The 72,089-nt window shown below is 38.4% G+C and overlaps 3 protein-coding genes and 1 long non-coding RNA gene across 4 annotated transcripts; 1 reads left to right on the top strand and 3 right to left on the bottom strand.

The window, feature by feature from the left end:
* Positions 1-8,974: 8,974 nt before the first annotated feature.
* On the bottom strand, positions 8,975-10,378 carry LOC105041281 (AP2/ERF and B3 domain-containing transcription repressor RAV2). Its single transcript, XM_010918177.3, has one exon. The coding sequence runs from the start codon at positions 10,140-10,142 to the stop codon at positions 9,093-9,095; it is 1,050 nt and encodes a 349-aa protein (XP_010916479.1). The 5' UTR covers positions 10,143-10,378; the 3' UTR covers positions 8,975-9,092.
* A 9,010-nt stretch (positions 10,379-19,388) lies between these two features.
* Positions 19,389-33,977, bottom strand: LOC105041283 (protein SUPPRESSOR OF K(+) TRANSPORT GROWTH DEFECT 1). Its single transcript, XM_010918179.4, has 8 exons — positions 33,189-33,977; positions 31,202-31,307; positions 24,742-24,940; positions 20,599-20,667; positions 20,408-20,482; positions 20,126-20,224; positions 19,863-20,018; positions 19,389-19,758 (listed from the first exon to the last, which is right to left on the bottom strand). The coding sequence occupies exons 1-8, from the start codon at positions 33,661-33,663 to the stop codon at positions 19,633-19,635; spliced, it is 1,305 nt and encodes a 434-aa protein (XP_010916481.1). The 5' UTR covers positions 33,664-33,977; the 3' UTR covers positions 19,389-19,632.
* A 1,032-nt stretch (positions 33,978-35,009) lies between these two features.
* On the top strand, positions 35,010-36,644 carry LOC140856558 (uncharacterized). The gene is made up of 2 exons (XR_012139894.1): positions 35,010-35,607; positions 36,350-36,644. It is a non-coding gene; the product is annotated as an uncharacterized lncRNA (long non-coding RNA).
* Positions 36,645-55,682: 19,038 nt separating this feature from the next.
* On the bottom strand, positions 55,683-68,648 carry LOC105041285 (senescence-associated protein OSA15, chloroplastic). Its single transcript, XM_029263440.2, is given in 17 exon segments — positions 55,683-56,007; positions 56,079-56,154; positions 57,422-57,525; positions 57,625-57,693; positions 57,780-57,903; positions 58,092-58,138; positions 58,618-58,686; positions 62,067-62,138; positions 62,218-62,294; positions 62,419-62,492; positions 63,198-63,377; positions 66,162-66,423; positions 66,426-66,630; positions 67,192-67,326; positions 67,427-67,622; positions 68,168-68,269; positions 68,498-68,648. Coding segments are annotated over 13 exon segments (1,407 nt in total). The 5' UTR covers positions 66,508-66,630; positions 67,192-67,326; positions 67,427-67,622; positions 68,168-68,269; positions 68,498-68,648; the 3' UTR covers positions 55,683-55,836.
* Positions 68,649-72,089: the final 3,441 nt, after the last annotated feature.

Raw genomic sequence — 72,089 nt, 5'->3', positions numbered from 1 at the left:
AACATGTCAGCTTAGTGCATTTAATATTTCTCAATTGCCATATATGTATGCTGAAAAATTAGTGCCACACACGTTCTCATTTCTATTTCTACAACCAGTCAGCTTAGTGCATTTAATATTTCTCAATTGCCATATATGCATGCTGAAAAATTAGGGCCACAAATATTTTCTTTTCTATTTTTGCAACCTATCAACTTATGAGCATATCATACTATAAGTTTCTAGTGTTGTCGTATTGGGGCTTATGATTTTGCTCTTTAAAAGATATCTTACATAAAAAAAAAAAAATTCAATCTATATAAATCATACTTTTTTTTGATTCATAATCAATATGAAATTAATGATGTCCCCAACTATGTCACAATATATGCAAAATCATACATTTTTATTTGGGCCAGATTTTTGGAACCCAAGCTTAGCAGAGCGTAGGTAATGCTTGCCACAGTCCGTCTACACTCTGGCTTGGGTTGAACCAACGAAGGCCGGCCCAGGCCAATGTACGTGGTCAAGACAACGCGCCACAGAAAACGACAGACGTTGTAGGTTATGATGAGTCCACCGTCAGTCCTGCTGACGATTTCCTGCCCATCTGTGGCTACTTTGACGCCATATATTACCTATTAATAGGCGGCTAAATGTAGGTTGAGGACCTGAGAGACAACTTTTGATATCTAAAGGGAAGTGTAACGCTAAAATGTTAAGGTGCTTTTTAAAAAGTCACCCTTTTATCCATTAACTTTAAGAAAATTTATAAATCTCAGCTTTCTTAGCTGATTCCAATCCTGGAAGAAATATTCTAAAGCCTGCAGTCTCACCCCGGACAATCATATGACTTACTAGACCGAAGTTTCGTGAGGAAGGCTTGTCCAAGCTTCGCATTTGACTGGCGGTGCAGATAGTACGGGTTGGATCGGAGATTTGCAGACCCCAAATTCAATTCATACTTGAGTTTGGTCCGAAGATGGATCCGAGCATCATCCATCTTGTTGGCTCAACAAAACTTTTGATATTAAATTGGGTTGAGAATAATCCGAATAGGAACCTTTTTAAATCCGAATAAATGAATTACTTAATTAAATGGATATAATGTGAAAGAAAATAATAATTAAACAGCATACTGACATTATAGAGAACACGTACATTCTGCACAACATTTGATTAACGAGCGCAAACAAACTATTACGATCAGCAGTACAAAATAAAATTAATATGAAAAACAAATTAATTTCTCAAATTCAAGAGGCCGTATTGTGCAATAAACTATTAGTTTGCGATTGTTTTGGGTTCAGACCAGGTATTATGTTCTCCGTATTCTACTCATATTCGAAGTATAACCTAATTTAAATAACCATGATGCAGATTGGACTCTGTAATTAATGGGTCGACCTATTCTAGATTGGAAGCGGGTCGATCAAATCTACTTGTGACACATCGACATCGATTCACAGACACCACATCCATAGATCCATCGAATCCGATCAGACTGACAGAACGCGAGACAGCACCTCTTTTCTTTTAATTTATTATTCAAGTTCTTGTGGCTGATAATAAAAGTCACACAATAGCTGCCATGCATGATCCGAAAGGCCCCGTCAGCCACCAACTTCTGACCGGTTTAAGCCAAATACCGGACCTACTTTTGGTGTGGCAGCCAAGTTTGGATACGTTTGCCGACTCCAAGACCAGCCTACTGTACTAGTGGGCGTTGGAGACAAGGATCAACGTCGCTTTTGGGGGCTTAAAAACCAGGTCCCGTGGGCAGACTCAACCCATGGTTTTTTCACAAGTTGGAAGAAACCAGGTGCGGCATCCTCAGTCTAGGAGATAATTGGCAGCACAAGTGGGTGCCCTCGAAGAGGCTATTCAATGATGGCTAAGCTTCTTTACAAGTGGACAACACTATGGTCCATGGGAGGTGCCAAATACCACAATTTCTGATCTTAAATTATCTGGCTCTCAGGAACGTAACGTCTACATGTCTAAATCCGGGGAAAGAGAAGTTGACCCATTCTTATTCAAGCTTATTGCATGGTGAACATTGAATTGATAGTCACAATACATGCAAACAAAAACCGTGTATCATATTTCAGCCCCGGGAATTTGCGCACATAAATCCAGCATTCGTACACTGGGTGTATTTTGTGATCCTACTTGCTAGCGTTGATGGAAAAGGGGACACGCTATACGTATGAACGGAAACAAAAGCATCCAATGATGTAGCATCAATGGAGACAAAAGCATCCAATACATGTATATCATTGGTCAGCCAAATTTACATTACAATATATATAATTTGTTGATTCCGTTTAGAGGGATAACTGGAGTCTGACATTAGGGGGTGTTTAGATGGTTAGTGATCCCATTGTATTTATTCCGTGCTGCAACTCGTGCAAACACAACTTTAATTTATTCATCAGAGAAGGCGATTGGAATCACACAAACATTATTTATTTTCTAGACAAGGGATTCGGAACAGTCTCTTGTGAAGTAATCAAGTTTTGTAGGGTCCATGAGTCGCATCAGCAGCTATTGATTCTTTACGAAAGTAGTTCTCCTTCGGGACCACATCCTCTATTGGCCGAGAGGAACCATTTAATTTGAGATTTTATTTACAACTGTAAACTAGTGTGGAAGTTATCCAGAAATGTTACATAATGACCACGAAACTTGTTTTCTGACGTCATGCTGACATTCCATAATTTGAGCAACCCCCATATTAAGGGGGCCAATAAGCATGTGTCTTAATTACCAATAAAAAGGATACGGTCTTCTAATGTGATCTAGCAAGCAGCAAATTTACTGACCTCTTATCATGTTTAACCACAATGGGATCATATGATCACTGTTTTGTCGGTTTTGGCAAATGGTCATGACATTACCAAACTACTCGGGAATAGATGGTTAAATAAAAAGAAATAAAAATATAATTTTATCAAATAAAAGAAAGATAAAAAAAAATTTTAAGAGAAAAAGTAAAATCATAAATGATATGAAATAGATAAAAATAAAGAACATGAAAATATAATTACGATTATAAGGAGCATAAAAAAGCCATAATGAAAAATATTAATTTGTTTGATTATAAACAAAAAAATAACAAAATTTAAATCACATAAGAGAACAAAAAGTCAATCTGTTGATATATAAAAACAAGAGAAAATTAATAAAAAATATCTAATTGAGTTTAAATTTAAAAGTAGTTATCTACTTAAGTTTTAAATAAATTTTTTTTTATATTTGAAATATTACTTAAAAGTAACTATTCAAATAGGATGAAATGATCCAACCATCCTTACAGTTATAAAGTAATACTACATTATTATAAAATAATATTGTACTATTATAAAATAATACTGCACTACAATTAAAGCAATACGATACTATTATAAAGTAATACTATACTATTATAAAGTTATACTATACTAATATAAAGCAACACTGTATTGTTGTAAAGTAATACTACAACAAAAAAATATTACACTATGATAATGTAATACTATCTTATTATACAGAAATAGTATATTAATATAATACAATAAAGCAACACTGTATTATTATAAAAGAATACTACATTAATATAATATAATACTATCTTATTATAAAAAAATACTACATTAAACAATATAATAAAGCAATACTATATTATTATAAAGAAATACTATACTAATATAATGTAATATTATTTTATTGTAAAGAAATACTATACTATAATAATGTAATACTATAGTATTTTAAAGGGTATAAAGATAATTTCAGTCAAAATAAATAGTTACTTTTAACTTATATTTGAAATGGATAGGTATTTTTACATAAAACTTATTTGAGAAGTCGTTTTTAAGTTGAAAATAGAGTTGAAAATTTATCTCTAGTTCTTTATAAAAATAATAAAAAGTACAATCAAAATTTATCAACCACAAAATATTTTCTAGCAAATAAATATAAAATATTAAAATATAGATTGCTAAGTGAAGTATTTTATAAAAATTATAATAATTTATAAATTAAAAAAATAAAAATATTGGGAGAGAGAGAGAGAGCCAACAAGTTGAGCAAACTTTTAAGATAGAAAAAAAAACATAAATGATTGTTTAGATATACAATAATAGAAAATGGAGAAGGACAAACTTTAAGTAACACAGAAGAGCAAAAAGTCAATCTGCTGAAATAAAAATAATAATGTATAGTATCAAAATTTATCAACCATAAAATATTTTTTATTAAACAAATATAAAATATTAAAATATAGATGCTAGGTAAAATATTTTATAAAAATAATAGTAATGTGTAAATTAGTAAAATAAAAATATTGAATAAGTATTTTGTAAAAAAAGGGAATGAGAGGATTAAGATAAAACAGAAAAAGCAAGGTGCTGTTTGGGGTCATGTAAGCAGCAAATTTTGAGATGATTGTTTAGATATGCAAGAATAAAAATTATTATTTATTTTTAAATTTAAAAAATGGAAAAAAAATTTTTCTTTCACATCTAGCAATGTAGTTAATTTTTATTTAATAAAATTTTATTGTGAATAATTAATTGATATTCTATCTAAAGTTAAATTTGCTAGTCAAAGCCAAGAATCTCCAAAAATATTTTACAACAAGCCTGAAAAAATTATAATAGGTCTAATATCTGACACTTGAAATCCTCCACAGCTGCTGCTGGGTCCATTCGATCGATCAACAGACTGCATGCTAATCACCTGTCATCACGGACCAATGATTCAGTCAAATCGAATCAAGTTATGAACAGACGGACACTGTAATCATGTTTACCACCAGTACCGCAATGTCGGTCGATATTATTCTCGTACAACCTTTAATATTTGCTTCTATTCTCGTACAACCTTTAACAAGCCCTTCTTCTTATTTCCTCCAGTTCTTTCTCTGTTAAAAACTATTAAAAATTCCTTTTATAGAGGGCCTTGTGCCACATAAGACTTGACCTCTTTTGGCATCTACTTTGCCAGTAGGACCTCTTTTAGCTCGCATTCACTGCGCACATAGATCGTGTCTCGACTAGCGAATCTCGTGCTTCCAATTCCAAGCCATGACGTGTTGTACCACCCTGCGATATTTACGTCCCAACGAATGCACCAAAAGGTCACTTTTCTCAAAGGCCTTTGGAAAAAAAGAGAGAAACAAAAGCTGGTTTCAGTGTAACAGCTAACATTGGATTCCTTTGACGCGCTGTTGGTCTACTACGTGTTCAGACCTGCTTCACTCACCACGACGTACCATCTATCTTTTTTCCTTGTGTTAATTCGTAGATTTCTTTTTTTTTTTTTTTTTTCCCTTTGGGTGGTAATGGAGCTTAGTTGCACAAGGTCGTTCATTGGGCGCTTGAATAAAACCCCTTTCACTACGTACTATCAACTTGACTTGTAGCCACCTATGAAAACATCGTTTATACGGACAAAAGGCCCATTAAAATGGAGGCATCGGTGGTGCCATTTTTGCGAAAATGAGGTAATCATGGTCTAGGATTATGAATGTGTGGGATTTGGCGAGATCGTATTATTCCCAAGAACCACAAAAGTTCTGCGTTTTTTAGGTGCGTACAACCTCGGCTAGGTCGAGTACCATAGAATTGGCTGATCACGCAATACATGTCTAGGAGCGATGCAGGCGTTCATGTGAGAATAAAGAGAAGGAGAAGGGCAAGAAACGCAAGCGATGCAGGCTTGTTTTTCAGGTGTATGCAACCAAACTTTGGTTAGATGTTAGAATTGGCCGAGATTTTAGTATACACACGTACATATATGTGATGCAAGCTTAACCCTTGCAATGTGGATCTGCGTTTGTTTCAGTAACCATTATGTAAAAAAAAGGAAAAAAAAATGTCCCTTCTTATTTTCTAAAAAGATTTTTGCACTAATTTTTCTATTTAACTTGTGTCAACTTTTTCATGGAATTTGTAGATAGAACAAATATGCAAAAAAAAGCATTGAGGCTTCCCCCTCCATGTTATCAATGATTCAAATTGGGTTCGATTTTTTTTTTTATTCATATGATGTAACCAAGATCTCAAATTGATATATTTTATTTAATGTAATCGGTATTTCAAATTTTGACATGGAAGAATTCTGAAATAATATGAGAAAAAATAAAAAACCTTGATATTTAAACCTAAATATCAGGGTTAATGAACATTCGAGGAGGCCGGCAACTATTAACCCAGTTGGTATCTTCCTTCCAAGGGTTTGCCATTGAAAGAGGTTCATGGTTCAAATATCGAGAATTGCTTTAGAGTAGTGCATGATGCAAGAGGTTTTAATTTCAAAGATTATCATGATTGTTGAGGATTATTGTGCATTGGTTTTGAACTTTCTCTTGAGCATGATGCCACAGAACTTTTAAAGCTGGAGACATTCACTGGTCTGCTTTCTCGCCAACCTTGTCTCTCCCATTCACACTAAAAAGTGAATGTAGGCATAATTCCTTTCAGAATCCTGCAATTTGTTGATCAATGATACCATATGATAAGAGTGTGCTTATTAAGGGTGCGTTTAGTTACGCTTTTTGATTTTTAAAAATATTTTTTAATTTTTTTGATTTTTATTATTGAGTAAAAGCAAAAAAATAAAAAATATATTTGATAACTACATTGCTATAAAGCAAAAAGCAATGTTTGGAGATGGTAGATGAAGAGCTCGACGAAAAAGAAAGGTTCGGAAAGGATGGGAGAAGAGGTGGAGAGGTGAAGAGCTCGACAAGGGAGGAGAGCTCGGATTCTTTATTTTTTGATTTGGCATTTTAGACGTGAAGAAGTAAAAAAAATAAAAAAATAAATTTTTAGAAAGTAAAAAATTTTTATTTTACATATAAAGTAATTATTTTAATTTTAATTTTTTACTTTTCATTGAGTTACCAAACATTGTATTTTGATTTTGATTTTTTTAAAATTAAAAAATAAAAAAATATTTTTTTAATGACGAACCAAATGCATCCTAAATTAATAAATATAAGAGTACCTCCAAATTTAAAAGAGAACAGAAAAATGAAAAATAAATGGATAAAAATTAATAAAAAAGAGGAGAAGCTTTCCGTGATCATTGGACTTCGGTTGAAGGGCCACATCAGGTCGGCTGTGTGTTTCGCCACAATTGCATGTGCTAGGACGTCGGCACATGACCAATTACCTGTTTAACAAGTGATCGTAATATCTGTTTCAGCCAACTTGTAATTAATTATTAAGTAATCTTGGTTTTTGTACTATAATATCTTGAAGGCTAGCATCGCTTTGAAGTGCATGCGAGTGCAGTTTAATACGGGAGCTACAAGATTTGACCAATGTCCATCGGCTAATGATGTTGCATGATGTCCCTACCAGCAATGGGAAAGGAATATTATATTTTTATGCAGTCGGTTACTACAATGCTTACAAAAAAATATTCTACGTGACACGCATCCTTTCCAAGGATAGCAAATGGTAAATATACTTTATGTTTCTATATACAACTAGGGATTCTCGAGATCTACGATGAAATATATACTACAGAGCTCACGCAAGATTTAATAGGAGACTCGGTCATTCATTTCCTGTTGGAAAGCCTTGAAGCCCATCCGCAGTGCCCTCATTTTCAAACGTCCATTGTCAATGGTCCTTTTTAGAGCGGACAGTCCCTCCTGTAGAGTGGAAACGTGGGGCAAATTAATGGACTTAAAAAAACGAAGAAACATATGGTTGCGAAGACTTTTGACCAGCCAGCTGCTAAGCAGCTTAATTAGGCCATGCACACTACCTCCAAGTTGTAGCTCATTGACCTAGCCAAACCAACTACTTGTATTAATTCCTAGCTAGAGTTTGTCAATATTAAAATAAGGTATATAGGGGAAAGAGAACCATGTGTTGCAACTTGCCTCAAAACTTGGGCTGTTCTTTTTTGGCCCCTAGCTCTCTCAGTTTCCCTTGTGCTTTAATTTAATAGTCATTCCTACCAATTGACAATTGATAAATGTTATTCTTGATCAACAATACCGCTGTACGCCTAACGCCTTACCATCAAAAATGGATTCCCCATCGCCTTAGCTGGCTCATGAGGTGATTAAACTCGTGTTAAATATAGTTTTGATGCCCTAATGTGCGCTTTAAGCCTCCAACTTGGTTTGTTCACAGATTTGTATAGAAAACTTGCTGTCTGGTTTTCCAGCTGTTGGTCATATTGTAGTCAGAATACAGAGTTTATACGTGTTTCCAACGCATTCTTTTCTGGAATTCCACATAACATACGTGCTGATCATTGATATCCCGATTGTCTGGGGATTACGTAATCTCCATCTTCAAAGTTTGTGTCGTTTATCTTCTTCCGTATACTCTTTATCTCATCTGGGTATCTGGCAACTACCATATTTGATCGCCAGCATGCCATATATCCTCGTAGCCAATGTCGGCACAATGATACAACGCATAAATCTCTACCTCCTAGCATATATATGCTATTCATAATTAGATGGGATGGCTTCATACTCCAGCACCGTTCTCCATCACAGAGAGAGAATACACGAGCGCACCAAATTTTTATTGAACCGGAATGGGTTTTTGATATTAAAAAAAAATGAATAGGATTTTTTTTTTTCAGTTTAATATTTGATAAAGGGAAAAAAATGATTTTGCTTTCGAATCTATGCATTAGTTCAGGCCCATGTAGATCTCCATCGCTATCATTAATTACCAGAACAAAATATCAGTCAGCTTTAGGTTATATGTTCTTGATTTCCCTGTCCCCTCTCACCTACTGGGATCTATAGGTATGCTAGCAGATATCCTTTAATTCGCTAATTCTTTTTAAGAATCTTAGATTTGGAGTGACACAGCAATAAGTAGTTATGTACACAATTACGAGTACCAGCTTAGACTGCCATTAGAAGTTTCTTGGTGGTTGTACCAGGAAGAAGGATATATGTAGCGCCCTTTAAACTCATTCTAGATCACTATTAAAGGATTCACGCTAACTGCGTGCTATCGAGAGAAAATTAGTAAAATAAACGTACCATTGCTCTCACTAAGGTTCATTTTTTTCCCCATCTGTTGCACAATGTACACTTTCGTTACATGAAATTAAAGAAAAGTAAAGCAAAGACAATTACAATGCTACAAAGCTCTTATACATTGCTTCTTAACAAACTGTTCCGGTGGAAACAACTCCATCTCTCTCACCCTCTTCCCTTCCCGATCACCACAACCATTACCAGCAGCAGCACCACAACCCACCGGAGTTCTGAAAATGTTGACCCCAAATAACCTCACGACCTGCACATGTCCCACCGGCCGAACAGCGAAAGCCGCCGCCGCCGCCGCTCGAGGCTTCCAATCGATATAAAGCTGCTTCTCCGGCCCCCTGGACCGCCAGAAACTAACCACATCTCCAGCTTTCAAGCTCTTCTCCTTCACAAACCGGCTCCATCCTTTGGTTAGCACGTAGCTCTGGCTACTATTCCAGTAGGAGTAGCGAAACCTCCACACCTTGCCGATAACGTCCTCAAAGTTGAGCAGCATGCCGGCGCTGCCGCTGCCGATCTTAAGCGGGAAGTTCTTCTCGGCGTGCTGCTTCGGTATGACCAGCCGGTTCAGCTTCCCCACATCGCTCGGCGTCACAACCTTATCGAATAATATCTCGCGGTCCGACACCGACGAGCTCGGCGGGCTTCTCTTGCCGACGATGCTCCCGCTGGCGTTTCCAGCGCGCTTGCTCTGCCGGAGCTCGTCGCAGTAGGTGTGCTTGCGGAGCATGTCGACGATCTCCGCCTTGGAGTGGGCGGCGAGGAAGCCGAGCTCCGCTGCGCCGTCGTCGTCGTTCTCGGACAGGGGCGTGAAGTTGGTGACGGCGTCGCGGCCGCGGAAGCGCTGGGCGGCGACGTCGTAGGCGCGGGCGGCGTCGGCCTCGTCCGCGAAAGTGCCGAGCCACACGCGCTGGTGCTTCTCGTAGATCTGGGCGCCCCACCGTCCGTTGGGCTGGGGGACCACGCCCTTGTACTGGGAGGAGGGCAGCTTTCGGGACTCCGCCTCGACGCCGCTCTCCGTTGTCGGGTCGAGCACGACGCTGCAGGCGCCGCTGCCCATGCGGTACAGCGGCGCCGCCGCCGCGGGCGGTGGCCGCTTCCCGGACTCGTTCGACAATTCCTCGACGCAGCTGCCGTCCATGGACGAAGGCGTTTGTCGAGATGGATGAGAGATTGGGTTGGAATATGTAGAGAGAGAGGGAGGAGGAGGAGGAGGAGGAGGAGGAACCAAGGCAAGGACTTAACCGATGTTTGAGGTTGCTTTGGTTGCAGACTTGTAGACTTGGAGAAGTGTGGTATGTGGTCGGTACATTTTATAGGGTTCATGGGTCAACTGGAGAGGTGGTGGGAACCGGGGGGGAAGATTCACGGAAAGGGGAGGTGGCCTCTGATCCATGGGGAGGAAGTGTGAGATAGGGTTGGGTTGGATATGGGTGAGGGCAAGGGGAGTGGGACCCCAGAGAGGCAAGTTGGTGAGGAGAGGAGGATTCACATGAGGTGTGGGCCAGACTTTATTTGTTAAGTGCATCCCCCCTGGGCCTGGGGCCTACTGATAGAAGTGACCACGACACGGCTTTCTCTGTTGTGGTTTAAGTATGTGCTTTAATAATTAGGTATGTCTCTAGTGGAATACCATTAAGTGCAAATATACATAATGTTGATGTAGTATTAATGATATGGTATTTTGCTCTGCTAAGTAATATTTTAATATTTTAGCTATGGTGCTGCAGATAACCTTCAAGGGAGGGTTCCCCACCTCTACCGACTCCCCCACTCGAAGGGCAGGGCCCTAGGTCCCGTTCCTAGTGAATCTCCTTCTTGGACTTTCTGTCGGCAAAGAAAAATCTTAAAGTAGGTTATATATTTTCACGTTACATTATCTAAAATTCTATTCTATAAAATGCCTCTGATAAACTTTTTCTAAAAAGAAAAAAAATTATCACGTGAAAAATATAAAAATATGCAATCAAAATAATGATGGATAAGTGAATAACATAAATTTTAGCATTAGTAACATTTATATGGTAAGAATATTGATCTCCTGAGATACTAATATTGAATTATTTAGTGTTGAAATAAACTATAGATCCCTCTGATTAGGAATGCAATCTTCTAATTAGAGAAAAATATATTTATATAATTTTTAAATTATAAATTCCTCTGATTAGGAATGCAATCTTCTAGTTAGAGGAAAATATGTTTGTATAATTCCTAAATTGTAGATCCCTCTGATTAGGAATGCAATCTTCTAATTAGAGGAAAATATATTTGTATAATTCCTAAATTGAGCCCCTGAAAATTAATAAAAAGGACCCTTTTGGTCCTAAAGAAAGAATTCCTTCTTCCTCTGAAATCCTCGTCTTTACCTTCTCTTCTATTTTTTCTGTTTTTCAACATGATATCAGAGCTCTCTGTTCCATGAATACACTCTATTCCGCCTCATCTCAATCTCACACCCTGAGCCTCCATTGCTACCACTACCGCCTCCACAGCCGTTGTCGTCAACACCGCAGCTGACACTGCTGTCACGACCGCTACTGCATCTCAAATCTTCTCCGGATCTAACGTCTACCACACCCTGCCATCGCCACCGTTGTTGCTGCTTCCGCCGCCGCCGCTGCCATCGCCATTGCTGTTGCTGCTTTCGCCACTACCGTCGATGCCACCGATGTTGCTACTGCCATCGACGCTACCATGGTATCCACCCGTGAACCACGAGATTGAGAACGGAAGCCGCTGACCCCCTTCTCATTTGGAGCATCTTTTTTGAGAGTTTTTGAATATAATCGAGGTGTCTTTCATGCAAGCAGATATTCGATATTTTTTATTCGTCATCTAAGTTTATCTCAGATCGTTGGTGAGAAAAATTCAAATACCTTTTCCTCCCTCAAGATTGTTCTTGTTTACTTGATCATTTAAGTGTTTTGTTTTGACAATGGGTGATAAAAATTCTTTAACCAAGAAGGATTTAGAAAAGTTAATAGTTAGGATGATGGAATCTCGTACCTCGAGTATTGAGTTTTCAAAGATCACCCTAGAAAATAATCCGATCAAATTGGATGGGCCAAGTACCTACTTGAGTTGGACGCGACATGTTCGTCTAATTTTAGAGTCTCACAATCTTGAGGGGTTTATAAGTGGTACTGCAAAAAAGTCAGAAGGAGATGAGATAGCTGTTAGACAGTAAAATTCTAATAACTCTCGAATGGTAGCATGGCTCTTTGCCTCTATGGTACAAAGTGTTGCTCATACGGTTGAGGCACTGACGAATGCTTATGAGTTATGGCAGGCTGTAGCCACAACTTATTCCTATAAAATCAATAATATGCATACCCATAAGATCCAACGAGAGCTTCAAAAACTTACTCAGGATTCTCGATCTGTAACAGAGTATGTTAGAGAATTAAAAAGATTGTGGAATGATTTTGATTTTTATAGTCCCTTTACCCCTACTCATCTTGATGATGTTGATGTGTTCCACAAATGGATAGAGCGTCAGCGCCTTATGGATTTTTTGGATGGACTAAACCCAGAGTTTGAGTATCGATGCTCTTCTATTCTTAGTACACAGAAGTGGCCAACTCTTGATGAAGTTATTTCCTTAGTTCTTAGTGAAGAAACTCGATTAGCTACTATGTCTCCTACGAACACAGCTATACGATCTGCACTTGTGGTACAGCCAACTACTCTTGGAAGCTCTTCTCCTATCAATTCTGCTCAAGAAAATCAGCCTTGACCTCGTGGGGTCAAGATTTGTGACCACTGTCACAAGCTGGGCCACATCAAAGCTTACTGCTATGAGCTGTATGGTCGTCCAACTAGAGGCCGTGGTCGTGGAGGTGGTCGTTCTGGTAGAGGCCGTGGTCAGTATAATCGGCTCATTTTTATTCTATGGAAGATTTATCAGTCGAAAAAATGCAACTTTTGAAAAAATTCAGATCTGGTGTAAATATTTCTGAAAGCAGTACTTCCACAAAAGATTCTTCAAATCAACCAACCAGTTCTCTCTATCAGGATAATTTTGCCCAAATAGGTATCAATGATCAAATTCATGCTCTTAACTGTAGTAATTTTTCTCCATGGGTAGTTGACTCTGGAGCATCCAATCATATGACTGGATCCTTTAGAGATTTTGTGTCTTATATTCTCTATTCTGGTCGTGATAAAATTCGTCTTGCTGATGACTCTTTTACCCCTATTTTTGGGAAAGGATCTATCAAATGCACTTTCAAATTACCCTTATCATATGTTCTACATGTTCCTAGATTTTCTATCAATCTCCTATCCATTAGTGCTATTACGAATGATCTTGATTGTGCCATAACTTTTTTCAAAACACATTGTGTCTTTCAGGAGCCAAAGACAGGGAGAAAACTTGGAAGTGGCATAATGCGTAATGGGCTCTACTATTTGGAGGGAGGAGTGTCCGAAGGCTACTCAGAAATCAGTTTGACAGTTTCATCTTCACAAGAGGAAGACCTGTTGCTCCAGCACCGCAGGCTTGGTCATCTTCCATTTACTCTCTTAGCTCGTATGTTTCCAACTATTTTTGAATCATATAATAAAGAGAAGCTTGTATGTGATGTCTGTGAACTAGCTAAACACACTAGAAGTACTTATCCAGGCTTAGGCCTGCGTAGTAAAGCAATATTTGAGGTAGTTCATTCTGATGTATGGGGATCCTGTGGGACCACTGCTATTTCTAATCATTGGTGGTTCGTCATTTTTATTGATTGTTTTAGTCGTTGCACTTGGGTTTATCTATTGAAAAATAAGAATGAAGTGTTTCAGTCATTTAGAGATTTTCATAAAATGATTGGTACTCAATATGGAGCAACTCTTAAGATTTTTTGCTCTGATAATGGGACAGAGTATCTTAATAAAGAAGTTGAGGAGTATACACATAATAATGGTATTATACATCAAACAACTTGTGTTGACACACCGGCTCAAAATGGAGTTGCTAAAAGAAAGAATAGACACCTACTTGAAGTGACAAGATGTTTGATATTTTCTATGGATGTTCCTAAGTTCTTATGGGGAGAAACAGTGTTAACTGCAGTGTATCTAATTAACCGAATGCCACTTCAAACTTTGTACTATAAGACACCTCTTGAATGCCTGTAAGGAACTAATTCTTTCATAATTCCCCCCAAGGTATTTGGCTGTGTTTGTTTTGTTCGGGATCATCGACCTTTGATTGGCAAGCTTGATGCTCGTGCCCTCAAGTGCATTTTTGTTGGTTATTCCTCTACCCAAAAAAGGTACAAATATTGGTGTCCGACTGAGCGAAAGTTGTTTATCAGCATGGATATAATATTTCGGGAGTCTGAGCCATTCTATATATCTTCTGTGTCCTATTCCTCTCCCGTCACCTCTGGAACTAGTCGAGAGGGGGAGTTCTCTGGAGAGAGTCCTATTACTATGGATGTTGGTACAAATGGTGGATTTGATACTCAGGGAGAGTTTATTTCTATTAATGCTAGTTCTGACACTCAAGGAGAAGCATCTAAAACCGCATCTGAGACTCTCTCACAGCCTGTTACTTCAGTTTCGTTTGATTCATCTCCTCTCTCAGAGCCTATTACGCATTCTCCAATCTCCAGATCTTCCTCTCCTGTCCCGACAGTTTCATCTTCTATGATGAATGATAATTCTCCTGTACCTCTCATTCATTTTACATTGGATAATGATGATCTAAATATTTCTATTGCTTTACGTAAGCCTACTCGTCATGCTGGTATTCCTGCTCGACTTAAGGATGGAGTGGGGTACAAACATGACATCACTAACTTTGTATCCTATGAGTCTCTCTCTCCATCTTATCAGAGTTTTATAGCTTCTTTGTCCTCTGTCTCCATACCCAAGAACTGGAAGGTTGCTAAGGAAGACCCCAAGTGGAAAGCCGCCATGCTTGAGAAAATGCGAGCACTAGAAAAAATTAATATATGGAAATTTGTATCTTTGCCAGCTGGTAAACAAACTGTGGGATGCAAATGGATTTTGACAGTTAAGCAGACACCTGAGGGTACTGTTGAACGGTACAAAGCTTGTTTGGTAGCAAAAGGATATACACAGACTTATGGCATCGACTATGATGAAACTTTTGCACCTGTTGCAAAAATGAACTCTGTTAGAACCCTTATATCATGTGCTGCTAACTTTGGATGGGATCTGTTTCAGCTCGATGTAAAGAATGCTTTTCTTCATGGAGAACTTTAGGAGGAGGTATATATGGATATTCCTCCAGGATTTGCTAGCGCTCAAACAGTGGGCAAAGTATGCCAGTTACGATGCTCTCTTTATGGTCTGAAGCAGTCACCTCATGCTTGGTTCGATCGCTTCCGACGAGCAATCATTCAGATGGGGTATAAACAGAGCAATGCAGATCACACACTCTTCTTTCGGCACAACAAGGATAAGATTGCTATTTTGATTGTCTATGTTGATGATATTGTGGTCACAGGAGATGATTCTGAGGAGATAGCTAATTTGAAGGCTCAGCTGGCACAGGCATTTGAGGTGAAGGATCTTGGACATCTTCGATATTTTCTTGGGATAGAAGTTGCTCGTTCTTCAAAAGAAATTTTTCTCTTCCAAAGAAAATATATTCTAGATCTTCTTACAGAAACCGATATGTTGGGATATCGACCTATTGCCACTCCTATTGAACAAAATCATCGACTAGTAGCCGATATCGATGTCCTTTTGATCGAGAAAGTTATCAACGATTGGTAGGGCGTTTGATTTATCTCTCATACACGGCCTGATATTGCATCGCCGTTAGTGTGGTAAGTCAGTTTATGCATGATCCACGTTCAGTTCATATGGATGCTGTGACACGGATACTTCATTACCTCAAAAGCTGTCCTGGTCGTGGTTTGCTTTATTCTTGTCATGGCAACCTACGGGTGGAGTGTTATACAGATGCTGATTGGGCTGGATCACTTGATGACCGTCGCTCTACCTCAGGTTACTGTACTTTTGTTGGAGGTAATCTAGTCACTTGACGAAGCAAGAAATAGAATATAGTTGCTCAATCTACTGCTAAAGCAGAGAATCGAGCTATGGCACATGGCGTGTGTGAAATTTTATGGTTGCGGATCTTGTTATTGGATCTAGGTCTTTATCAGTCATCGCCCCTTATGCTATATTGTGACAATAAGGTAGCAATCAATATTGCTAATAATCCAGTACAGCATGATCGGACGAAACACATTGAGATCGATCGACATTTTATCAAGGAAAAGCTTGATGCCAGAATCATTTGTATGCCTTATGTGCGATCTACTAGTCAACTAGCAGACATTTTGACCAAAGTTTTAGTATGCATTCTTTTTTATTTATTCGTGATAAGATGGGTCTTTATGATATCTATAACTCATCTTAAGGGGGAGTGTTGAAATGAGCTGTAGATCCCTTTGATTAGGAATGCAATCTTCTAATTAGATGAAAATATGTTTGTATAATTCCTAAATTGTAGATCCCTCTGATTAGAAATGTAATCTTCTAATTAGAGAAAAATATGTTTGTATAATTCCTAAATTGTAGATCCCTCTGATTAGGAATGCAATCTTCAAATTAGAAGAAAATATGTTTGTATAATTCCTAAATTGAGCCTCTGAAAATTAATAAAAAGGATCTTTTTGGTCCTAAGAAAGAATTCCTTCTTCTTTTGAAATTCTCGTCTTCACCTTCTCTTCTATTTTTTTTTATTTTTCAATATTTAATATTAAAATTATTGAAAATCAAATAAAAAATTTTAAAAAGGTATTACATAAAATATTTGAATATAAGGGATTTGCATATTGTGATTCCAGGATTAAGGGAGCAAAACCGGAGAGATTGGTGTTAGAACCATGGCTATCCTTTATCACGTGACAACTATCATGCACCAAGGTACAATGTGGGCCTTGCTACATCATGCCCATCACACAATGTATGGATGAATGTGACTGCGGAACCGATCGCTCAAGGTCAATTACGCTCGCTGTGCTTGGGGATGTTCTGAAACTCGCGATTTTGTTACTTGGGACGAGGCCTCACGAAGGCCTATGCTAAAACACCACCCAACTAGACTTTGACGTACACTCATAGTTATGGGCCAGGCATGGGTTCCAAATTAGGACAAGAGATCCAACCAACTTGGTTTGTGGATTCCACTGAATCCAAGCTAATCAAACTTGAATCAAGCTAATTTAACTAGTGCAGATTTAGTTCATAAATCTTGATCTTGGTTTAAACGCTCAAACCTAATATGGACCTAACCTGAAAGGAGATTCGACCTGACTTAGACCTATCAAGTGATAAGCTAAATCTAGGTCAAAATCTTAACATGGAGCTAATTAGGGTTGGATATAATCCGGAAAAAGTGAGATATAAAAATTAAAAAGAAAAATTGATAACTCAAATAGGCTTACTTAGTATAATGTTCAATTTTATATGCATATTTACTGCTCTCTTACTCGGATTTACTGGCAAAAGAAAATAAAAAAGTCTATGGTAGCGAACGGACGGTGATTGGTGCACACGGAGGACCCCAATGCCCCCCCCACCCTCTTTTTTTTGTTAATTTCCTCCCACCCCTCTTCCCTCGCACGTGATCCAATTACCGCACGCGATGATTGGATGGTTACGTGATGTTTATTTAAACTGTTCAAATATTTCTAAGATTTATCTATTTTTATTTTCTTAGTATTTTAAAATGCATGCGTAAGTGCGCGCAACGACGTGACAGATGATGACAGTCTGATCATCTGTAGGAAAAATAAAAAAAAGAAAGGGGAGGCGCTCCGTGCATGCTAATCACTGCCAGAGGGGTGGGGTCCTCCATGTGCACCAATCACCGTCCGTTTGCATATGTGAACGGGCTTACTATACATTTTTCCAAAGAAAATGAAAGGTTTGCATAAATCATTAATGTTGCTCACTTTGCCTGGAGATGACAGATGATTATCACCCATTTTGGAAGGAGCCATGCATCGTGAGGCAATCACGATGTAAAAAGGATTGGATTTGCAGCAAGTGAAATTTATACTTTTCATATGGATCCAACCTATCATCTCATGTTTGATGGAGATCACAAATTCTAAATGCAATGAACAACCTAATCAACCATGACTTTGTAAACCCAATCAATTTCATGTACAGTACAATCAAAGTATCCACATCACCCACCTACCAAAAAAAACCTATAGCTAATGATACCCGCAAGTCATTGTGAACAGGATGAGGGAGATCCTATCATTCCCAAGGTTGCAAAGTACAAGAAATATACACTTGGAAAAAGAAGAAAAGGAAATCCTACCGTATGCAAAAATCTCGGAGAGCAAGTGGGCTGTGTACCACATGTCAATTAACACACATATAATATTCAAATTTTATCATGCGCCCTACAAATTAAGGCATATTTTTTAAATTTTCTAACTAGGACAAGAGGAAGCACAACTCTCTCTCTCTCTCTCTCTCTCTCTCACTTTCTGGGGAAACAAGAGGAAGCCTAGCTTATCTAGGTGAACATAGGTAGAAGTCCATGTTATTAGTATCCAAAATCTAGTGACCTGGCCAACTCAACCTGTTAGCACCCCCTAGCACAAAATAAAATCTTATAAACAGCTTTATTAGAATTTATAGGCATCTATAGAATGAAGCTACGAATGCTTTTAATTCCTTAACCAATACCAGATAAACCTTGAACCCTAACCCCTGTACTAATTCCTCTCCCTTCCTCTCCTCTCTTCCCTTCGTCCCCCTTACTTCTCACTCTAGTTCTCCTCACACTCCTATTATCCCCCGTCCCAACGACTCTGCCCCACCAGTGTCACTGCAGCTCACCCCTCTTCTCTAGGTCGGGCCTAGGTCAGCCTAAACCACCATATGTTTCTACGGTGTTCCGTGTACCCTTAGCCAACAACTCTTATCTCCTCTTTCAATGTTTAACTTGGTTGATCCGCCAGCAGCTCAGCGGTGAACCATGCACACTGACCTCAAGCTTTTATCAGAAAAAAGCCACCTGACATCACCCGGGAGAATGCATTTTAATTTCTGTAAGTGTGACCTCTCAAGGCAAAAAGAGAAGAATCAGATCGGTCAAAATCACACAGAAACCTAAACAAAAATTAGAATGTCGGATAGAATTTGATGATATTCAATGTATTAGTTCCATTAACAGTGGGAGCAATGACACAGTCTTATCTCCTCTTTGAAAGTTCAAATTTGTTGATCAGCCAGCAGCTCAGCGGGGAACGATACACTGACCTCAAGCTTTTGTTAAAAAAAGAGCCACCTGACATCACCCGGGAGAATACATTCTAATTTCTGCAAGTGTGACCTTTCAAGGCAAAAAGAGAAGAATCAGAACTGTCAAAGAAACCAAAAAATTCTAATGTTTGATAGAATCTAACCATATTCAATATATTAGTTCCATTAACACTGGCAGCGATCAGAGTCACAGGTGGAGCTAACTCTAGCATATAAATAGTAAAATCTCAACAAGAGGGATCCAACAAGAATCTAGGAAACTAGTGTGCTCCACCTGATGAGAGGTTTTATGAAACCAGTTATAATTTTCACTCAAACTAACAGAAACACAATATACAGTTACAATGCCCACACTTGGTCTGTCCAACCATTTAGCCCTCTTCTCCAAACTCCTTGGTGAATCTCTCCTGCACTTCAAGGTCAGCTTTGCTGACAGTAGGTCTCTGCCTGGCCAGTACTTTATCAAAGTCTGTCCTTGTAATTGGTGGTGGAAGGATCTGTTCAATTACTCAAGAAGAAAAATATGAAACAAAACTATTTAGACATAAAAGCGAGGGGCATTTGCCTGAAAAAGCACTGTTGGTTGAGGTTTTCTGTGCACCTTAGCAGCAAGACCTTTTGCAGCAAGATCCTGCATTGTAGTCTGTACAGCTCCAGGTTGTTTCGGTCCACATGGCATCCACATACCATCGGGGGTCTTGATGAAAAACATGGCATCTTGAGTTTTGCGGACGGGTTCAAAGAGTACATCCTTGACCTGTTTGGTGAAAAGCAGGTTAAAAATAATACTCAGAATTGATTATGGATAGAGACCAACTCCTCGCAGAACATTCTTTAAGGCCATTGGGAACTGTTGCTACTTACACAAACAGAAATATCTGAACCTGAAAAACCTTCTGTTCGATGAGCCAAGTTCTCAAAATCACTTTCAGTCAGGTTGTGAGGGGTATCTCCCAGATGTACCTGTATAATCCGAAAAAATGAAAAAAAATAAAGGATGACATGAAGTTTCTGAAGGCCATTTTGTAATGTGAAATTCACCTCAGAATAAAATATGAGATTCAAATAAAAAGTGGTTCCCAACATTAGGCAGGATCAGTTGGGGCAAAGGAGTTCGACGGGCATTTAGCCTTGTATCTACAATACCTTGAACATATGCTGCCTAGCTTTCAGGTCAGGAAGAGGAATGTAAATCCGCTTGTCAAAACGCCGCCGAACAGCCTATAATTCACAACAATAAGTGATAATATAGAGCAGCAGTGGCACCCCTAAAGAAATTCATAAGCAACCATATTTGGCAGTTGAGCTTAAAAAATTAACCAAGGTTTCACACCAACCTGATCCAGAGCATATGGAGTATTTGTGGCAGCAAGAACAAGAACTTTCTGGTCATTGTTTCCTACACCCTGGAAGACAATAAGGGATTCAATAAGTAGCAGAAAAGCAATGACTAGCATAATGACTCAACCATATTTCGCATTGCATTGTAACACGACAGTTGTAACACACATGAAAAAAATCATATGAATACAAATATTACCAAGTGAAACAAAAACAACTCCACATACATCATTTATCACCTACAAGGCAGATGATAAGCGAATTTTAATTTATCAGAGCCGTCAGGGCCAATTCATACTACTTTTTTTGACAAAGGTCCAAATACAACAAGCTGTTAGGTGCAACCATAGGAAATACTGATATGATATATGTACATTTCAAAAGTCAAGGAGAAGGCATAACACACAAATATTTGATCCAAAAAAGATCTGCCCACTGTCATGCTTTGTCACGTTAAACAATCTCAAAGTCAAAATAAGTAAAAACAATTACATTTTGACAACCTAAGGCTGAAAATGGATTGAATACTGGTAATATTCATATTTGTATCCATATTCTTCAATGTATATGGATATGAACATGGGATATTAGAGGGATACCAAAATTAGTATCCATATTTGTTTTAAATGGATATGGATACAAATTGATATTGAGCATATGCATATTTATTCTGAATGGATACGGATATAAGTCAGATATTATTTATATCCATGTTTTTCTATCCTAATATAGATATAAGCTGGATATTATTTGGATCTAAACTGAATTTTTGGCATAATTCAGTGATGAAAACTAACATCAATTATATAATCGTAAAGGACAAGAATAGAATTCACTATGCAAATAGTTCACGATACATAGGTAAATAAGGATTCAAGATATGGTTACTAAACCGACACGAAGATCAACTTGGTCAAGGATCAAATCATTGGTTCGATTAGATTTATATTAAAATATTAAAGATCCAAAGTTAATTAAAATAAAAATATAATACAAAAAATATTATACCTTTTTGCATCAAATATCATTATTATTTTTTAATTATAGAATAAATAACAATAATCATGAATTATCTCATTGAGGGCTTGTAAGAAAAATTATATATGAATACAGAAATACATAGATACTTTTAACAATACAGTTTTGAAAATATCATAAAAAGTAAAAATAAAGTATGTTCATTTTTTTATTTTTATCAAAGAGAAAGGATTCTTTTATAAAAATTAACATGAAATATCATAATATACATCACATTTTCTTTTAATGACCCGAATACATGTGAATAAGTAAAATAAGAACCATACATAAGATAGGAATGTACGTTGTAACCTGGTGGTTGGGGCTTGCAATTCAATCCAGAGATCACTGGTTTCAATCCTGGGTTATATGGTTCATTTTTGAGAATTTTTATCGGATATCAGGATCCAGATTCGAAAAGTATTTAAAATCTGAATTCGGATCCGGAACCGGGAAGATTTGTAAATAAACATCTGAATTCGGATCCAAATCCTGATCAGATGTCAAAATTTCTATCCAAAATCAATCTACTTCGGTCATAGAAATGGATGTAGTTGGATAAAATCTGACCCATTTATGGACCAGAAATTGTATTTCACTGACAAAGTCTCTCAGGAACATGTTGCCTTTCATAAGGAGCTGAATTCGTATTTCACTGCCAAGTGAATCAGCAAATAAAAACAATGACTCCTTCATAGGTGCACTGATAAACCCCAAGGACCTGCTTTTAGCCAAATTATACACCATCAACTGATCTAACGAAGCAACCGAAAGGAGGTTACAGTTCCAACATATAAGGGATAGACTCTGAAACTGAGTTCACACAGCCAGCCTCAGAGCCTGAAGCACTGCTGTCTCAATTCCTGAGAACCACTGCTTCAAGAGTTTCCCGAAAAATAAAAACATGGTTTCAATTTACTTTTTCTTGTGCATCCATACTTACTTTTCCAGGCATCTCTCACATTGTTAAAAAAGAAATTTCCTACAAGCCCTGGCACCACCTTCCAAATTAAAAAAAAAAATACTCCTTTCCAATGCATATGCATTGCATAAGCAGGATTCTAGTTTTGATAAGGCATGAGGTGTTAACAACCATGGAAATTAATTAACATGCACAATCGAATAACACCCAATGCCCAAAAAGGATGTCTGAATAGTTTTGTCCCAATAAGTAACTGGAGTTGGAGTCTAAAAATTAAATACAAGTCTTAATGATTAATGTGATTAAAATGTCAGAAAAAAAAAAAAAATCCAAAGGAAAGATCTTCTCAACAGATTGTTTCTGATTGATGATCCTTCTAACCAACGGACACAGGGTGACATAATCTTTCACCAAAAGTTTGCCCAAAACTTCTCATCATACAAATGTCTTATCTAACTCTGTAACAGGATCCTAAATCTGGATCACTTGATTTACTAACCTTAAGTACAGATGCAAATTACATGCATCTGCATTGGAGGTCAAGGTCGAGCAAATTTTCATGCCAACCACCTTGCAACATAGAAGGGTAGCACCTAGAATGGAAATTTGCACCCTTCCTGATGTCTGCTTGTTAAAATTAGTGTTATTGCTTCCATGGAGGTGAAGTATAGCAATTTTCAGCTGCATTAGTACAAAAGAATAATTTTTTACACTTTTAACTTGATAAAATCTCAGTTAACAATGGTACCAATGTCATTATTGGTTGAGCTTATTTACAAAAACTAATTAATTAAAAATGGGAGTGACACAAGTTGATGACAAGTGATTTAAACTCAACCAATATTTCTTTCCTCACATTGTTAGAGCTGCCAATAGTCTTGCCAATAAGCTTGCTAGACCAATTTCTGTAGAAGCTTTCTCTATGTCAGATACAGTTTATCTTTCTTTCAATAATCTCCTCCTTATCAACTAATTATAGCTCAGTTATGAATTATTCAAAAATTAATTAGAGAACCTGCCAAAATATACATAGCTATATTCTAGAAAAAATTCTGTAGATGCTAAATCAAAAGCTCAGTATTATCCAAGAAATAGACGACCACAGTCACAAAAAATATCTAGTCTTCAGGTGAAAGAACTGCACCGATAATTGAAGCCATCCATGGCCTAGAAACCTATGCTAGCAGATCATGAGTTACTTAAGGTTCAGTGCAATTACTAATAATTTATGAACTAAAAAGTACAATTCTTTACTATGGTGGCATAAATTATGACAATACATCTCACAGATCTAGGAGGTCTGAGAACAGTTAGAAAGCTCACATAATAAAAATAATATCATGAAAAAGCAGATACAAACAGATCATTCATTATCAGAATGATGGAATTATTATTGAAAGGTTTTGCCCCCAAAATATATGGAAGTTACTGGATACTTTCCAAGAATAAAAAGAATCTCCCATGAACACAGAGAAGCAAGCGAATCTATAGACTTCTTATAATAAGATAAATACAGTCAAAAAACAGTAATGATATACACTCCAGAATGCCAAGGCTGTGATGCGATGTAATTATGAATTATCAATAAATTTTATTATCTTATGTTCTTTCTCAAATTACAAATTTAAAGAATAAGAACTGAGCTAATACATCTAGTTTGTATTTCAAATCTTGGATGACAGCAGACGTGCTCGGCCCATAGATAACAGATTTCCCTAAATCTTGCAAATCAAATTATTAACCTGCACGTTTCCATATTTCCAGAACCATTTACATGGAAATGAAAATGTTACAATCTAGGATTAGAAAATCCAGATAGCTAGGCAGAGTTGAATAAGTGAAATTGGCTTCAATCCTGCATTCCTCTCTATATGCAAAACCTAACCACTACGTGGCCCATGTTTCTACAGAGCACTTGTTAATGACAGAGCATGCATTCATCTAAAGCATGTTCATGCAACATGATATCAGATGGAAAAGGTGAAGATTATACTTCAGTAAAATGTCTATGCAAACTCAAGTATTCATTCCTCTTGCGCAGATGGCCTTGTATCATGCCAATAACATAGAAACAAAATTATACAACAAACTTGATAACACAAATACCACACAAAAATATTAATTTAATCAATATTAGAAATGGCACAACTTGAAGTGGATATTATAATATCCAGGACATATATCATTGTTCTCAAATTACCTGCATCTGCACTAGAAGTTCTGTCTTAATCCTTCGAGAAGCTTCACTTTCATTGCCTTCTCCACGCTGACCACATAAGGAATCGATTTCATCTATGAAGATAATGGAAGGAGCATTTTCACGAGCCATTTGAAAAAGGTTTGAGACGAGCTTCTCACTTTCACCCATCCACTTTGACACTAGATCTGATGAAGATATACTGCAGCAAATTATTCAGCATTTGTCAATTAACCTCCTGAGTGAAGACAGTTTTGAGCATTACATGAAGGAGCATGTAACCAAAACAAATGAAATACAGATATTTAAATAGTTGTCAAACTACAAAAATGCCTACAAATCCATGCTTCACAAGCTAAATCTGTATTCCATAATAGGCCCAAACATGCACTTAAAATTATTATATGTATGTGCTTATGATGTAGTTATTATGCAGTAATGCATGATGAGATATATTTGAGAGTATGCACATGTAGCCTACAATTCCACACATACAAGCACTAGCTAGTCAACCTGATGGATCATACTTGGCCTGGACAATGATGCAAGAGCTCTCCTCAGGTCAGGCAGAAGTCAATTAAAATATAAGACAGGTTTAAGTTTTAATAAGCACCACACAGACCGAGCCTACAGAGTCATCAGCTTCAACTTGCTAGGTCATCAACCAGATATCTGAAATCATTGTCATATTCAATGCAAGTTAACAAGCACAACCTTGGTCTAGATGTGCTCAAAGAGACCACGATAACAACAAAACCTAATAATAATTTGATAAGTGTGCAGCAGCATGTTGGGCACTTTGATGCTTTACATTTCATGTGCTACCTTACTGCAAAATCTTCGTTCTGATGCGACCCCAAATGTTTATTTCCTTAAGCATGCAAATCTACCTTGTCATTATTGTGCTGCAGACTGGGGCTTGGTTATTGCTCTGGTCTGCTTGGTCCATAACCATTCTGGTGCAATATGAAGCAGCAACCCCATTAAAGATCCAACATACATCAATTCTGCTGAATATTTATTTTCTTGAGCATGCAAATCTACCTCGTCACTATTGTGCTGCAAGGGGCTTGTTTTTTTCTTTGATCTGGTTGGTACATAGCCAAGCTGGTGCAAAATGAAGCAGCAACCCCAGTAAGAAACATACACCAATTCCAAGTACAACAGGACTTGGTTCAACTCGTTCAAAGTTCAAACAATCCATCCTGCTGACATCTTGCATGTGATTGTCAGAGCAAGGAGCATCAATCCTTTGAGCCAGGTAATCAAAGGTTGTGTCTCAGACTAATGAACACCAATAGATCAAATAGGACTAACCCAGGACTCATAGCATATCAAAACTTTAGCACAACTAGAAAACCAGTCCACAAAATTTAAATGCAAAGCTCACATTGCACACTTGTCACAAAAAGTTCACGTTGCATGCAAACTGGCAATTGAGGTGCAAGTGCAGTAAAGCATCACATATCTAGTACAAGAGTGTGGGATATCCACTGGCCTCAGAACCTGGTACAGGTTTGGATGCTTACAAGCATGGTTCGCTGAACTGCCCAGAACCTCCCGATCCGGAGAATGCCAAACTGTACCAACGGCCGACTAGGATGCTTATAGCGTTCAAAACAAGATACCAGTGATTGGGGGGGTAGAGAGAGAAGGAAAGAGAGGAAGAGAGAGAAGGGGAGGGAAGGAGAGAGAAAGGGCCTCTGGAAGACGCCAAAGGGCAGTCGAGCATGCTGCACATGATTGAAGCCAGAGGAGGGTGGAGGTACAGAAAGAGGAGAGGGAGAGGAGGCCGTTAGAGGCCTTCGGAGGGCCGCAAGGCCACCTCACCACTATGGATGCCAGCGAAGGTCGGAGAAGGGGATCCACTCTCCTCTCAGATTGCTGACTTCAATTAAAAATCTCAAACAATAGAAAAAAAACATGTGCCTCACTTGATAAATTGCAAAAAACAGGGGGAAACACAGGCCGAAGCCCTTGTTTCGATCAGGAGGTGGTCGGAGCCCCTCCTTCGGCCTTCATTGGCCTTGATGGCAGCAAGGTGTCCTTGCTGGCCCTCCAAAGGCCTCCTCTCCCTCTCTCTCTTTATCCCTCTCTCCGCCTCTCTATTTTCCTCCGTGTGTAGCGAGCTTGGCTGTCCTCCGATGGCCTCCATAGGCCCTATCCCCCTCCCCCTCTCCTTCCATCCCCCCCTCTCTCTTCCTCTCCCATTCTCCCTATGCCCTCTCTCTCTGTGGTTAGTTTGGGCCAAGTACAGAATGGCATGGGAGCATATTGAATCGTACCACTGACCGACCGGAGCTCCAGTACTAGTACAACACTCGATACCGATACAACAAATCTGCTTACAAGCTTGATATATGAGAATACCTATGTTGAAGGCCTATTGTGGATTAAGAGCTAGATGAGCCCAAGCTACACGCAACAACCGCCAAACACGGCATAGCTTTATCGAGTGCTTCAAGTGTTATCCACTGATAATTCAAATATTACTAATATTACTTATTTCTTAGGATACTTACTCTAATGTGCTTGAACTTCAGAGGCGATAGCACATATTGGAGAGCTAGTTCCATAAAGCCTAAGGAACATACATGGGCAGATTTATTTCTAGTGCAAACACAATCTTGGCAGTTGATTGCATGTATAACTAGCCACATTTGGTAATCCCACAACAAGCCAACTTAAAATATAATAAATAATTGAAGAGACACTTACCTCAACATGAACTATCAGCTTAGAATTATAGCAAACTCTCAAGGACTTGCACAAGGAAACCTAAGCTAGGGCCATATAGGATAACATCAAGGAGGACTTCAAAAAAGGAATCAGAAAGCAAAATTATACAAACGACAAATTACTTTGGCAATCTAAATTTGGGAGTAAGATAAAATTACCCAAAAGGGCCTTTTGATGATAATGTTACATGACACCAAACAAGAAAGCCAACGGCAATGGTAATGTTGGGATCCCTAACTTCAACCACAAAGCCAAAGGATGGACTTGTCAGCAAATATAATAGTGAGCTCTAGGTCACAATAAGCACACAGCATTAGAATTATTTCATTTGATTCCAACACCAATGCCATAATCTGATATATATAGTGGGTACTTGAGCAAGCTAGTCCACCATAATATCTGATATAGCTTGCCAAAAGCTGATTAGTTATGAGTTATGATAATGGGCCATATTGCTAAAGGAAGCCATTGAGGAAAAAAGAGAGAATTTTTGCAGTTATAGGCAAGACCATGGTCACATGCTGTCCATGTTTTTAATATAAGCAAGAACTTGGTACTTAGAGGTCAAATGAACCCCTGTATTTTGGCGAGCAAATTGAGTCAAGTAAGATCATAATTATTCAAAAAAAAAAAAGAAGAAAGAAAAAGCATACTAATTAAAGTCAAAGACAAAATGGGACGTGTAAATGTACATTGTTCTGTGAATAATAATTATGACTTTCTGTCTCTAAATGATGCATGACATGGTCAACTAGAGCATCTTGTCTGCAGGGTATCAAAGAAAAAAATTTTGGCAAAAACAGATTGTTGAGAGTCATGTCTAAAATTTATGTCTGACCACATCCACATGCCAAGTTATACTCTAAGGACATCAAGGCATAGTAATTACATGATTTCCATGCACCAGATGTTGACGAATTCAAGGATAGAAGAAAAGCTATATTCAGTCACACTTGTCATTGACTTCTGAATTTCTGATGTCTTAGTTATAAATAGTTAAATAAATATAAGCAATAAATAATTAAAAACAAAAAAATTATGGACCCTATATAATTCTAGCATAGATAACACACTAGAAAACAGTCTCAACATTGAAAGTTCAGATAAATTGATTAGAAGCACAACATTGTGCATGGTCTTAATCCACCATGCTACCCCTAATTCAACAATGCAACATTCTTTTCTTTTTCCAAATAAATTCAAGAACATGAATCTAGTTGTCATCCAGAACATTATGCCAATCAGGCAAGGTTACTTACTAGTTTATGGGGGAAACCACTATGGACAACCAGGCACATCTAAGTTGGGTTACTTGTACTAAAAGTTTGCCAATCTCCAGTAGCCGTCTTCAAACAAAACAAGCATGTCTGTTCAATCTAATAGGGATGCCATATTAATGTACATACTCTTTATGAATTTTGTTTCGGAAAAAAAAAAAAAATTGATCGGCAATTCTATAGGGGCTCCAGCCTAAACCATAACAACTATCTTAGGCATTAGACAAAAGATACTCCGGTTTAATGGCCACGGAGATCTTCAGCTTAAATTTCCACACGATTTTCACCCAAAAACACAACAGCTTTCCTTGGAATGGGAAAAAGTTCAAGCTCCATGGTTTTCTTTTTTTCTTTTTTTTTAAAAAAATTGCCACAGATTGAGTACTTGGAGGAAAGTGTATGCATTTTCTGTTAACCATGAATTTGCTGTCCCTGAAATTACAGGCATCTATCTAATTAACAGCAAGAAGGGAGGATATGTTCTCAATTTTAGGGGGCGGGGACATGACTTTTATAGGGCCATGGTCATTGAGGTGACAAAGGTAAGTAGGTAACATCCACCAATTGATATCCATCATCAGCTACTCAATTATCCAAAAATCGATATATATAAACTTCATTCATGAGTCCACTAAACATAAATGAATGATGTGGGAGCAGATTTTTCAGTCTGCACCAGGTCTTTCTACCGTTGTAGTAAATTGGAATACAGAAGTATGCCTAGGATCCATTTATACGATTCATAACCTCTACTAAATGTTGAATTTCATTTAATTCTTATGAAGAGTCTTTGTTTAGATATATAGCTGGAAAGTACATGGTTGTAGGTTGATATCACGAATATACTTTAATTTTTTAAACTTTTTCTTGGGTAGTTACATATTAGATACACCAAAATAAGATCTAACAAGTTCTACAAACCTACCAATATATCCAAAAGGATTGACGACACTCACTTCCAGCCTGGGTTGATGATCATTCCAACAAAATGCACATGAATATTGATATTCATGCATGTTCATACGTAGCATCAACAAAATGAATTTTACCTCATGAAGCAATAAGAAACTAGTAACTGCTCAAAAAAACCTTAAAAAAGTAACCACGTAGCCTAAATGAGAGAACAAAAAGGAAAAGACACCCGTATAACAGCAATCATCAATTAGAGCAATTTCAGCTGAGACTCTACGAAAAGCAGCACATGTTCTCCTTCCACCACATAGAAGAAAAAAGTCAAGACAATTAACTACAACTTCTCACACGAATTATCAAGATGAACCTAGAGATTTAAACTCTAATACAGGTCCTCATACTTGAATTAATCATCATCCTGAAACAAGTTATGAAAATTGATACACAAAATTTCCACAAAATATAATTTGTTTATGAATGACATCTTGATATGAAATTTTAGAAATAAAATGAATGTCATCCAGGAGGAAGTTTTGGGAACCATTAGAAAGACACAAAATAGTAATTTTTTGAGCCGCTCCCACAAGAAGTAGGAGACTGGTGAGTGGTGACCATGAAGTGAAAAACCTGTTGTGAAGTTTAGCTCCTTCAAAAGCTTCGATGGAACCTATAATTTTAGAAAGCAGAACAAAATAACAAACGATATAAACAATGAATGCACACATGTTATATCTTTTCCTTGAAAGGCATTGGACAGACAAAATCAACACTATATATCTTGATCTACAAACACAAATACAAGCAAAAAATACTCATCAAAATCAAATTGACAATATGAAATCCATGACTAGCTGCAGCATAAAACCACAGAAATCCTAAAGTGGTGTTTGGTTGTGTAATGAATAGGGAGTTATCCACCAAAATGGGGGGATATCCCCCAAATTCTTGTCAAACACCCAAAAGAATTCGGGATTACACTGAGCTGTGGAATATATCCCACCACCATAATTCCACCAAAAGAGTGCAGTAGACTTATAACATGGAATAGACTTGTCCTTATTCCCTTCAATTACCGTTTTGCCCTTTTTCACTCTAATAAGCACCCAAAAAAAGTGAAAAAGCAGTTTCATCTTTGTGATGAAGCTCAATGCACGTTAAATGCAGCTAATTCTCTCCATTATTCCCTGCACTTATTCTTCAACCAAACATCAAAACATGCTTATTCCGCAAATAAGCCTATTCCTTCAACAGTGCAAGGGATAACCCTCCCCCCACTTATTCTGTAACCAAACAGCACCTAACAGCATACAAACAAGAAATAAAAGGAATAATGACCAAGTCAGAAAAGTGTTTGACTGAAAAACCAAACCATGCAAATGCAATACTACTTGGAAATAAAGGTTAAGGTCCAGATGGCATTAACAACCCAGAAACAGATAACATCAGGTGTTAAAAAAATAAAAAATACAACAACCATAAGAGATGTTATTTTCTTAGATCTCTCAAAATGATAAGCGCTAGGCTAGATAAACAACCTGAAGAAAGTTGAATCTGCCTCTGTTGCAACAGCCTTGGCCAGGTATGACTTTCCAGTTCCCGGTGGACCATACAAAAGAAATGCCCTCCATGGCCTTCGCTTTCCTAAAGATTTAGTTATAGAAAAAAAGACATGCTATCTGATTAGCCAAAAAATATACATATTGTATCAAACAGTTTGACAGGCAAATTGTCAACGGCATCCTGAAATAAAAAGTAACAAAAGCAACTGTAAAGGATGTATAGAAGTAAGATACTAAATTCGCAAAAAAAAAAGAGCAGCAAAGTTATATCGTTTAAGCACTAAAGAAGTAGACATTCAAATTACGAGTCAAAAATGAAGGGGTTTCCGCATGATGCATACTAAGGAGTTAACATGGATGATAACAAATACAATTTCAGACATCAAGTTCTGCACAATAGTTTCTTTCCTCTCAGACATACTGATTTTGCATGAATCCACAAGATAGGGCTCTAAGTAGGAAAACTTTGCTCCTCGTAATCCCAATTTGAGGATGCAGACCCCTTCGAAACATGATTGACTATTCTTTTGCTAACCTTGGTATGCATATATTGCAATTTAAATTGGATCATTCCATAAAATTTATGGATCTTTTTTCTCCCTAACATTAGCTAAATTTCAAACTCCAATATGACAAACTAGACAAGCACAAAAGCCTTGCTATAACTCTTGACATAAATCAAGTTAATACATGAATAAGGCTGTCAAATAAACAAACTGTTTATAAGCAGGCTCATGTTTGGCTTAAAATTTAGCTTGATACCAGCTTGCTCAAGCCAAACAGAAGCTGGAATTTTGAGCAGGAGAACTAAATGAGATGAACAAGGGCTACTCCTAGTTCATTCACTTCATGCCAAAAAGCTTATAATATAGACTAATCAATTAATTTGCAGTCATTTCCCAGAGTACATTATAATCATTAGATCAAAATTTAAAGGTGGAGATAAATTGGATGGTTCTCAAGATGCCATAATCCACACATGCTCCTCTTTCTCTCAAACAGTTACAGTGGCTGCTGTACCGTTCTCTCTCCTTCCAACCCTCTGCGACTCCAATGTATGCATACCTCTCTCTTCCCTCCCCTGCCTCCAGCCTCTACTGCATGATTCAATCTCTTTCTCCACAAAATCATCTCCCTCACCATGGAAGCCCACATTCCTTGATGCTGGCCTTTAGCTCCTCTGTTTATCTTTATGATTGCCCCAGACTTGAGGGTGGCAACATCAACCTGTGGAAGTTTGATATAGTGAAGGAGCTGTTTTGTCCTCTTCCCACCACCCGTTCTCCATGATATTCTTGCAATCCGACATCTATTACCTCATTCCTGTTTGGCTTGTTTTCACCCTCATGCATCAATGTAGAAAGACCCATAATGGCATGCTAAGATACAGCATTGTCAACTAATTTATATAACTGTAGAGCTGAGAGTCATTAATAGATGCCTTTTTCGATAGTTCTAGTTTAACATGTGCATTGCATGAATTCAACAAATTTATCATACCAACTAAATTCATGCAAACAATCTCAGAATTCGACAAATTAACAGCATATTTCAATCATTGTACACCCACTTGCAGTATCATGGGAAGCTCATGTACTGCTATAACTGTGCCAAGCTTACACTCAACGGCTTAACTTGATTCGTACACTTTGGTCTAATATCAAAATGCCAAAGTTTGCCATTATCATGTCTACGTATCATGCCTTCTAACCCTGCTATGAATGTGTTGCCAAATTTGGCCATTATCATGTTTATGTATCATGCCTTCTAACCCTGTTATGAACGTGCGTGCATGCGTGCGTGAGAGAGAGAACAATTTGATAGGGAAGAGAAAGCAAGGTTATCAAGATGGTTGGATTCAAATTCTTATAGAGTTTATTTTAACACCAGACCAATAATTTCATTGCCCACTTAAACAGTTAGATCTTTATATTGCTACTAAAGAGGGAAAATCGGAACATACCAGTAAAGAACTGAGGGAATTTGACGGGCAAGATGACAGCCTCCTGCAAGGCCTGCTTGGCGCTCTCGAGCCCTGCAACATCGCTCCACTTTACGTTGGGCTTCTCCGTGATGATCGCCGAGCTGAGCCCCGCCCTGAGCTTGGACTGCTCGGCATCCTCTCCATCCCCACCGCTGTTCCCGTCCTTGGGCTTGGTCTTGGGCCTGGTGGCCACGGCGGCGTCCCCGTTGGCGGTCGGTCCGGGGCCGCCCTCGTCGAGCACGGCCCGGATCTCCTCAGCGCGGCGGAGGTACTCGGTGAACTTCTGGGTGATGGCCTCCTTGATCTTGGGGTTCTTCTCATACTTGAGGTGGGTTCGGAAGTACTCGAGGGCGTTCATGTAGAGCGGGAACGCTTTTACGTAATTCCCGGCATTGTCCTCGTGGACCGCCTGCTTCACGTACTCGATCGCCTGCTCCTTGAAATTGCTATACATCTCCTCTCCCTCTCCTCCTCCCGATCCAATCGCATGCGCTCAATTCGCCGATCGATCGTGCGAAATCCGAAAAAATCGAAACCCCTGGAAATCGACCAATCTTTGTTCCCCGATCGCGATAACGAATCGAAACCCTAGTAAATCAATTGGATCGAGATTGGAGGGGAGATCGATGGGAGAATTAGAATTTTCTTGAATTGGAAATCGGGGTTTGGAAGGGTTTGACGAAGGAGAGAGAAGAAAGGCGAAGAAGGGGAAAGAGAGGAGAAGAAGGGAAGGGAGAGAGGAGGCGGGGGTGTGTAGGTTGATGGTGGGCGGATAGGAAATTTCTCAGGTGAATCGAGATTCGGCTACCGCGTCAGTCCGTGAGAGCCAGGGAAGCACGCCTTGTCTCTTGAAAACAGGTATAAAATTACGTACAGAAATGCGCATATAATTTATATGCGGACTCACGGCCGCACAGGAAAACATATGCGAATAGTAGGCTGATTTGTACGTCACGTGCATAACATTCCTATGCGGAAGAACGTCCGCATAGGAAACAATATGAGGACGTAAAATACATGAAAAATCAGGCGCGCGCATAAAATTCTTATGCAGCCATGCTTAACTGAAAAACTTATGCGGACCGGGCACGTGGCCCCCATCGGGCGCACAAAACTCTCATGCACCTAGTATGTCCACATAGAAAAAAATGCAGACAACTGGTACCTAAAAACAGTGGGCCGCATAATACTCTTATGCAGAAAAAAAAAAAAAAAAAACCCGCATAGAAAAGATAATATGCGAACTCTTGAAACCTCCGGCCCACGTGTGCATAAAAGTTATATGCGGATTTTCATCCGCACAAGACAAATGTGCGGACATTGGGCATACGTTATACGCCGGTGCATAAAACTTCTATGCGGAAGAATGTCCGCACAGGAAAAAATATGAAGACATCAGGCCCTCGAAAAATCAGTTGCCCGCATAAAATTCTTATGCTCACTTACATCTACATAAAAAAGTACCCGGCCACCGGGCACCTAGAAACAATGAGCGCATAAAATGCTTATGCGTGAATTTGAACGTCCGCATAGAAAAAATATGCTAATGCCAGGCACTTGAAACCCGTTGGGCGTATGAAATTCTTATGCGAAATTTTTCTCATGCATATAAAAAATATACGGACACCTGGCACCTGGGATCCCTTCGTGCATAAAATTCTTAGGCGGAACATGTTCTCATGGGAATATAATATGCGGACACTTGAAATCCCAAAGCCTTTGGTCGCATAAAATTTCTATGCAGAAGAAGATCTGCACGGTAAGATAATATGGGGACATTCGGATATGAGGCCCGAAGAGCTCTTTCCCCGGTTCCAGCGCAGCACCTCCGCCCACCCCGCCACCATCCTAAAGTCGGGCAGGCACTGCCGACGATCTCCGTGCCGGAGAGCTCCCCCGTACGCTTCCGCCACCGCGAGTTCCTCGTGTCCGCCTTCTCGGCAATCCTAACGGACGGTTCCCCCGATCTCCTCCTCCGGTTTTCCCCAACCCCTACTACTGAGCCCCCCCCCCCCCTCTGTCTAGGTCGCCGGCGACCCCAACTAAAGTTCTTCCTTGCCTCCACATTCTTCTGCTTGCCTCTTCCCTCTCCCTTGCGGACCCCAATTTCAAGCGTTATACCATCCCAACTTCTCCGACTCCGATGCCATAGGCATCTTCTTCCTCCCCACCGTCCGGGTGGCCTCTCAACACATCAAACGGTGCAAAAGGTGGATTGGGGCGTCTGATAGGGTGGCGACGCACGGCGTCGCCTTCGGTGACGGCAGCCTGGGCGGTGGAGAGGAAGGGTGGGGACTCCCTCAAACGAAGCGTCCATTAGCTTCCTTCTGCCTGCATCGTAAAAAGTTTCGTGGTCGTAGGAAGAGTTCGGATCCTCTGTTCAAGCTTCAAGAAAACAGTTACGTATAAGACAAACAAATTTCCTTTAACTTTAATAATAAGCTCTATGCTAGGTTTAATTCTTAGCCATGAAGTTTGATTCTTGTGACTCGGGAAAAGACTGAATTAAGGCTTAAATTTGGATCGAATGATGCTATCATAATTTTATGTTGGATGGGCACTATGTTTACTTCTTCTTATTATTATCAATAATTTTTCAAAAAATAGAGATCTAGCTTCATTCAGTTGACGACTTATTTTCTTGCAACCTTCCGTATCTCATTGGTTGTGTCAAGAAACATCATGCTATTGCAAAAAGATGGATTATTACTATCCAAAAGCTGAATTATTTCGGGAGAATTCTCTTGATTTTACTCTGTGAATCCATTAATATTTGGAGGAAGACGGTCCTTGATGGCTTAATGAAACACTTCTGCTTTCCTTTAGCAGTTAGGAAGATTTTCAGTTATCTTGCCCATTGAAGATGTTTAGCTTACTTAATTTGAGTAATGTAGTTTTAGTTTAGTTGCATCATTCATCGGAAAGTTGGGACTCTTTAGCCTAACACTCTATGTGATTCTTAAAAACAAGATCATTTATCCCAAAACTTGCATTAGGGATAAATTTCTAGTATCTGGATCAAACAAAAAGGGCATAAACCATTCTTTGTAGCTTCAATATGCAGCATGGTCAGCCTACAGTAACAAGATTTGAATTGTTTCTTTTGTTTTGGTTTAACATTTTCTGCTTTATTTGGTCAGCGGGGAGAAGGTGGTGGCAGCGCAGGAGAAGAGGAAGGTGGACTTGAGGAAGCCATGGGATTGGAGGAGGGAGTGGAGGACATGAGGGCTGACAAGGGTGGCATCATGGAAGACAGTGCCAACTATGGTTGCGGAAGACTGCTTTCTTTGTTTGCTGTTGCTTTTACTCTTTTATGCATTTGTTTGCTAGATACCGACAAGAAACTTATCAATTTATGATCTACTATTTTTTTCTACTATTTAATTAACTTCTGCAGCTAGTTGCTAATATATCATGGAGGTAGAGCTTCTTGCAGCGTTTCGCGTACTAATTTATTTATTTCGCTATTTCTTTTTTTATGGCTTAGATTTTTTTTCTTTTCTTTTAAACAGAAAGCAGTTTAATGCGTCATCTAGTTGCAGCTTTGACTGACGTTTGCCTATTTATCCTTCTTTAATCAGTAATGGAGTACTATACTGTTTTTAGATAAAATATCATGATTTGCTGGTTTCTTTTCATTTGGGCCTTTACTATATGACATTTTTTTCCTTCAAACTATAGAGGTCTTGATTGATTAACATTGACTGTCCATGTGGAAGTTGAGTTTGTTGAAAATTTAAGTATACAACCAAATTTATTTGTTGCAACCTGGATATTTTTTCTCCTGTTTTGCAGGAACCAATTAAGAATGGCTTTGTGATTTTTCAGGAGGCAAAAGTATATCAGCCCTGCAAAGAAATACAATTATTGCAACTAATTAACCAGACTCTGAGCTATGCTAGAGTGCTGGAGTGAATTGTCCAATGCTGTTCTTTTTATAGATTTCCAGCAAGCAGACCATGCATGGTTTTTCATTCAATGAGTTAAACTACTACCAACTTGAAACAGCATCTTTATGCAATCACTTCATTGTGATACCATTGACACCACTCCATAATAATGCTTCATCTAGCACTTCGAATCATGATAACTGATATTGTCTTTGGCACATCCACCACTATTGATTCATTTCCTGGTTCGTATCAAGTTTGTTGTCCAAGTCACATATTATGCCCAGGTTTTCTGCTTTGCCTTTTAGCTACTGTCTGGTCGCCAGTTTTATAAAAGTTGTTTTCAGAAAACTAGACTTTTGTAAAGACATGATTTTAACAAAAATGGGAGAACCTGTGTGAGAAAAACATGGAACCCCAGGTCTCTTGTAAAACCTATTTTTGTGGATTTGTGGAATACCTGGAATATCTATAACTGTTGAAAAATCTTTCCCAAACAGCAACTTCATAAGATTCTGCAGACATGGATCTTAGAAAAAATATATTTTTACTAAACCTGCATAACCAAACAGTACCTTAAGGTTGTTGATAAAATTACTACTGATCAGTGTGATCGCTTACCAGCTTCTCAAACACTGCGAGTCAGTTGTAGGAGTTACCTACAGAGATGAGCCATCAACTGTCATCATTGTAAATTCAGCTGGAATCAAATGTCCAAGATTATTAAAAGCTTTTTTCAAATCTTGGTATTTAATCCATGTAGCTAGAGTTTTGAATTGGAGATATAGATTATGTATTGATGAACAAATAATTTTCTATTTATACATCAATGAACACATTTTATATTGTAGTTAATGTTTAACAATGTCAGTAACTTTGCATCACCACATTGTACCAAATAATTGTTTAATTAGTTTATATATAAGTGTAGATCTCTTAAAAGCTGTAATTACAATGGAAGTTTTTTGAGGAAAGAAAACTTCATCCTGAATCTTAAGAAAATTAGTTTGGTGGCTTTAGTTCCTGCTATTAACTAGAGTAAAGTTTATGCATAAACCATATCATCAGTTATAGAATCAAAAATTTACACTATGAATCTTTGTTCTGCTATTCATCTCAATTTTCTTAATCTTCTCAATATCATTTTTGTGTTTTTGCAGCTAACTTCAATTGAGACTTATGCTTTTCCTTTAATCAGATCTTATAGTTCAAAGTCTGCTGACTTGGCTTGGATCTGTCTTTTGATTTGTTATCTATCAACTATTCAAATTCTAACACTTTGCATTTATTCCAGTTAGTATATTACTAAAAATTGGTTTTATGCAGTAATCATACATTTTCCAGTGCTAACAAGGATATGCTTGTTCATTATATTTGTTTATAACAAGGATACATTTTCCATTTCATCATCTACTAAAGGCATATGGAACTGTATTTTCTGGTTTTCACTCTCCAATTGTGTTGAAGTCTTTTATATGAACATTGAGTGTTGGTTCTTGTTCGAATGCTCCTGAGAATTTCATATCTAACTTCTTTGACTTGTGCAAATGGCATTGTTGCCAATGTTGTAAGCTTGATGATATAATAAGAAAAACTTTACTATTTGTCATTAACCATTATCACTTTAATAGATAATCAAATTCTACAACTTTCCATGCAAAAAATTAAGTATTACAAGATGATAATAAAAGAGATGGAAGATATATTTCTTATTGTAATAATTCAGGACCTTTCCAAAAAGACTAGCTAGAATGTATTATTTAAGTTCGTTAGCTCTATATAAATATCTAAAGTCTATCTAGTGCATAGCTGATATAAGATAAAATATATGCTTGTATGAATCTTCACATGCTCCCCTCATTTTAAGGATATCTTATGGTATAGCTTTTTTCTTTTCATGAATAAATTTTTTTTTCATCATGCTCATGAGATGACATTTTTAATCATGTTTGAGATTCTACACGATACTTTGAGCTTCAAATTGATGGTTAAGTTTGATAAAAGAAATTTGAAATTCCTTTGCAGTCGGTCCTAATCACCTGGACAATTGTGAATTGCCCAAAGCAGAGCAATACAGAAATGTTGGATACAAACTCCAAGTTTGTTTAAAATATATACCTTCAAAACAAAATTATTTTCCATTCCTAATAATTCCAGCCAATGTTATCTTGGGCCTTGCACTCCTCCTTTTTGATCCTCAACAGATATCTGAGATCCTCGTTCTGATGGAGTCTCTTCAAATATTTATGACACAATATTTTAGATGTTCTGTTAGCAAATTAAATTTCTCTCTCTCTATCCATTATTGCAGTAGTTCTCCATGTAGTGAGAAAAGGTTCCCAAACCCACTTCCTCTTTAACATGAAGTCAATTTTGGTAATTAGTTGTTCTGCAGGAGATGAAGAAAGGCTGGAAATTCCAGCTTTACCCTTATAAAATGTAGCCACCCTACCACACTAAGTTGCGAGAAAGGTGTGAAATGTACAAAGTATTAGCTGGTATTGCTAGAGTTTAGATAATGAAAATATATTTATTATTATTATATCTATTACGGTCAATCTCCTGTTACGTCCGTTGTCGGAGAAGAGTATTCGTAAAAGAAATTTTTACTGATTGAAATTGTGTCCGACGGAGACTCTCCGATGCTTAAGTCAGTGGAGAGTGATGAACAGCAGATAAGAATTTTGAAATGATAGAGTCTCAACTCAGAATTGCTTTACCAATGTTGTTCATTTACCTTCTTTTTATAAATGATTCAGATATAATCATCGAGCATGTGGTCCTGTTTTTTATGGCATTAAATTATCAGACCATAATCATGGAGTTAATGGGCTGTTTATGCCCACTAATGATCGTGATCCATAGTTGATAACCGTTTATAACGGTTAGATATGTAGGTTTCGCACATTCTGGCCTTATGTGATCGTGAAAAGATAAACCGACTATATGTCGATAGGTCCGAATGAGTATCGATCGGTAACTCTAATATGTCGATGGTCATCAGTCGGATATTAACTAAGTCATCGTAGTTGTCCATTGATGGTTGAGAACAGCGGACTATCGGTCGGTTAGCGGATTGTGAGTCGGCATACTGTGTTTATAAGATCGATGTAGAGTTGGAGTCGAGGGTTGGTTGAATTATCCCAACAATTGTCCCCTACTTCCAAGTCCAAGATGGTTTGATGTGTATATTATCATGTGATCTGTCATGTTGGATGAAGGGAGTTATCACATACTGCCTCGAGCCCCGACTCAGCTGTTGATATTAATGATTGTTTGGAATACGAGAGATCTCCAGCTATTTTGCTGTTTCGATCATTATTGGGCTGTCATTTTGGAAAGATACTTTGGCATCCAGAAAATTTGGACAATTTGATTCTGACTAGTAGATCTTGACCACATGTCCAAACATTATTGGCTCTGAGTTATTCACGCAGATAACAGTGAAGTGACACGATCTAGGAGCAGGTGCGTCGAACTGTCCGATCAATGATCGGTCTTGATGTCGCCATATGTCGACATCTGAGGAGATCTGGATTTGATCGATTTCATCTAGACCGTTGAGGGGTCTTATATATATACAGTCGCTTTCATTCAGATTTTATTTTGTAATTGTCATCATCCTCTGCAATAGAAGGTTCTGTTGGAAAGTTGCCCTAGCACTAGGAGCTTCGAGTTCTGTTTCTTGCATCACTTTTAATTTCAGGTTGAGTTCTCCTTTTCTTCTTCTAGGGTTTCTCTTCTTAGGATTTTCTTTTTCTAGTTCTCCATTTTTCATAGCTAGTAGAAAAACTTCTTCTTCTCGGGATAGTCAGTCGGAAAATTCGACCAATGACTCTCCTTTGAGTTCGAAAATGGAAGCTTCTTCTTTATCCGAATCCAATATTGAACGGCTCGAAGAACAGTACTATATCCCAGAGCAGTATCAGCTTTCCGCTCCTGATTCGAACGGTCGGATGAATTCTTCTCCTCCAGACCATATCGTAATTTATGTCGAAGATCTTCGGGTCGGTCTTCGATTTTCGATTTCAGAGTTCGTCCAGAATCTTCTTGATTATTATGGCCTCTATCCTGCTCAGTTGGTCCCGAATTCTATCCGACTGATCATCAGCTTTGCTCTGTTGTGTCAGCTTATACCGATTGTTCATCGTCCTTTCCTTTTTCGATCTTTCTTTGTCCTTCGTCCTCATCTGAAGGTCAAGAGTTGGTGGTTCTTCAACTCGAGGAAAGGCTTTTCTTTTATCATCGATCTTTCATTGTCTATTCATGGATGGAAAAACTAATTTTTTCGTCTCTTTTTTTCTCCTTGGGGCTTTCTTTCGTGCTGGGGTGATCCAAGGACTGGCCCCAATGAGAACAGTCGGATGGAAGTCGATGATCGAAAAGATTTTCTCCGACTGAAAGACATGACAGTTCCACCGCAACGAGAGTTGATGACCGAATAAGCTCTCTACGATATCGAACTTAGTTCGGTTATTTTTTAGGTATAACATAGTCGGTTACTTTATTTTTCTTATCTGTTTCTGAATTTTATACTGATCTCTTTGTTTTGATTGTAGCTATACAGTCAAGAGCACGAGTGTCGGTTACTGATATCCACTCGCACGCTGTCAAGAAGAAGGTAGCAGCTGAAGCTGGATCTTTCCGACCATCGAAGAAGGATCGAGTCACTACTCCATCGGTACTGACGAGGGAATCTGACATTCCATCGGAGATGGTTTGCTAACCAGTCTTGGCATTGTCGGCCCCGACAATGCTTCTTAAGGCATTGTCTGTTGAAGATGGGATGGCAGGACAGGACGGAGCTGCAATAGTATGATCGACGGCTCCATTAGCAGAGGTTCGGACCAGGGTGGGAGTCGTGACCGAACCCGAGCAGTCTGTGGCTGCACCAGTCGTTCCTCCAGCGAAATGTTCTTGGGCGTAGTCGAGCTCCGACTTCCTAGCATTCTCAAGTACGGGACTGCCGATCGGAGATCGGAGGAAGGCGCCAGCGATTTCAGCCGATGACAGGTCATCTGCAGGCCTTCCACTCTTTTCGACATTCGAATTTTCAAGGGTGAGTTAGCCTTGGCCAATCTGACGTTGGCCAAATGGCTTATCGAAGCTGCTCTTATTTCGATTGATCGAGAGAATAGGAAGAACTGGACTGTCGCTGAAATATTTTTTTCTTTTTACCCGATAATACTCGGGATAAATTTTTTGATATTTTTTTTATCAAAATTAATTTATCTTCTACTTTCAGTGGGCACATGACATGCATGATCTAGAGAGCGGTTATCGAAAGATTGTTGACTTTCATCGATCATGGATGGATAAGGTGGTGGCCGTCATCGTTAAAAAGAATACTGCCGTCGAACAACTCCAGGCAGCAACTGAATGAGAGAAGGAACTTCAAGAGCAGATCTTTCGAATGACGGTCGATCTACAATCCTCCAGAGCCGAACTTGAGTCGGCTCGTCAGAACATCTCATCCCTTGAGTTTTGGATTAGGAGTAAGAAGTACTATATCCATCAGCTCCGACAAGAGAGGGATGGCTGCATTGAAGAACTTGAAGCGGAGCGTGGAAGGCATCGGGTCACTCTAGAAAGGCTGGTATTGATCAATGCTGAGTTGGCCTTCACGAGAGCTGAAGTAGAGTCGGCGAGGAAAGTTCTGAGCCAAGCTGTCGAGAACTTTAGGAATTTGGAAGAATTCAAAGAAGAAATCTTTGAAGGTGGGTTTGCTTCATATTATGTCGGGTACGAGGACGGTCGAGATGCGATCGAAAAATTGTATCCAAACTTAAACTTGAGTAGCATCATTCCTCCTACCTTGGGAGATGAAGCTGCTAAAGAAGGAGCTGTGCCGATCGAAGATGACGCATCAACTGCACTAGAAGTTGTTTCAGTCGCCGATGCTGCACCGGAGTAAGGAGATGAAGACAACGACTAGTGATCGGTGTAGCATTTTTATTTTTCTTTTTGTAATTGAAAAAATTTTGTAATCGAATTTTAGTCTAATTTTTATAACTTTTCTTTCTATGAATGAAAGAATTTTTCCAAATACAAACTCTTTCTTCCTTTCTGTGTACCTGCAATATCGTAGAATCGTAGTTTGACTATCGAATATCGATCGGTGAATCAATCGTTCAGTAGTAATTGTAGAATTATTCGTTAGTTGAATATCAATTGACATACTTTACCTTTTACGTATTAGGATAAACGGTGATAAGTCGAATATCTTTTGACTGATCGTAGTCAAGTCAATATGTCTAGTTATTTGATAAACGATGGCAAGTCGAATATCCTTCGATTGACTGTAGTCAAGTCGGTATAGTTCTAATTCAATCTGGATCGTATTGGCATAGTATTTTGCTTAGTTAAAATTAAGTCGGCATAAATAGTCATTCAATTTGAGTCAGCTTTTACAATGAAAAGTTGAGATATAGTCGGTACCAAGATACAGTCAGTATATCGGCTTTTACAGTGAAAACTGAGATATAATCGATATGTCGGTTTTTATAGTGAAAAATTGAAATATAGTCGATAGGAATTGATCGTCCATTTATCATTCTAATGTCACTTTGTAGTTGGTCAAAAATTTTGTGATTATGAAATTCAATATTTCATTCTGAGCACTGTACATATGAACAATTTTATTGATAATACATTTTTAAGTTGTCAACATTCCACATTCGAGGAATAGCTATTCCCTCAAGAGTTTTCAGTCGATATGTGCTCGGTCTAAGTATCTCGATTATTCTGTAGGATCCTTCCCAATTTGGAGATAATTTTTTCTGATCCAGAGATTTTGAAATTTCTGCTTTTCTTAGGATCGAATCTCCTAGATGGAAGACCTTCGGCTTAACTTTTGTATTATAATACCGGACTATTCTTTATCGATATACTACCATTCAAACTTGAACTTACTGTCGGATTTTTGGAAGTAAATCTAGATCAGCTCTCCGATATTTTGAATTGGTCGGCTCACTGTATTGTTCCATCTTTGCTGATAGTAATGCGATCTCAAGTGGGATCATTGCTTCTGTTCCATAGGCCAGATTGAATGGCGATTCTCTTGTTGGTATGCAAGGAGTTGTTCAATATGTCTATAAGATCAGATATAGTTCTTCACCCAGAGGCCTTTAGCTTCATTCAGTCTGGTTTTGAGTCCATGCAGGATTGTTTAGTTTGTCACTTCCATTTTACCATTGAATTGTGGATCGTCGACTGATATGAGTTTGTGCATAATATAAAATTTTATACAAAATTTTTTGAAGTTTTGATTATCGAATTGTCGACCATTGTCAGTGATAATAGTATGTGGTAGATCGAATCTGCATATGATTGACTTCTGAATGAAGTCTTTCATCTTACTTTCAGTGGTCTGTGTCAGATGTTCAGCTTTTATCCATTTGATGAAGTAATCAACGGCAACCACTATAAATTTTTTCTGACCCGATGTCGGAGGAAAATGATTAAGTATGTCAATTCTCCACTGTGTGAAGGGTCATGGTGCAATAATTGGTGTCAACTAATTGACCGGTTGGTATTGTATATTTACATATTTCTGACATAGTTCATACCTTCGGACAAGTTTAGCTGTATCTTTCTTCATGGTGGGCCAATAATATTCTTGTCGTAAGACTTTATAAGCCAGAAATTTGTCTCCCAAGTGATTTTCACAAATCTCTTCGTGAACTTCTCAAAGTACATAGTCGGCATCTGTAGGTCTTAAACACTTCAGTAAGGAAAAAGAAAACGACCTTTTATAAAGTTGGTCATTCATCAAAATTATTGTGAGGCCGTCCATTTGAGTCATTTGGCTTTTGAAAGGTCTGTTGGTAGAGTTCCATCAATCAAGTATTGGATGATTGGATCCATCTAGCTTGGCTCATCATTGACTTGCAGCACTTCTTCGACTTTATCAATATTTGGTTGTTCAAGACATTCGACAAATGTTCGACCCAGCGAGTTAAATAAAGTGGTTGCGAGTCGAGAAAGTGCATCGGCTCAAGCATTTTCTGTCCTTGAGATGTGAAAGATCACAAAATATTTTAGGATTGATATTAGATCTTTCATCTTCTGAAGATACTTCATCATAAGGGGGTCTCGGGCTTCAAACTCATCTTTAACCTGTTCGGTAATCAATTGTGAGTTGATAAAGACCTTTAGATTGTCGATATCAAGCTCTTTGGCAATCTTCAAACCGGCTAGGAGAGCTTCATATTCGGTTTGGTTATTTGAAGGTTTAAAATTGAATCGAAGGGCGTACTCGGTTACCATCCCTTCGAAATTAATAAGGATGAGATCGGCTCCACTACCCTATGTGTTGGATGCTCCGTTAATATGTAACATCCACGTCGATATTGATTTAGGCTTGAAAGTTTTAACTGATTTTATTTTGTCATTCGATTTATCCTCAGGATTATTGTCAGGTATAGTACACTCGACGATGAAGTCGGCTAACACTTGTGCCTTCATCGATGGACGTGGACGATATTGGATGTCAAACTTACTAAGTTTTATTGTCCACTTTATCATTCAACCTAAAGTATCAGGTCGGTACAAAATCACCTTCAACGGTTGGCCTGTTAAGACGACAATGAGATGTGCTTGGAAGTATGGGTGAAGTCATTGCAATGATATGATTAGAGCATAGACCATCTTCTCCGTCTTTGAATATCTTATTTTGGCATTGTGAAGCATCTTGTTGGTGTAGTAAATAGATCGTTGAATTCGATTTTCATCCTTTTGAATGAGTACCGAACTAACTGCTTCTGTTGAAGTTGTCAAATAGAGATATAAAATTTCTCTAATTTTTGATTTTGTAAGTAGCAGTGGAGATGTTAGATATTGTTTTAGATCTTCGAAGGACTGTCGGCACTCATCTGATCATGTGAAGTCTTTTGCTTGTCTTAAGATTTTGAAGAAAGACAAGCATTTTTCTGTCGATCTTGAGATGGATCGACTGAGTACGGCGATCCTTCTATTGAGCTATTATATCTCTTTCTTCGAGCTTGGATGCTTTATGTTGACGATAGCCTTTATTTTTTTAGGATTGGCTTCGATTCTTCGTTGTGACACAAAAAATTCAAAAAAATTTTCAGAAGTCACTCCGATTGCACACTTGGTTGGATTTAATTTTATCTGATATCGTCGAAGTGTGCTGAAGACTTCTTTCAAATTTCGAACATGATCAGAAGTTTGAGGACATTTTACTAGCATATCATTCACATAGACTTCTATATTTTGTCCGATTTGTACCTTGAATATTTTGTTGACTAGTCGTTGATAAGTAGTTCCAATATTTTTTAAACCGAATGGCATTACTTTGTAACAGTAGATGCCTTTGTCAATTACGAAGGCTGTGTGCTCCTCGTCTTCAGGTGCCATCCGAATCTGATTATAGCCTACAAAGGTGTCCATGAAGTTTAAGAGTTGGTATCCTGAAGTTGAATCAACTAATTGGTCGATCTTCAGCAAAGAAAACTATCCTTCAGACAGGCTTCATTTAGATTTGTATAGTCGATGCAGATTCTCCATTCTCTATTTTCTATTGGTTTTTCTCACCATCACTATATTGACGAGCCAATCAGGATAATTTGCTTCTTTGATGAAGCCCGCTGTAAAGAGCTTGTCGACTTCTTCATCAATGATCTTCTGCCTTTCAGAAGCAAATGATCTTTTTTTGTCTCATCGATCTAACCTTTGGATCAATGTTTAGCTGATGGATTATTATCCTCGGAGGAATGCCTCGTATGTCAGTAGTCGATCAAGCAAAAATATCGACATTTGCTCTTAGTAGATTTATTAGTTGTTGTTGCTCTGGATCAGGCAACTGCGATCCAATTTAGACCGTCTTCTCACGATCTTCTTCTTTTAGTTGGATGGAAACCAAGTGCTTGGTTGGTTCACCCCTTTCTTTATTTTTCTTTGGTCCAGTTTGTCAACGAATAAAGAGTCTTCAGATTGATTATTCTGTGTGGAGATCAGAAAACAACATCGGATAAGTTGTTGATCTCTACGCATCTCTCCGACTCCATTTCTTGCTGGAAATCAGATCAATAGATGATATGTTGAGACTATTGCTCTCAGAGCGTTAAGTCCAGGTCGTCTAAGTATGGCATCATAAGTTGAAGGAACTCGGACAACTGTGAATGTTAAGAAAATAGTACTCTATTGTGGATCTATTCCGACAGTTAGCGTGAGAGTAATTTTTTCTTCCACGGTAACTGCATCTCTAGTGAAATCGACTAATGACGTTGAGACTCTCCTGAGTCAATCAATCGGTAGTCGCATTCGAGAGAAAGTCAAGTAAAACAGAACATTTGTTGAGCTTCCATTATCAACTAATTTTTTTTTTTACATCATAATTTGCTATCATCCTTGAAACAACGATAGCATCATCATGGAGAGTTTGAATTTTTCGAATATTATCTTCCGAAAAAGTAATTACATTATCGAGTTATCGTTTCTTCGTCGACTCTTCTTCGAAAGTTGTTCTCCAATTTTTTTGTCGTCCGAAAATCATGTTGATTACTCCCATCGTTGGTCGATTGTTGATTGTCTTCTCAGCTTGTGGCTGAGGTTGTTAGTAGTGGGAGGTTGAGTCGGACAATCGCATCGGAATTTTTCGAGATAGCCTCATCGAATCAAAATCTTTATCTCGTCCCTGAGCTGGATACACTATTCGGTATTGTGACCGTGATCATGATGGAACCGATAGTACTTTTTTTTGTCACGGCTCCTCGATAGTGTTTTCATTAGTGGGGGGTGTCGTAAATACTCATCTCCTTCGATCTCCATTAAGATCTGTGCACGTAAAGTAGAAAGAGGAGTATAGGAGTCATACCTGCCATAGCTGTTTGGCTTCGGACTCCATCATCGAGGTGAAACTCGTTTATTGGTAATTGACCAACTTGATTCGGTCGGAGCTTCACTCTTCTTATATTTTTTCTTCTGATCTTTTTTGTCTGTCTGGTGTCGGTCAGAAGTAGCTTTATCCACGCGAATATACTTGTACGCACACTCTAAAAATTTAGTATAGGTCCGAAAAAAAGTTTTATCTAAAGAATACATAAATCTGGATCTCTTCAGATCCCTCTTTATAACCGATATGACCATATCTTCATTGAGGTCCCTAACTTCAAGTGTGGCCGCGTTAAATCGAGCCATAAAATCTCTCAATGTCTCTATCTCATCTTGCTTGATAGAGAAGAGACTGTCAGATGTTCGTGGTGGCCTTCGATTAGTGCTGAAGTGGGCCACAAAAGATTGTTTGAGCTGCTCAAAGGAGTTAATATTCTCCGGCTGCAGTCCAGAATACCAGGCTCGAGCAGCCTTCCGAATAGTTGTCGGAAAGTCGATGCATAAGAGGACGTCGGTTGCCCTCTGGATCATCATGAGAGTCTTATAGCTCTTTAAATAGTCAATTGGATCGATGGAGCCGTCGTATGGCTTCATCTGCGGCATCTTAAACCAAGACAGAATCGGTTCATCCAAGATGCATTGAGAGAGAGGTTGGGCAGTGTGTAAGTCGTAGTCATTGGAGGACTTCTAACCTTCCACTTGAAGTCGAACAAGCTGGCGGTCAATCTCTTTGAACTTGTGTTCGTAGTCGTCAAACCATCGTTGCTGGAAAACTCCAAGGATAGAATCCCCTGAAGAGTTTGAAGATGGAGAGGCAGAAAGTGTCCACGGTCTTTTTTCCTTTCTGATACTATGTGCACGAGAAGGAGAGGGAGAATGCTGCGAATGATGAGGGGCATGATGGAAGTGTCGAGAACGTGGCTGTCCGTCTCGATGAGAGTGTCGAGACGGTCGCTGTTCTGGAGATGAGGAGGGTGAGCATCGTGGTGGGCGGCGGTTGTGCCTAGATGGTACCGACTGAGCTACCGACTCTTCCGCCGGCAGTTGTTGCTACTGCTGAGTTTGCTGCTGCTGGAGGTTTTGAACCGTCCTTGTTAATATCTTCATTTGCTGCATAAGCGCATCAATTTGTACGTCCGTAGTAACTACAGGATGCGAAAAATTGGGCTCTGCTACTAGAGATGGGGGAGGAACATCTTCTCGACGGGAAGACTGCCTCGCTGATCCTATCAAGTATTGAGCTCTGATTTTTGGCATGGTTGTTTGTATTCTTCTCCTTTCTAGCACACTAATCTGTTGCGGCCAATCTCTTATTGCATTCATCGTCGGAGAAGAGCACCTGCAAAAGAAATCCTCACCGATCGAAATTATGTTCGACGGAGACCCTCCGATGCTTAATTTAATGGGGAGTGGTGAACAGCAGATGAGAATTTTGAAATGACAGAATCTCAGCCTAGAATTGACTTACCAATGCTGTTCATTTACCTTTCTTTTATAGGTGATTCAAATGTAACCGTCGAGTATGTGGTCTCATTTTTTATAAAATTAAATTATCGGACCATAATCATAGAGTTAATGGGCTATTTATACCCACTAATGATCGTGACACATAGTTGATAACCGTTTATAATGGTTAGATATGTAGGTTCTGCACATTTCGAACTTATGTGATCGTAGGAAGATAAGCTGACTATATGTCGGTGGGTCTGAATGAGCATCAGTCGGTAACTCTGATATGCTGGTAGTCATCAGTCGGATATTAACTAAATCGTCGTGGTTATCCGTTGATGGTTGAGAACAGTCGATTGTCAGTCAATCAGCGGATTGTGAGTTAGCGTATTGTGTTCATAAAGCCGATGTAGAGTCGGAGTCGGGGGTTGGTTGAATTATCTCAATAATATCTTATCAAGATAAGGCTAATTTTATAGATTCCTTGGTGGCTTACAAAATATTTGCGAGATCACTGTGACCACAGAAGACTGATGGAGGCTCTAATGGACCAATGGTTTATGCCAAGGCACCATGGTTAGCTTCTTTCAGGATTGTTGCCTTGAAAGTTTTTGACCGACATTGTTTTGTTGATTATCTTTTATGATAAAGTAATTTCCAGATCATGTAGTTGCAACTGGCCGACCTTTGCCTGTTTATCCATCTCTGATAGGTAACTCTTTGGGAGCCTTTACTGCATATCTTAGTCATAATACTATAATTTGTTGATTTCTTTTCATTTGGTTTTTTTGTTGTATAACAGCCTCCTTTAAAATAAGAGATGCTGATTTATTGACATTGGCCATTCAAGTATAAGTTGAGTTTGTTGAGAAGTACGTGTTGCATGAGCATGTTTATTTGTCCTAACCTTGATATTCTTTATATAGATTTCTTCATGAACAACTAGTAACATACATAGCCAGCTTTGCAACTCGATGGACCTCGTCCATATTCGCACCATCTGCTATGACAAATCCTGCTAGACACCTGGATTGTGTAGGCCTTGCTATTTTCAATTGCTTGATGTAACGTTCTTGTTTGTCAACGGCAACCTCATATATATATATATATATATATATATATATATATATATATATATATATATATATATATATATATATATATATATATATATATATATATATATATATATATATATATATCTGGGATATTAAGTTGTCCATCATCCATCAATTTCATCTCCAGCTTTGTTTAGAACTTAGCCATCAAGATTGCACTTTTGACTTCGTGGACGCAGATGGGAGCATGATCTAAATTGTTGCCCTTCATACAATTAGCAGTGAAGCAGTATTATCAATGTGATTGATTTTGTCTTGGTTTTAACACAGCAAATGACCTGCTTGATCAACTTTGGTTGCTTGAAGACTTTCGAATGTTTGGTAGAGAGTGTAATGTAATAAAGAACTAGCCATTTCCATCTTATGACCTTCAGAGCCTAGCTTATTTCCCCGATCTAATTTAGATGAGCCATCTGAGCTGATGGGTAAATGCATGGGAGTCGAAGAGATTCAAGACCATCGAGATCATCACGTAATAAGCAGAAACCATTAACTCCTTGGCGGGGCCCAGAATCTTTCAGTACGCGATCCCATTCCCCGCCCTCTCAGATCGCATCCTAACGGGCAAGATCATCACGGAAATGGTATCGCCGGTGGCCACAGATCTCCTATCGACGGTGGCCCCTCCTTGGCCCCCTCGTTCTCCCTGCTCACCGTGGACGCGGATGTCAGCGGTGATGGCTGTTGGTGGTGGTTAAATCTCCATCGAAGCGGAGCGCTGCTTGGAGGGAGAGGGTGGGTGGTGGAGAGCTTGCGGCGAGGGGGCTGCGGAAACAGGGGCTTCCCATGATCTCTCATTTGGTTTGATCGGGCTGGTCTGACGGCGTCCTGTTTAATGATCTCAGGACACCAATCGTAAAGGTACAAGCGCCATCTAACGGCCGATGATGTGGGACCTGCTCCGCATGCTTTTATCCGTTGGGGGAGTTGGGGGGAATCTAATTCTGTACGGGCGAGTGCATAATACTTATATGCGGGTTTACGTCCGCACAGGAACAGTATGCGGATATCAGACACACGTTATATGTAGCTGCATAAAAATATTATGCGGAAAGGAAATATCCGTATAGGAAAAATATAAGGGCATCTGTACATAAAAATCAGTCGCGCGCATAAAATTCTTATGCTGACTTTTACTAGAAAACGTATGCGGATGCTGGGGCACCTGGGATGCTTGGGGCGCATAAAAATTCTTATGCGAAGAAGAATGTCCACATAGAAACAAATATGCGGATAGTAGGTGTCTGAAAACCAAAAAGGCGCATAAAATTCTTAAGAGGGCTATGTTCTGTATAGAAAGAAATATAAGGACACAGGCACGTGAGACCCATTCGTGCATAAAATTCTTATGCGGAACGAATCCGCACAGAAACAATATGCGGACATTATTTCATGCATGTGCGTATAACGTTTATGCGGAAGAAATTTCGCATAGAAATAAAATGCGGACAACAGGGCCGCAGGTACACGAAAAATCAACCGCGCGCATAAAACTTTTATGCTCTATTAATTTCACATAGAAATATTATGCGGACATTGGGCACCTGGAACCCTAGGGCACATAAAATCCTTATTTACGGAAAGATTGTCCACATAGAATAAATATGCACACACCAGGCGCCTGAAATGAGAGGGGCGCATAAAAATATTATGCGTATTTGTTCCGCATAGAAACAATATAGAGACACCAGGCATCTGGCAACCTTTCGCGTATAAAATTTTTATACAAACATGATACGCATGGAAAAAGTAATATGCGGATGTCCGCATCTTAAAGTTTGTATGCGGTACTTTTCCGCGGAGAAAATATGCGGACTTATTACATTACGGTGCATAAATATTTTATGCGGATGAAGTTCCGCATAGGAAAAGAAATATGCGGACAGTAGCACCGAAATGCGTTGGGTACATAAAAGTATTATGCGGAAATATTTTCTCATAGAAAAATTATAAGGACACCAGGCACCTGCTAACCTTTCGCGTATAAAATTCTTATACGGACATGATCCGCATAAAAATAAATATGCGGACATGGGAAGTATGCCCCCGAAGCGCATAAATTTCCTATGCGGAAAAGAAAATCCGCATAGTAAGAATATGGGGACGTCAGGATATGAGGTTCATTTTTGGAAAAAGGAGGTGCCACGGTTCCAGCGCCGGCGGCACCTCCGCCGACCCCGCCACCATCCAAAACTCGGGCAGGCACTGCCGACGATCTCCATGCCAGAGAGCTCCCCCGTAGGCTTCCGCCGCCACGAGCTCCTCGTATCCGCCATCCACGCCGTCCGGTTTTCCCTGAGTTACCCCCGACCCGCCCACCTATTTAGGTCGCCAGCGAGCCCGACCAGAGATCTTCGTCTACGGCACCCTCTTCGGCTTCCTTCTTCCCTCACCCTTGTCTTCCCAAATTCAAGCATTGGACCACCCCCAACTCATCCGACTCCAATGCCGCGCGCGGAATACTTTTGGTGCCCTCACGCTTTCAGCGCATGAAAAATCTGGTTGGGTTGTCAATATCTAACAATGTCAGTATCTTTGCCTCTCCATACTGTATCAAAAAAATGTTTCATTGTTTTATGTCAGTGTCGATCTCTTAAAAGCTGTAGTGTAAAGTTGAAGTTTCCCGAGGAAAGAAGGCTTTGGCTTGGACCTGTATTTTAAATTGTTATCCATCAACTGTTTGAATTCTAACACTCTAACAAGGATATGCTTGTATGGTATATTTGTTTTATCACATGGCTCTCATTCACCTGCCTTCAACTGTGATACGTTTCCGCTTTATCATCTATAAGATGCTTGCAGAACTATATTTTGTGTTTTTTACTGTCCAGTTCGGTTGAAGCCTATTTTATTTGCACATAGTGTTGGTTCTTGTTCAGACACTCCTGGTAATCTCATATTTAACTTCTTTGACTTGTGGAAATGGCAGAGGTTGTAAGCTTGATGTCATAGTAAGTACTAAATCTTTACCTTTCATCATTAACCATTATCACATTAATAGGTAATCGAATTCTACAACTTTCCATGCAGAAAATTTATACAAGATGATAATGAAGGAGATGGAATGTGTGTCTCTTGTAGTTCATATATCTCCTACTTGGCATGGGACTTGATCTTGCTGACAGAGATTGTTGCTTCACTCTTGAGATGGCTAAGACATATGGCAGTTTGGCTGCGGCGAAATACTTATGTCATATATGTGTTCTGGTTTTTGGTTCGTCTGATCTACTACTTAGATCTTGACATATATGATTTTATCTTTCATGGAATGCTTATATACATTTGATGTTACATGTTTTTAGTCATCTGACTGATGCTTCTCCTTTCAGGTTGAGTTCTAAAAGTGCATGTCCCATGTATCTAAGTTGATTCCCCTTTTTAACCCATACATATGTGATATACTTGTGGAATCTCAAGTTGCAACTTTACAGCTTCCCTGCCACTCACATTTTCTTAGAGGGTAAACCAACCAATGGACTAAGCTGCTTATTTCATTGCTGATCACAGTATCAATAGTCTGGTCCACTACTTATCCAATAGAATTCTAGGATTTCGCTATAGCTTTTGACATGAGCTGCATTTATCCTAGGGCCATGCAATCTTTGTGGTTATTTTTGTTTGTTGGTAGGGGAGACTGATAATTATTATTCTGTTAAAATAAATGGCTGTAGGTCAGTCCAACCAACCAAGTAAGTTTATTTGATAGTAAGATTCATTTTGTTGATAATACCTATTAGCATATGGCACTTCATTTGCAGGTAGTTGTGCAACAATTTGACACAATCACCCATAAGGTTGAAAAACTTATGAGAGGAGAGTGGGGAGTTTATGGCTTAGAGCTGGTCTGCCAAACTTTCAAATTGACATGCTTGCTGTCAAACTTTAGCCTCCTTTCGCAGCCCTATATATGTTCTTTAAATCAGTTTGATGGAATAACACCTTTACCATCCGATAGCAGCTTGATCGAACCTTCTTGGTGTTAACTATCCACCCTCATGAATACTGCTTGTCGTTCTAGCATAACATCAAGATATTAGCTTTTCAACCTTACACATCGGACCGGTATCCTGGAAAATTTTCCGTTGCTGCTGCCATGGCCAATCTATCCATAAACTCCAGTGATTCCATGGAAATATACATCACCTTATTATTTCTATTTTTCTAGAATTTCCAACTGCATAGCAAAAGAATCCTTTTCTTTTTGTTAGAAAGGAAGCCAAAAGGCTTGGAAGCTACACGATCTTGCAACACAAGCTGGCTGATATTAAAGGAGTTTAGCTCCCTAAAAGCAGACTGAATCCATCTCTTCCTATTTCAAGTTGATCAATTTGTATATCCACCTACTGGAGGTTTGCAAGACCTGCTAAGGCTTCTTACTGATCATCTTAATATGTCAAAGATTCTTATAGTATTCTTCAAATCATTTTCCTGCGCCACCTTTGTTCAATGTAGCAAGCAAGCCATCTGCTTCTAAACTCTTATTCCAGTGTTGTACACTTGCATTAACTTCCGAGTCGTCAGCCGATGAAAATATTCGGTAGTCAAATCTTCTCAGAGACATTTACATCTTGTCCTCATTTCTGGTGCTTCCACGAGGTTCTGTCTTGCCACGTTAATGCATTTCTTCTGACCGGTATTTCTAAGTTTTTTCTTCCCACATGAACCAGTTAAAATTAATGAATGGAAAATTCATTCTAGAAGAACCATGGTCTAGTCTGGATGGTGTAACTGTTAAAATATCTGCCTGCAGTTTATTGAGTCATGAAGCTTTATGACAATTATGCTCCATGTTTGACCCAAAGAAAACATTCAATACAGTAAGCACAAGTCCACAAAAATCCTGTAACAGGATCTCGTGAGCCAAGGTCAAGAACCTCCACGGAGGAATTGTTAAACAAGGTTATAATGATTCTGGAACATTCATAAAGTAAACCAAATCATATAGTGGTTGCGATAATATCTAACCAGTTGACTGCTTTTTTCTTAACGTTTTTTGTGCTGAATTTAAATTCACAAAGGGACATAAGAACTGATACCTGGATAATGACACAGTGACATGTAAAGATTTTTCTTTACGGGAAAACTTACCAGAAGATTCAGCCTGATTTAACTGTTTTATTGTTATTATGTGTTTTAAAATATATTTACAGTTGCGCAGAGCATGTAAAAGGGTATAGTATAGTAATATATCAAAAGTTCACATCTTTTATCAGTTTTTGTCAACATGCAGAGATCATTCTGTGTTTCAAATGCACATTATTTGACTGAAGACTGTTGACTTGGTCACCCAGGGAGACTCTCTCTCTCTCTCTATGCTTATGAATTGTCAACCTCCGAATCAATATCATCTCGGTCCTCTGCCTGAGAATTTTGGTTCATCATAAACCTCAAACAATCACCCTCTTCAAGCTCCCATTGCTGCTTCAGTTCATCGATGGCTTTGGATGCAGCAGCTGCAACAGCAGGATTGCTATCTTGGGCTAGTCTCTACGTAAAGAACCAAAAAATGTCATTAGCTTTTTTCCTTGATGTTGCATATAGAAATAATAAGCACTTACTTGTAATGCCCCCATGCCAGCATTTCCAAGAATCCACATGGATGGGGCTGCTGCTAGGGCATTTGCTAGAGCTTGCCTACAAATAAATAATATGCACATAAATGTGAGCCATTGGAACTTATCCTCATGAATTAAGGCTTTGGGTGCATCCTTTCTTCTCTCTCTCTCTCTCTCTCTCTCTCTCTCTTTTCTTGTATCATTTCATTCATCAATGAAATGGTGGTGATTTTGTCACCTTTTTCTTAAAAAAAAGGGGGAAGAAAGCCAATGACAAGTATAGGTAATAATTTTGTATTAACAAGCAAATTTCTATCCAACAAGATCAAGGAAAGTGCAATGGTTGTACTATGGTGATATTCTCTTTCTGTAAAACATGTCTTAAATACACTTTTAATAGTAATTTGGTCATATATTCTAACAATTTCAGTTAGACAACCAAGCTTGGCGAGGAACCTAGAAGGAACCTATAGTTAACTAATATAGTCAGAGTTGAACTTTGCTGTTATGTTAGAAGGTATGAGAATCTTTATTGTTTGTATTTTATGTGCAAATGAAATTGCCAATGGTACCAATATTTGCTCCTCATGTTTCATATGTGAACCAAAGCAAACAAAATAACATTTTGCTAATTATACTGAAGCTATGGAAAGGAAAGACATTTACTAGAATACAACTGCACCTATTTTTAATATTTTTATAGCATTTGTAATTAATAAGTAGTGAACTATTTGTTGTTCTCTGGTATCATTGGGGTAATACAAACTGACAGCATAAAGTTTGACACATGGCTTTCATGTGATTTGTAACATACACATCAAATATTAAGATGTTCCTGTATAATTTCCAAGGCAAACTTTTCCAAAACCAATTATATCAAGGCACAATCATTTATTATCTAATATCAAATCATCATAAAGAGCTTTACTGGAATACAACTGTACAGTAATCTATCTTTAGTATTTTAGAACATCTGCAAATTAAAATATGGTGAACTCTTTGTTCTTCTCTGGTCCCAACTCACAGAATGTGAAATAACTGACTTTGGATAAAATTTGGAGAGTTAGTCTCATGGGGGTTCGAACTATCTTATGTATCTTGTATTTGGAAACTATAAGTTGTATTTCAGCACATATTTCCAGACTAAGGATATCAAGGAAAAGTTACTATGATGCAGTATCAAATGAAAAGAAAGGAAAATTTATCCTGCTGGCTGAGAAGTTTCAGAATTATGTATCTTTGTGTTTTCACATCTACAATTATTCAATCAGAACAGATGATGGGAGGATGGCTTTTGATTGATTGATTTAAGGATAATAGCCCCATAAATGTAAGAAGCAACATACCTTGTATTAACATCAGGAGAACTAGAACATTCAGCCAACAATGAGACACTACCCTTCCCGTCCATTGCATCAAGATCAATAAGAGTTGCTACCAGCAATTCAAGCTTCCAGTATGAAAACCAAAATCGAGAAAATAAGCAAAGGATAGAACTACAAATGAAACATAAATATTGGCCATATTAGAAAAATTCACAGTATTGCACCTCCTCAGGATTGATGTAGTCAATTCCATCTGCTTCAGACAAGGCAGATGCCATACTCCAGTATGCTTCCTAAAATATCAATCAGAGAAGCATGTTTACTGCAAATTTAATGCAACAAATCCAACAAACAATAAACAGATTAAATTAGAAGACACCTCTATGGCAGTAATACGATCTGTAGAGACCTCCCTGGCGAAGAGATCAAGAGCTTTCCCATTCTTCTCAAGTGTAATAAAACCCATCATATCATTAACGGAGAAATAACCTTGTTTCAGAGGCCTAGAAAATGTAATTGCATCTTTAAGTAATGAATAGTATATTCACAGAAGATATGTCATGGAGAGACTGCGAACCTTTCGTTACAAAGAAGTATAAATTCATTCCAAGTCACAAAAAAGAGTGCAATTGGCCTTGGAATATAATCTTTTAACACAGATAAAACTCAAGTTGTAAGTCAAAGAGCTTACCGCTGTTGTAACTTGTCCACCATCATGTCATGGATGTTCCTAACAAACTGCAATGCCCCCCATGCCCCAAAGGAAAAGGTTAATGTATAATCTAAAGGAACTTACTATTTCTAGGCATTCAATACAATATTTACTGAATGAGTTTTGATTCTGAAAACTGCCTTAAGTTTTTTGAGCATATGGATACCATAGATATCTTCCTTCTAAGCTGAGAATCAAAATTTGCTACTAAATATATGAAAGTAATTGTAACTCTAAGGCTCCTAAAGGTTTAACAGATAATGCAGGTCTATGTTGACCATATCAAGTATATAAAAATGCAATCAACAATAAGAACAAATGAAGCAACAACAATTAGAAAGTATTAGTAATATATATTAGATAATATCTCTGCTAAAACTTGAAGTTAAAGCCATAAGTTAATGCTAAATTGGGTATTATATGAGCCATTGAGTGCTAAGAACTAAATCCAGCACTAAATTATCATATTGGATCTAGTAGGATCAGACTTGAGTATGTCTTCTACCTTCAGCGCCATAAAGGCATCTTCCATGGCACGTCGCCTAACAACAAAGTCAGCTCGCCGCAAGTCAGCCTGGCAATAGATCAAAAATTGTTGAGCAACGCACACAATCGAGTGCCAATGATTGTTAGCTTGGTTTCTTGGCACCTCTCCCCTAAGGGCTTGCCTATGGAGGAGGTCCAAGGTTTAAATGCTGAGTACTGTTCCAAAAAAAAAAAGAAAAGAAAAGCACAGAGATCAAATTTTCATTAGTAAAAAAGTTGATGATAGTTACATAAGTAATTTGCTTCGTGCAATCTTACTATAAAAGAATTCATAATATCATACAAATTGTTAGGACCAAGCTTTGCCATATGTACCAACCATACCGGAACCGAACCGATGCACAGTAAGGGGACCATACACTCGATATACCAAACTAGCTACCATATCCAGCGTATCGACACTGAAATAAAATGCTAGCGGTACAGGGTCCAGTACCAAGATAGTGAAGGTGAACCTTCATTACCACTCCAGTTAGAAAGACCTGTATATGTATCCATATGCATGTCAAGCTCATTAACGGTACTCCTGAATCCAGATGGCATTCACTGAAGGTAAATTTACCATCTTATAATCATTTTGCTTTAATTCTAAAGGATGTTGTCAAATTCATTTCTCTAGTATACTGGTCCTGCATCTGGTGTCGGTACTTGGCTCATTCATTTAGGTCTCCAATATCATGCAGCATAATTTCGATTACTGTTCAAGATGATCACCATCTAGCCCACATCATGCAGGTCTAATCTACTTTCCTAGACTGATTAATCATTTTTAAAATGATAAACAACTAGTTTTGCAGACCTCAAGTGATCATTTCATAGCAAGCACCTGCAGCAGGCGGGCCACAGTTTGCAAATGCAGTACTTAAACTATAACCTTCTTGGAAGTTGGAACTACATTTGACATGAATGCTTGGCTGGGAACCTCTTATATTTTATATACAACTTCACCCGTGACTACCAGTAACATTGGTGTATATATAATATTGATATTGTTCCTTCGATTATTTGTATGGTGGTTTGCTGTAATAGCAATATTAACTCCACCTATTAACTCCACCACTAATTATATTGTTAGTATATATGGCTATTACGATTGTTAGTGGATTGATGTGAGTGGATCCATGTGTTAAATTGTACATAGATCATGTAGGAACACATACTCGTATAGTGGGATGTTACTCACTGTCCTGGTGATCTAATCACACATTTCAACTTCTGTGTTTGATTACATTTCTGAGTTATTGCCTAAAGAAAAATGTGTCACATGATTGCTTTATTCTCAAGCTCTCCAAGTATCAAGGCATCAGAGCTTGTCCAAAAACCTTCTCCATCTTTGATTTATGTTGGACACTTTGAATAATCATCCACTCTCTTGAACTTCTGATGCATCAAAGAGATCATACTACCTGCCATTCATTGTCTTTCTCAGCCAGTGTCAACCACCGCATTGCTGACATAACTGATTGTATGGTTAATAATCTTCTTAGTCTTAGTCCTTTTTGCTTTCCCCTCTTATAGCCAAACAGAAATGTGTGGTCTCATTGTTGACATAACTGATTGCATGGTTAATAATCTTTTTAGTGCTTTGTTTTGTCATCTAATCAAACAGAACTGAGATTGTGCCCCTATTTTCTGCAGAATTACTGGTGTTTTTTGCTCCATGTACAGTAACCAGAAAGCTTGTCGGAGCCAGATTTCCCTACTCCATAGTTTGCAGGCCTCTTTCTCTCAAAATGGAATGGAGCATTTTCCTATAAATCTCACAGCATTTTCTTCTCTTGTTTAGAAGATTATACAAGTAAATGAGATTGTTGATCTCTTTCCTCATCACTTGAAATACTCCATGCTGCTTGTTTCTTTCTTTGTCAAATACCATATGTGCTTCTATCACCCTTGAATAAGGGATTAGTAAGCAAAGCTATTTTGTAAGTTTGTATCAGCATTTTACATATTCAAAGAAAATGTTTTGGATCAAATATACAAAGATTTCCTTCATTTATGTGGCAAATTCTGTGATCATAGTATTATAAGTTTCACTACTAGTTCCCAGATGTGATGAGCATGTAATAATATATCTTGATAATATGTTTGCCACTCACTATTTGCTGTTACTATTGGGGAACCATGCACGTTAGATCATCTTGAGTCACCTGGTTCCAGACCATTCCTGGTTGCGATCATGAATATTCATTTATGGGCAAGTCTGTCTCAGGCAGTTGTTGAATCTGGTCAGAGTCAAGACTATGGTGTGGTGTAGGAGACTGACTGTACCCAATCTAATCCATTACTGCCCCTAAATTAACCCTTGGATAAAACTGAATGGAGAAAAGGATTCATATAGCAGCCCCGAATTGTGAAAACAAATCAATTTAACAAGGAATGAGCCAAATTTCTTGCTGAATAATTTGACAACATTTTTTTTGACTGCTTTTAAGGGGAACTTAACTAATGGAGCATTAGAAGCAGTTATGTGTAAAAAAGAAAAAGCTAAACTCATTTCACATGGTTGGAATCTTCTCATGCAGAAAATTGTCAGATACAGCACCTGGGATTGCTTATCTATACTGAGTTAGAATAACATATATTTGAAGGACCCAAAATGCATTTTCCATGTCAAGATATTCGTCTAAATGTGTCATAGAGAAGGCTCCTCACTAGCTTGCACACCTATGAAGCACCCACATAGGCTTGCTAACCCACATATGTGAGCATATGCAGCAACTAATCATGTTACAAATGTTTACTACAAAATTATAAGATTTTCTCTACTTAAATGTATAATAAGAATATCTTTGAAGTAGGACATCAAGTCCAACATCTTCCACAAGAACAAGTAGTTAATGTATATCACCTTCTAGTGAACTTTAAATTTTATGAGCTCTTCACTTTTCATTAACTAGCTTGACCAAGCTGAAAGCCTGAAACATATATCACTAAACTAACTTAAATATATATCACCTAACTAACTTTGAATTATGGTCCCCTCTCCTTCAAATATACAATTTTTAATCATTAGAAAAGGGTTCTCTTTTTCTCATAAAAGCTACTCAGAAATTTGGATTTATATGTAAATCCCAACTTTGCAACTATCTGAGTGATTAATATTCCCTTCAAACCAAGTACCAGCTATACGTACCTTGATCATTTTGTCAGTTAACTTGTTCCACAAAATGGTTAGACAGCAACAGCCTTGAGAAAACATAGCAAACTTTTTTTAGCTTTTCCAGGCATTCATTAGAAAGAACATTGATTGTTTTTGCCCTTACATTGATGATTATGTCCAGTAGCAACCCACATAACCAATGCAATGTTGTAAAGACCACCCTTCTCAGTTAACTTGGTTTCAGTTTATTGGTAAATAATATAGGTTACATTTAAAAGGAAGAAATGTAACATTTAAAATGGTACCTCTAGGGCCCCATCACTCCAATGCTGATCAGCTACTCTCTTCAAGTTAGACTGAGCTTTATCCTTTAAGATCTGCATGTGATATATTGAGGCACAAGTTGCTTGCAAATAGACCATAAAAATAGTATTTAGTTACAAATTCAGTACATACTGTGGCTATATGGTGCAAACAAGCAGCTTTTTTCTTCACATTATGGTCAATCTTCTCGGTATCCTCCCTTGCACGAGCTTCCAAGCATCATTCATATTTAAGATTTCAAAATAAATTTAAAATGAAAAGCTCAAAGAAACTAAGGTCAAAAATCATAGCTAGGACCATTAATTGTAAACAGTTTGACTTTCAGAAATGTACCATCAAGCTTCAGAAATCCCAATCCAAGAACTGCAACATCTTGGCGTGCACGATCATTCAGCCTTGTTATCCCACTGGAAATATGATAATTGTTTGTATTCATGCACACATGCCAAATGTAAAGATGCATAACATTAAGAAAACATGAAAGAACAATAATACTGAAAGCAACCTATAACATATCATTAGAAGACTTGGCATCTTCTGTGGACATAAATTAAGTTAACGTGCACCTATCTTATTTCAAGGTTTTAAGTATTGATTCATGTGTACAGGTGTACAATACTGACCCAACAGGACACCAGCACAACAGAGGCTCAATGTGCGCCATATCCATACATGGTGGGGGGTGTTGTCCCAACTCCAACAATACACCATGCGTATATAAGGGGCTGTACCATGCTGTAGCGATCACTACCAGTAAGGCACTAGTGTAGAGCATGGTAACAAGACTTGAAACATTGTCTTACTTAACACAGCATCTAAAATGACCAAATTACTAATTCATGAATTGTGATATAATGAGTGGAAATAGTCATAGGAACCTGAAGATTCACAAGGTCTTCTAAAAGATCATTACATGTTTATTTTATTTTGGCAGAGAATCAGAGAAAGGACCTAAGTTAAAGTTACTTGTTCAATGGAAGCTCTACATGCTAGAGCTAAGCTGCACAGCAGTTGGCATATTGTGGAGAAAAATATGATCTAAATTCGTATTTAAAAGAAAAATGATTAAATAACAAGAAATGAAGCTATTTTATTATAATTTTGAATAATACCGTGAAAGCAATATAATATCATTGCGTGCCCTTTCATTTACAAACTTTGCATCATTGTAGACAAATTTACAAGCTTCAGCTAAGCCTCGAGCAGAATATGTAGGACTGCATCCAGGCATGATGTGATGATCACACAATTGAGGAGCATTCCCTTCAGCTTGCTCATCTTCAAGCTGACCCCTGTGACAAGAAAGGGATTGATTGCTCTTTAAACCAATATATAATCTTAAGAGCAATGACACATTCACCAATTATATAGAAGGAATGAGATTTCCAATAGTTGTAGAGCTGCATCAAGCTAGAAGAAATATCTTTGCCAAACGATCCTTCAATTAAGCTCTCTTAGATGTTTTCATAATATGATGCAAACATATGCAGGGTTGAAAATTCCAAAGAGGTTGCAAAATGAAAATCTAAACCATCATATGTGGCCTATGAGGTCTAAAATGCCAAATAAAAAGCCGTATTTTGGAGAACATTTGCCTTTACATCAAATTCTTCCAAGCTAATAGTCCTAACGGCAGCACACAATTGTTTGAATTTGAGATGACATGATGTATAAGCAAGAGTCCATATGAGTTAAGACCTCTGATTAAAGCCATTTTAAACCACATGGAACATATAGAGTGGTTTAGATTTTCATGCTGCAAACCCTATCTTTGAATTTAGCAGTCGTCATAAAGCCCTTACATCCTGTTCATGTGTATATGCATACACAATGTTTATATGTAAAAGCAATATTATTTATCCAAAAAAAGAAGGTTCTCCAATGAACAGAAGATCAGTTTCATGATATTATTCATTCTCTGTGGAACTTTTTGTTGGTGACTTTAAGTAAAACGAAAAATTCTGCATACATAGTGCTTGAGTGAATTTTAAGAGAAAGTGTTTGTACACGACTTTCTTTGGTCCAGAATGTCTTTAATTAAGGTGAATGTCTAAGTCAAATTGCTAAGAGGCTGGAATTTGTTAGTCAAGTTGGAGCATACATGAAAGAAGTCCAGGATCCTTTGTGAACATGTATTCAAGCTATTATTTTTGCAACAGCCTAGGATCTTACCTAAAAAAGCTAGCCAGAAGGTGTTTCTTGGCTCTGTACAAGTACCCAAGATCTACCCAATGCGCAGCCGATATGAGAAATCTAGTCCGCATAACAAGTTTGCATCAAATGTTCTCAAATAGGTGGGTTTACTGATATCTGAAAACTGTTCTTATTCAAAGTAGTAAGAGCATTTATCCTTGATCTCAGTGTTACGTGGAAACTTGGCACAAGTGACATGTTTAAGTTTATGAACTTTGACCTCCAAAAATCCAAATAGAGACAACTGAGATAACTATATCTAAAATAATGTACATGTACATAAGATACATATGCTTAGATTCCTAAATAGGAAACATGCTGCAGCAGATGGGAGTATGGGTGCAAGGAAGTGGATGCCGTTAAAATTTAGAACAAGGTAGCGCTTAAAGTGGTACAAGAGTTACTTCTTTAAGAGATTCCAAAGCAACACCCTATGTATATATTTCCATGTACTACGTCTGTGTGTATGCGTGCACACATATGTATCACAGATAAGATTGCTTGACTAGTTCATACTAGTTTATATAAAAACTATTCTTCACGTATGTATTACTAAATAAAAGATAAGAAGTCAAGATGCTTCAAATAAGTACCATTCTCACCCCTTTGGGCATGTTATAGAAATCACTAAGTGCCAAATTTCCTGCCAACACTATCTTTCCAACCTCTTTACGATTTTTCTTTTTTTTTTTTTTTGCACTGTTAAGCTTCAGTAGAATGTAAAGGGTGAGCCTTGGCACAATAGAAAATTGCTTCATTGTGACCCAAAAGTCATGGTTAGAGATAGGGAAACAGCCTTCACAAGTTGGGATAAGGCTGCGTACATCTAACTCTCCCCAGTCCCCAAAATGATGGGAACATCGTCCACTAGGCTATCTTTTTAATGCTGCAGTCAAATGTCCTGTTGTTTCCACCTTATAGCAAAGTTATCTCATTCATTGAAGGTATTACTGCCTTCAGACAACCCAAGACGTAGAACCTCTACTTACACTTTTGTAAGATATGCCGCCTTTGGTAACACACCACCTTATTCTTGGAAGCTTTTAACTCTCCACTATTTCTTAGCATACTTAATGTACACATATATGATTAACCACTAGTCCTTTTGGATAATTCTATGGCTCTGAAGCCAATAAATCTGAAGACATGACCTTTACATCAATCCAGATTGCTAAATCCAGTTCTATATAAATTCATGTTCAGTGTATGAAGGGGTTAGTCAACTGTTCGGTCAAACTGACAAAGATGGTAGAAATTAAGCAGGACACATCATTACTGTGTTAAAGAATAGTGATGAAGCTTTATCAGTTGCAAAATCAAAAAAAATTTACAGTGATAAATCAAAATGTGAAATTTTTGAATAACCGTGTTGTCGTCATGCTTTGCCATTATCAAGAAGATGTAGCATTTTTGTTAGATCTGCCAAATCACATATATTACTTTCTGGTGGTTACCCACATGAGCAATCAACAGTTGTCTGAAATATTAAGATGCAATATCTTGATGATTTTGTGAGCATTAAATATCTTTCTTTTCATTACTAGACAATTCAGATTAAAATCAATTACCAGCTTTCTTGATAGATAATATTGAAAAAAATTTTGCCAATAAAGAATTCTAATCCAAACGAATACATGACTAGGTGGAATACCATGAGTCATAACTTCTCCTGTTTCCAAATTTAATTTGTTCTCCTAGGTTTATTATGATGTCAGTCAATAAGCTTAACTCAGCTTTCATATATTATCAGTTCATTTACATATATAAACTGTGTCATGGACAAACATTTGTAGTCCCATTACTTTCAGAATATGAAGTTACCTTGTACCATCCTAATGACAACAATAAATGGTTGATTAGTGGAGGAGGATAATAACTCATACCTAGAAACATCTGTGTAATCTTCAGAGTTCCTTAGACATTCCTTAGCTTCACTACTACGAGTACCAGCAGAACAGCATAAAACTATATGTTTTCTGGAGAGCAGGTAAGAATAGGGCTTTCCACTGATGTTCCAGAAACTTTCAGAAGAAAAGCAAAGTCCCACACTGAAACAATGCCCTTTACTTGATTTCCTCAACTCAACTTTTTGGCTCACAGGATTGGATCCAATATGTGGTATTGATTTTGAAAATGAACATAAAATCCACATTGCTCAGTAAAATTAGCCCTATCAATAGCCACTGCACCACCAGAAATCTTGCTAGCCATAAGTGCCACTAGTTGCATGCAGATAATACACAAACAAATAAATCAGGCATTTCCAACATTTCAGAACAGAGTGTATCTCTAGGTTAATATTTGCAACCAGATTCTTTTTACTGCATTCAAACTTCATATTCCATGCTTAGCCTGAAAAACACAGAAATCATTTTTATCATATCTTTCAAGTTTTTCTGGAAAATGAAACAGATATGAACATACAGCATGTATATGGAGTACAAAAAAATAAAGGGCCTGTTAGATCCGTCATTAGTTTTAAGGAGACAGAATTGTTAAAAATCCCTGCTGGATTCAAGATGTCCTTCAAAGAAGTGATTCTGTTTGAAGCTTGGTCTAGATAAAAGAGAAATCGGATAATCACCAAAGATGACTGCCTTTAGTATTACCTAATCTGTAAATAGTTCAAATTTTTTTATACAATTGTATATGCATCAAAGATCAAAACTATTGCATATAACATAATATTAAGCACAAAAACTCCTGATATTTATGTTGGGTTTCCTTTAAACAGTTAATATGTTGAGGCATTCAGATAGCATGTGTTTTGTAAAAATGTTGCATCTACAAAAGCAACTACAAAGACATTTACATGTTTCAGCAATATAAGATGCAGATACTGGATGCAATTGTTCATTTCTGAATATGAATTTTTCTACCATACATGGAAAATCCATTTTTCTTGCCACTTACTTGGCGGGAACAGCGCTAAAGGTAGCCCATTGACTAGAAAGCATGCCATTATAGAATTTCCTGGTAGCACTAGTCACCTTCTTCAATCGCAGAAAATGTAGATCAGCAGACATACAAACTTCATTTTACCTTCACCTTCATGATTCCCACAATCCATAAGTCAAGCCCAAACAAGCCTATGATTTCATGGGACAACTCTTTCAATCGAGTAAAGATGTGCACTATCAAGAATTACCATGTATTAAATAGTATATGACACCAAACACACAACCATTTCTGCATCACCAACAGAGTTGTTTCACAGAGAATTCTCTGAAACTAGTTTAATGAAGAACTAAACAATTATAGCCCGAAGGAATATCTTACTGTGCTCAAGCTTTTATAGAGTTCTGCATCGAACTTCGCTTCAATCATGACCTCCAATTGCGACTCTGGACCACTATCATCTAATGAGGACACATTATGAGCCATGACATGATATGCAATTCAACAAATATGTTGTCAGGCTTCTCTTTTCAAATACATGTAGGCGATCCAAATTGCTATTTGGAGGATGAAATCAAGTAAACAGTATCCTTGTACTTCTTTTCAAACATGATCGGTCTCTTTGATCTCTCTAATGGGAGACTACCCTCAATATAATAGTTCCGATTTGTGTTATTTTATGTCCTGTTATAGCTTATATAGGAAAGGATTTCTTCATCCTACTAGAAATATGCCCATTTTAGCAAATTTAAACCTCAAAAAAGTCATCTCAATTTTGAAAACGTATAGAATCGTGACTCTAAAAAAATCTAGAACAACAAAAATAAAGTCTTATAATAGTAACGTGACTATAGACAATGTGAAATGTGAAGCCAGATCCATAACTAGATGCAAGCAAAAGAGTCTTTAATGCAAAAGCTGCAATAAATAGTAGTGAAGTAGCCCATTAAGAATCCAAAAAACAAAAAAAATTAGAGAGAATAACCCAGACCTCAAAACGAAAGATTTCTCTCCACAACAACAAAAAATGTGTAGCGAATTTGTGACGCCATCATCCTTCTAAGTTGTCAGTGCATCTACAGCTTCGCGTAAACTAAAATTAATTACATCAAGAAGGAAGCGTTGGTCACTTATATTTATTTCATTACACAAAAACTCCAATTTGTATTCGCCAAATTTTGCTGGCTGGCCTCTAAACGGCCATAATTTCCATCGCATAAAAATTATGAATATGATCGAATTTAGAATAGCTCAGCACTATTTAGCATGAGATGAACCAGGAGTGAGGATAAGCATATATGGGCAGTGATTTGGGATCTACCTTCTCAAAGCACGAGAAAGAGGCGAGGAAGAGGGAAAAGAGAAACGCCTCGCAGAAAGTATAGGAAAGGGAAACAGTGAGGCGGGGACGGAGAAGTTTCGTTGGCAGAGAGAGGGAGAGAGAGAGGGAGAGTGAGAGGGAGGCTAAGCGGGGCCATGAACAATTGGGAGGGAATCTGGGCCACAAATTCAGCATGCGGCCCCGCGCACGCCACCGGACTTTGGGTTGCGAGCAGCTACCACTTTGCCCCACTGCCACGGTCCAGCATCCCCAGCCGCTAATGGACCATTAGAATTTGGTTCACACAATTCACTTGAACCAGACCTGAATCTATTGTTTGAGTCACATTTCAATCTTTGCTAGTATTCCAATATTTTCATCGAGATGTGTCCCGATGAATGGAAAAATGACGGTCAAATGTTCTCGCTTCCAATCGGAAGGAACTATTTTGGTGGAGATGATCCTCAAATTATTAGGTCGGCAGCTATTGATACGATATTGCCTACCTGATTAGTAAACCTTAATTTTGGTGGACCTAGGTAGCATCTATTTTAAGCACCATGTTACCAAACGAAAGCTCCATGCCGTGTGGTAATAGGGAATAAGTGTAATCTTTTGGTGCAGTACAAGGTGAGGCTGTATTATGAAGCACCAACTACTGTCACACCTGTAGAACTTTCTTCACCAAACATGGGTCCCTGGTGACGAATGATGCTGATGTTATGGTGCCTAGGTTCATAGATCAAGTGCAAGCTAAAGACCCGTTCTTATTGAAAATCCTTTATGGTGCGAATTTTGTACCATAGAATATGGTACTATCGTCTATATCGTCCATCTTGGAGATAGCTCTTCTTTATCTTTGCGACATGATGTGTATTATACTATAAAGTATCTAAACATATTTTCATGATAAATGAGATGGATGATATGGCAGTCATCCACGATGGTATAAAATTTTAGAGTACAAAAGTAGTATTATAGATGAATCGAAGAACTCTATTTAAAATTGGCAACTAATCCCGAATTCTTCTGCAAGGCCATCAAAAACAGAGGGGATGCTTCTATGAGCGCAATAGAATACCATATCATTGGATTTGGTCTCGTTAGTTCGACCATATGCAATTGATCCTAACGCATTACTGAGAATGGGCCTTTAAATGGTTTTGAATCTGTGACAGTTATAATTGCCCGAGCAAATTACATGTGTGATGCATGTGTGACATCTAAGATTAAGGACACATTCCGATCCTCTACTCAACATGACATGTTCTACATCTCTGAACTTACCATGCTGCATTCATCTTAAGATTATTTACAAGTACTGATACTTCTATTCTCATCATACACAGTCCAAAATTATGCCTTTCAAGATAACATGGTGAGATGCTGTAATCCAGATTAGGAAGGGGTGGCGAAAAGATCTAAGTGGTCAGCGGTTTTTTATTTTTTGGTAAGATAAGTGGCCAGCGGTTGATAGCAAACAACATTGTCATTCATAGGTTTCTTTGCTCTAGGCCCATTTTTGCAAGTCGGAAATTCCAATACGTTTTTTTCCTGGACCTGGACGTTATTCCTTGGGTCAATCAGACATCCTCCGTGGTGCGTATTTTACAACACAGAGTGCTATATATACATATATCTCAATCATGGCCCCGTCATCGAGTTATTGAGATAGATGGCTGTTGGGCATCCAACGGCGATGCATCATTTGGCACTCAATGCAACATATTGTATTCGACAGCCATCCATTTTAATGACTGGAGAGCTGGTAGCGATCGGAACGTACAACATTTTGCAGTGCAAAATATTGCTGTAAAGAGTCCGAACACTATGTATATAAACTGGCATGACCAATACAAATTCTTTGTTAATTAGTAGTTAAAAATTTTGGAGTTGGATGCTCCGAAATCCCTGCGTATAGTAGAAACTCTATTTCTGGAGGTGTCATTCATGATCGGCGTCGAAACATCGTATCTGACGTATGGTGCATAAGTTAACTTGCTTAACGGATGGACCGGGCTGGGCTTAGCCTAACATAAATTGTTGCAGACCCGAATCCTTCTGACATTTGAGCTTACTTTTCAAGTCGGAGCCCGTTACTTATTTGGCTTCAGGCTTTTAGGCCAGATTGAGAGCTTTGTTAAATAATTTTTCTCTTGTAGGAAAAAAAGAAAAAAAAAAAAAAGAGCATGAAGGGAGAGATGGGGTGGGAGTTGGAGGGCAGGGTGGGGGGAGATGGGATGGGAGTTGCTGGGGTAGTGAGACGAGGAGGAGGGGAGGGGGAGATGGGATGCAGCGGCAGCGGGGAGGAGGAGGAGGAGGGACAGAAGAGGAAGGAGAAGATAATTAAAAAAAATATATTTTATATTTTATATAATATAATATTTTATATATATTATATTATATTATATAAATATCAGGTTTTGGCAGGGTTGGTGTAAATTTGAATCTGGCCCATTTAATGGGTTGGCTTAATTTCATTTTAGATCTGATCCATTCCTTGGACCGCCTGATTTTTGCTCTGTGCATAAGCTTACGCCTGTGGTGTCCTCATCCAGCAGGTCTTGGCGTTTGGAGAGGCATTGTGCTTGCTTTCTTTTCCTTAATAAATTTTCTTTGAATCTTAAGCTCTCAATAACAGTAGGGTAGCTGAACGTTTTCAGCCGTTCTTATCATATATATATATATATATATATACATACACACATGTTTTATTATAATATTTTAAAAATAATTTAGTTTTTTTATAATTAATTTATTTTTGATCGTTGGATTAAAGATGGATGATTTAGATTTCTCCATCAACTATCAGTTGGAGCATCGGATGTGTATGACTGGTGCAGTAAATATCTTAAATATCAGAGATAAAGTGAATGTCAAATTTTTTTTTTCCAAAAACTTTGGTGAGGTGGTAGAGTTGGGAAAGCCCCAAGGAGGAGTTAGGAGAGGTATCCACGGAGGGCAGAGGAGGGGCCGGGCGGCGGTGTCGTCACCAGGGGTAGAGGAAGGAGGGGTGTAGCAGAGAAGAAGAAAGAAAAGAGTATGGGGGAGGAGGGGGCTGCGGTGAAGAAGAAAAAAGGAAAGAGGGTGGGGGGGGGGGGGGGGGGTTGGTGGCATGAGCAAGAGGCACCATGCTCGCAGGAGGGGGAGGGGGGGTAGCGGTCTACGGCGGAGAAGAAGAAAGGAGAGATGGTGGGGGGAGCAGCATCACGAGCAGAAGATGGCGCACACGCAGGAGGGGTCGCGACACGAGCATGGGGGGCCGAGGGGGCGGCGGCCTATGGTGGAGGAGAGGGTAAGGGGGTCGGCACAAGCAGGAGGCGACGCGCTCGTGGGAGGAGGGGCGACACAAGCATGAGGGGGCCAGGGGGCGGTGGCCGACGGCAGAGGAGAGAGGGTGGGGGGGCGGGTGGCACAAGCAGGAGGCGGTGTGCTCGTAGGAGGGGGGCGGTGGCTGGCCTGTGGTGGAGAAGAATAAATAAGAGAGGGTGGGGGCATGGGCGGCAAGAGCAGGAGGTGGCGCGCTCGTGAGAGGGGGAGCGGCATGAGCATGGGGACCGAGGAGGCGGCAGCCTGTGGTGGAGAAGAAGAA

Source organism: Elaeis guineensis, chromosome 3 (assembly GCF_000442705.2).
Source record: "Elaeis guineensis isolate ETL-2024a chromosome 3, EG11, whole genome shotgun sequence".
NCBI lineage: Eukaryota > Viridiplantae > Streptophyta > Magnoliopsida > Arecales > Arecaceae > Elaeis > Elaeis guineensis.
This window is presented reverse-complemented; position numbering and strand designations above follow the sequence as displayed.

Excerpts from the sequence above, each read along its gene's own strand:
- LOC105041283 (XM_010918179.4), bottom strand. The coding sequence starts at position 33,663 with ATGTATAGCAATTTCAAGGAGCAGGCGATCGAGTACGTGAAGCAGGCG. Across the intron at positions 24,941-31,201 it reads GCAGATTCAACTTTCTTCAG|TATATCTTCATCAGATCTAG; the intron begins GTTGTTTATCTA and ends AATTTGCTGCAG. Across the intron at positions 20,225-20,407 it reads CTAGGCAGCATATGTTCAAG|GTACATCTGGGAGATACCCC; the intron begins GTATTGTAGATA and ends CGGATTATACAG.
- LOC105041281 (XM_010918177.3), bottom strand. The coding sequence starts at position 10,142 with ATGGACGGCAGCTGCGTCGAGGAATTGTCGAACGAGTCCGGGAAGCGG.